This window comes from Vigna umbellata, chromosome 5 (genome assembly GCF_029865625.1).
Source record: "Vigna umbellata cultivar VRB3 chromosome 5, Vumbellata_1.0, whole genome shotgun sequence".
Classification (NCBI taxonomy): domain Eukaryota; kingdom Viridiplantae; phylum Streptophyta; class Magnoliopsida; order Fabales; family Fabaceae; genus Vigna; species Vigna umbellata.
Genome location: NC_142169.1, coordinates 60,844,464 through 60,915,918, shown reverse-complemented (window position 1 = coordinate 60,915,918; position 71,455 = coordinate 60,844,464). Strand labels below are relative to the sequence as shown.

At 31.3% G+C, this 71,455-nt stretch overlaps 5 protein-coding genes and 1 pseudogene across 8 annotated transcripts in view; 1 reads left to right on the top strand and 5 right to left on the bottom strand.

The window, feature by feature from the left end:
- The window catches only part of LOC124830122 (exportin-4 protein), a 31,464-nt gene extending 2,616 nt beyond the window's left edge, over positions 1–28,848 (top strand). For both annotated transcript variants that reach the window (XM_047303760.2, XM_088092212.1), the window contains exons 4-33: positions 1,675–1,783; positions 3,042–3,140; positions 5,581–5,623; positions 8,059–8,130; positions 8,232–8,327; positions 8,437–8,673; positions 8,857–9,040; positions 9,465–9,576; positions 9,687–9,773; positions 9,892–10,030; positions 10,276–10,372; positions 10,486–10,548; positions 12,084–12,193; positions 14,278–14,382; positions 15,413–15,489; positions 16,119–16,194; positions 16,865–17,086; positions 22,207–22,278; positions 23,261–23,332; positions 23,407–23,471; positions 23,551–23,653; positions 23,728–23,859; positions 24,100–24,243; positions 25,914–26,021; positions 26,136–26,186; positions 26,258–26,335; positions 26,418–26,531; positions 26,795–26,991; positions 27,340–27,409; positions 27,897–28,848. In XM_047303760.2, coding sequence (XP_047159716.1) covers positions 1,675–1,783; positions 3,042–3,140; positions 5,581–5,623; positions 8,059–8,130; positions 8,232–8,327; positions 8,437–8,673; positions 8,857–9,040; positions 9,465–9,576; positions 9,687–9,773; positions 9,892–10,030; positions 10,276–10,372; positions 10,486–10,548; positions 12,084–12,193; positions 14,278–14,382; positions 15,413–15,489; positions 16,119–16,194; positions 16,865–17,086; positions 22,207–22,278; positions 23,261–23,332; positions 23,407–23,471; positions 23,551–23,653; positions 23,728–23,859; positions 24,100–24,243; positions 25,914–26,021; positions 26,136–26,186; positions 26,258–26,335; positions 26,418–26,531; positions 26,795–26,991; positions 27,340–27,409; positions 27,897–28,085 — 3,323 coding nt within the window. In that variant the 3' untranslated portion in view covers positions 28,086–28,848. The remainder of the gene's footprint in view (positions 1–1,674; positions 1,784–3,041; positions 3,141–5,580; positions 5,624–8,058; positions 8,131–8,231; positions 8,328–8,436; positions 8,674–8,856; positions 9,041–9,464; positions 9,577–9,686; positions 9,774–9,891; positions 10,031–10,275; positions 10,373–10,485; positions 10,549–12,083; positions 12,194–14,277; positions 14,383–15,412; positions 15,490–16,118; positions 16,195–16,864; positions 17,087–22,206; positions 22,279–23,260; positions 23,333–23,406; positions 23,472–23,550; positions 23,654–23,727; positions 23,860–24,099; positions 24,244–25,913; positions 26,022–26,135; positions 26,187–26,257; positions 26,336–26,417; positions 26,532–26,794; positions 26,992–27,339; positions 27,410–27,896) is intronic.
- Positions 28,849–35,469: 6,621 nt separating this feature from the next.
- LOC124830123 (protein LIGHT-DEPENDENT SHORT HYPOCOTYLS 1-like) lies at positions 35,470–36,802 on the bottom strand. Its single transcript, XM_047303763.2, has one exon. The coding sequence runs from the start codon at positions 36,300–36,302 to the stop codon at positions 35,760–35,762; it is 543 nt and encodes a 180-aa protein (XP_047159719.1). The 5' UTR covers positions 36,303–36,802; the 3' UTR covers positions 35,470–35,759.
- Positions 36,803–50,334: 13,532 nt separating this feature from the next.
- Positions 50,335–54,824, bottom strand: LOC124830124 (low-specificity L-threonine aldolase 1-like). The gene is made up of 10 exons (XM_047303764.2): positions 54,605–54,824; positions 53,300–53,747; positions 53,023–53,134; positions 52,486–52,536; positions 51,955–52,026; positions 51,729–51,861; positions 51,573–51,631; positions 51,358–51,458; positions 50,976–51,042; positions 50,335–50,749 (listed from the first exon to the last, which is right to left on the bottom strand). The coding sequence occupies exons 2-10, from the start codon at positions 53,740–53,742 to the stop codon at positions 50,711–50,713; spliced, it is 1,077 nt and encodes a 358-aa protein (XP_047159720.1). The 5' UTR covers positions 53,743–53,747; positions 54,605–54,824; the 3' UTR covers positions 50,335–50,710.
- Positions 54,825–56,453: 1,629 nt separating this feature from the next.
- On the bottom strand, positions 56,454–61,544 carry CJD1 (Chloroplast J-like domain 1). 2 transcript variants are annotated; one of them, XM_088115407.1, is made up of 10 exons: positions 61,324–61,544; positions 61,107–61,206; positions 60,924–61,028; positions 60,453–60,530; positions 59,523–59,578; positions 58,826–58,883; positions 58,573–58,698; positions 58,366–58,461; positions 57,748–57,819; positions 56,454–56,747 (listed from the first exon to the last, which is right to left on the bottom strand). In XM_088115407.1, exons 1-10 carry the CDS (start codon positions 61,443–61,445, stop codon positions 56,685–56,687), a joined length of 876 nt encoding a protein of 291 aa, XP_087971533.1. In that variant the 5' UTR covers positions 61,446–61,544; the 3' UTR covers positions 56,454–56,684. The 2 variants fall into 2 exon arrangements, with proteins under 2 accessions (XP_087971533.1, XP_047159721.1); XM_047303765.2 differs by having other exon boundaries at positions 61,357–61,541.
- A 1,204-nt stretch (positions 61,545–62,748) lies between these two features.
- On the bottom strand, positions 62,749–64,958 carry LOC124830128 (transcription factor MYB4-like; annotated as a pseudogene). The gene is made up of 3 exons (XR_015786672.1): positions 63,791–64,958; positions 63,567–63,696; positions 62,749–63,365 (listed from the first exon to the last, which is right to left on the bottom strand). The product of XR_015786672.1 is annotated as a transcription factor MYB4-like (transcript).
- Positions 64,959–67,099: 2,141 nt separating this feature from the next.
- On the bottom strand, positions 67,100–71,174 carry LOC124830129 (zinc finger CCCH domain-containing protein 19-like). The gene is made up of 9 exons (XM_047303766.2): positions 70,983–71,174; positions 70,794–70,873; positions 70,318–70,508; positions 68,823–69,993; positions 68,575–68,675; positions 68,343–68,402; positions 68,063–68,113; positions 67,640–67,710; positions 67,100–67,376 (listed from the first exon to the last, which is right to left on the bottom strand). The coding sequence occupies exons 1-9, from the start codon at positions 71,096–71,098 to the stop codon at positions 67,229–67,231; spliced, it is 1,989 nt and encodes a 662-aa protein (XP_047159722.1). The 5' UTR covers positions 71,099–71,174; the 3' UTR covers positions 67,100–67,228.
- Positions 71,175–71,455: the final 281 nt, after the last annotated feature.

The following is a 71,455-nucleotide window of genomic DNA, read 5'->3' as shown; positions in this document are numbered from 1 at the left end:
CAATCCCTATTTTGAGTCTCTTTGAGGGTGCAAATGACAACTTTCTAGAGATCAAGATGAGGAGTATTCCAAATGCGGAAGGTTCTTTTATATCTTTTAGGTTTGAGAAAGGTTCACTTTATTCTACCATTAATTTCTAATTTGAATCTATAGGACTATCCATAGGTCTACAATAAATCATTTTCTGTTTTATTGTCATTCTCCCCAAAGATGTGTCTATCACATTGTATGTGTGGATGACATTGTTATTATAAATAGTGATAAGTAGGGCATTGGGCAACTATAACAGTATCTTTCTCAAAAAAATCTTGGACACTAGGTATTTCCTTGGTATAAAGAGTTGCACAATTGAAGAATGGTTTGGTCATATCTTAAAGAATATATGCTTTGAACTTTTTAAAAGAAACATGAATGTTAAATGTTAAATCTATGGACACACTAATGGATCCAAGTGTCAAACTTGTACTTGTCCGAAGAAAACTGTATTATGATCTTGCGAGGTACAAAAGATTGGTTGGTTTGTTAAATTAGCTCATTGTTGACTCATCCTGACCTTACCTTTGTAGTGAACATAATAATTCAATTTTCAAATCTCCTTGTTGTTATGATTGGGATGCCGTCATATGGATCATAAACTATATTGAGAATGGTCTTGGAAAAGGCTTCATTTATGAAGATAAGGGAAATACTCAAATTGTTGGGTATGTGACTCTCATTGGGCAGGGTCACCGAGCGAGAGACACTCCACTTCAAGGTATTGTTCTATTGTTGAATGTAATTTAGTATCGAGGAAAAGCATAAACAAAATGTTGTGGCACAATAAAGTGCAAAAGTTGAATATGGGACAATGACATTAGTCATTTGTGAGCTCATGGCTTAAACAACACCTTAAAGAGCTTAAATTCCAAGAAAGTTCCTTAATACACCTTATATGCGATGACCAGAAAGTATTAAACATTTCTCCTGATCTTATCTTTGATGAGGTTACCAAACATATTGAGATGGATTGTCATTTCTTAAAAAACTGGAACCTGGAGATATTGGCATTAGATTTGTCAATTCTATTCACCAAGTCTCTAAGAGGACCAAATATTGAAAATATTTGTAGCAAGCTGGGTGTGTATAACTTGTATGTTTAAACTTGAGGTGACATGTTATAACTATAGAAATAAGGAGCAAGTTATATAATAAAAAATATCTAGAATATATATCATTCTCAAAAAGTTACTTGTTGTCTCTAATGTTCTGGCCCAAGCTCTGGTTGCTCTTATCCTGACCAAGCTCTTTTGAAGACTTGCTTAACTCAGGGTTTTGAGTTTCTCACAAGCCCGAGTTTGTGGAGGAGGAGTAGAGTTCTGCTCTTTTTCTTTGTAAGCTGATTGACTATCTGCCTCATGATCATGATTAGTTAATGTGTTTGTCTTATGCTACATCAGCTTCTTTTTTTATCAACAGCATAGTTAGTTGCTGTAGTTAGATGGTACTTTATAAGTTGTTTTGCTTTGCTGCATCAACATAGTTAGACTATCTTGTTACTTATCTTGTTCTAGTCTCTGTTACTATTTAAATTGATCTCATATTTTGTGAGACTAGAATATGAAATACGAATGAAGTTCTTAGGAATTGTCTCTCTTATAGGTTTTCTACAATACTACATTGGTTTTATCTGTGCAGAAAATTCACAGGTGGCAACTGCCAGGTTTCAAGCGGCTGCAGCAATCCGAGAAGCTGCTATTAGAGAATGGGTTGTTCTCAGTGCTGATGTCAAGAGAAACTTGATAAGGTTTTCTAATTTCTATTCCACTAACTTTTGTGTCGTTTTTGATATTTCCTTCATAAGCGGCCTTGTTCACGTAGTTTACAATTACATATCTTTTTTATGCACCTAATAGCAGTTGTTTCATACATTTCCAAAAAGTTGTTACTGTTGACAACATTACTCTTGTGAAGCCTCTCAATCCAACCCAACGGTAAAAAAAGGCTTGAGTTGTGTATCCATGATTTTGTGGGAAATAAACCTTGTTGGTTTGGGTTAATACATCCCAAACACATTCATCCCATCCCAACTGGCCCAAGCCTAACCGATTATTTGGATTAAGCATTAATTTATCCTAAAGACACCCATCCCATTTATTGGGTTTGGGGCAAGAATTTTCATATTGCAGCCACCCTTTCCTTCTGTGTGTTATGCTGTTGCGTAGGATAATGTAGAGATTCTTACATCATGTTTAGCACAATTTTTTTGTGGTTAAGAAAAGCTGTAATGAGAGAAATAAAATAGGAAAAGGCATGAACTTTCTGGACTATGCATATGCCCATGGACTGCAAAATTGAATGAAATACAAAGCACACCTAAAGAAGTACAAAATCTATAAATAAAATTGAAGGGCCTATCAGGAATGTAATAGTAAAACATAACTGATGTATGTATACCACTTTAATAGCTGTCTGGATTTAATAATACTGATACTTGATCTTTTTTCCTGCGTCATAAAAAAGGAAAACATTGTTGTGCCATTTGTTTTTAGACTTTCCTTATCGATCCACCTAAATGTAGTGCATGGAATGGAACTATGTATGCTACCAAATATATTGTTATGGCTTCAAGTAGTATGGTTGTTCCTAAATCATTGCCTCAAGAACTGGGAGGGAGCCAAATATGTATAACATGTATCTTGTTTGATAGTTACAAGACAACTTTCAATCAGACCCAGTCATGCTGATGCTTCTATTTGATCTTTATTTACTGATTGTCTAAATAAAACTTAGATCTAGAGAAAAAAACGGTAAATGTAAATCTGAAAAATAATGCTTCAATTATTTCTTTTCTGATTTCTTAAAGTGAGAGATGCAATTTATATAATACAAGCATGAAGCTGATGTCGGACTTAGCTCAACAGAAATAAGTATTTTGCTGATGTGTATGTAGCAGAAATAACCACTTTGCTAATGTGACAAATGCCACTCAGTTTTACCAAAAACAGAAGTTTTATTCTTTTACTCTGATGTCCGATTCCTCCTTCAATATCTGTTACTTGCAGTTTTTGTCTATGCTATATCATGCAACATGCTAGTTCTCCTGATGGTTATGTTCAAGCAAAGGTCGCATCTGTGGCTAGTCAGTTGATGAAAAGGGGTTGGTAAGTAGTGTATTCTATTTTTTATTTTAGTTTTATTAGGAGATTAACTGAATATGTAACCTACATATACAACCATGTCTCATTTATACATATATTTGTAATCTGGATTCTTTTTGTTGCAAACTTTTGGCAGGTCGGGGTCTTACTTTAGTGACTGTCTAAATTCACATTGAATTGAATGATTGGCTTTGTTTGAGAGAGATCCTACTTGTTATAGAATTTAATTCACTAGAGCGTTAAATGGGAGTGAGTGCAGATGCTGTAGAGATTTTTTTCAAACTGCCGTCTTAGAGTAACTAAACTCAAAATAGAATTAAAGAGAATGAACTGAATATTTTTATTATTGTATCTCGGTTCTGAAACATGAGTACAGAATGTTTTTATAGACATTGCTTATTGACAGCTGTACTAACTAGCTCACTAATAATCTTACACCTGTACATAGAGTCTTACTAGCTGTACAAATGGACTTGAAAGAATTAATACAGAGAGGGAGAGAAGTCTAACCAAGTAGTAATTACAAGATCTCTAGAACCTTCTACCAGCTTCTAACAACCTCTAGTAGAATATTTAATATCATAATAACGACATAAACTGTATAACTTACTTGTATCTACTAACATGCAGTATTATTAAAAAATCTTACATTGCAGATACAACTTTAGTGCATCAATATAAGTTATTTACATTCAGAGACTGTTATTAAAATTCTTGTTCACTTTCAATAAACACTAGTGACTTAAAAAATTATAAAAATTACTGTATAAATAAAATTATATGATTGCATAGTGATTTATCTGTCGAATTAATGAAAAAGCTCTTTGAGATAAGTAAACCCAAAACCCTCCAAATATTAACAAAGTAGGCTGAGGCGTTTGAAATTTTAAAAGCTCTTCCTCACTTGAAATTGGAATCAGAATAGTTAAATCATGTCCCATGCCTGATTAACTGAGGGACTAGCTTAGAAACAAACTTGACATCTCGTTCTTCCTAAAAAAAAAAACTAATTCCATACTGAACACCAATGATTGTTTTGGTATTTTGAAAATATAATGATATTGTTGAGATCATATCCAGCAGTGGAGCTTCTTAGGGACAAGGAAGCTGTGGCCACCCAAACTTTTTCTTGAAGTTCTATATATACACATTTGAGAAGTTTCGGGAAACATGTTTACACACATACACATGCATACATACATTAAGTGAGTCAAATTTAAATGACAACCAGAGAGGTAAATACTAACCAGATATTAATATATAGATGGCCAAGTTTTAATATAATGTGACTACTTTTAAAAGTTTCACCGCCAAAGAAATTTTTGAATGAAGCATAAAATATTTCAGATGGATGAAGGTCTTATAGTTTTTTCATGTCCAAAGATTTTTGTTTCCAATCTAAGGGGTAAGATAAAGATTTGAGACATGGTACGCATTTTTTCTTAACAAGATGATGATTGAGTGAATTCTTTTGATATTATATGTTGAGTACCGAAGCACTTAGGAAACTCAACCACAAAGCTATTAAGGAGGAAGAACCAAACACTTAAATACTCCATTGAGTATGTTTATTAGACTCAGTTCAAAGCAGTCGGTCCAACTGGTTAAACCAGAAAGTAGTTGGCTAGCCTTTCTGAGCATATTATTCAATTGGTCATGCATTTAAACTGAAATAGACCTGTTTGACTTGGAGGTTTTAAATCAAACTGGTGACTCACGGTTAGTTGGAGACTGGACCTGGTTAGCAAGTATAACTTTCCCAAGTGGCCATAAAGTACAACACATTATTAAGGTAGAAGGGTTGGGAGAGCTAGATCAAGGGTTGCGCAGCAGCATTTAGGGAATCCTGCATTTAAAAGTAGTTTCTTAGATGGTTTGGGGGACCTGACTTGTTTTGTTTGCTCCTGCAAATATGTTTTCCGTAGTCATGATCCCACAATTGAATGCTTCTATTAGAGTGTAGTTACTTAGCAAAAGTACTTTGTCAGATAGCCCTCTAGTGCAGAAAAGTATTCCCGTTGAGTAACTATACTTTAATAGCTTCTAAGTGAGGACAAAACTCCTTAAATGCATTTTATGCTAGTTACATGATTTTTAGGGTAAGCAAAAAAAGAGTTGGATTGAATGATCCATGTTGGAATGTGATTTTCAGCAAGAACCGACCCTTGTAATCCTTTCTTTAGATATTGACTTTGCTAAAACTATAAACACACTTTGACTTGGTTAAACATCAACAATAATTGTTTGAGACATCCTGCATTGCACTTGTTCTAATTAAAGATTTGTAGCGTTTTTTTTCCTTCTATGTGGTGCTTATATTATAGCAAGTTGTGTATTTTCTTTAGAAGAAAAAGATTATTATATTCTTGCAGATCCGTACAGTTAAAGTTTTGTGGTTATGGTTTCATTTCTTATAGTTTGTTTGGTAAATATTTTCTTGTAGGCTTGAGTTTATGGTTGGAGAGAAGGTGGTTTTCTTTTATCAGGTGCCGACATATTTTGTTTCTGTTTATAATTGCTTTCAGCTTTTTTTGGTCTCAATATTACACTTTTTTCCTGTCTGCTACTTTTTCTTAATGCCGCTCATATATCAGTGGGCTGTTCAAATTTCTCTGAATTGATTACACTGATGACTGAACTACTAATTTAAATTTAAGTGGTAGTTTGCTTTTTTTTAGTTGGACAGAAACTTTTTGTTGGGTTGCTCGGTATGGGATTGCGTAGAAATAAGGAGCTGATCTTTATAATCAGAAATATTATTATAATTATAGGAATAAGGAGCTGATCCTAAATAATTAGGAATGCCTAGATTATATATATGTGTGTGTATATTATATTATTCAGAACTTTTTTTATTTACTTTCGAATTATATATTTGTTATAAGAGGATATAAAATCTCCCCTATTTCTTGGATTGATTTTTTTTTTCTCGGTATCAATAAAGCATCCGTGCAGTCTTAGAAACACACGGTTTCTATTTGTTGAATATAGTGAAAAACTATATTTGGATTAATCTCCCTTGTGTTGAATACACACATAGGGTTCTCTATTTATAATAGAAGAAATATGGGCTAAGCCCAAAATACAAATGAGAAATAATAACAAACTAACTAAAAGATAAAAGATATAATATATCTAACACTCCCTCTCAAGCTGGAGCATACAAATTGTATGAATTAAGCTTGGAATAGATGAACTCAGTGTTGAACTAGATGATTTGTCTTCAAGAGTGTGAGGCAAACATAGATGGACTAACAACAGCTTGTGAAACTTCAACTTCAAAAGTGGATGAAGGAGAGCAGTGGTGAACAATGACAAACTGCAAGGACTGATTCCCAATCAATGATGGATGAGTGACGGGATCAACAGTAGTAGCTGAAAGCTAAGAGCTACAAAACTACAGGGACTACACTAAATCCTCATCAATGATGGTTGGGTGACGGGATCAACACTAGTAGCTGAAATCTACAAAACTGCAGGGACTACACCCATATATATGTGACTTGCAGTGTCTTGGAAACGTACTCCCCCTTAGTGTGAAGGGCAGAAATGTGGAATATCACAGTTGCTGGACCACTAAAACAAAACAAAATATTAAGCTACAATGCTGAAACAAAGGCATCAAAGATCCAAAGATATGTTGGAGGTCCAAAATTCTTTGCTGGACAACTCCCAAGTGGTGATACTTAGCAGTGTATCACAAGAAGATCGGGCTAAACTCTAGCCCAAGAAGAACTGACGCAGTTGCGTCTGTCTGAGGCGGTAGCGACTGCTGACTGCTATAAAACTGTAGGGACTAAATTGCCATCACTGACTGATGGGATTGATGGGGCCTGTAGTGGTTGGAAGCGAAAAAACTACAGGGATTGCCATCACTAACTGACGAGGTGATGGGGGCCTACAATGGTTGGAAGCATTCGGCGCCTGGACAGCGGCAAACGGCGCCTGGACAATCAACGACGGAGACGAAGACAGACGAAGATGGCAGCAATGGCTGCTCTGGAAGGTCTGAACAGAGAGAGTGAGGTCCGGCGAGAGTTATGGAGGTGTCGCGGTGAAACTCCGACACCGGGAAGGCGGCGCGTGCAGAACACGTGCCCGAGATCTGACGAGAAGAAGGCGACGCGTGGAGGCGCGTTGAGCGGAGTCTGTGCTTGTCTCCGGCGGGGTTGGCCGTCGCTCGAGGAGACACTTCAGATCTGCTGGTCACCGGTCGAAACTGTGACGGCGACCGGCGGCCGGCGACGGACTGGCCGGAAAGAAGCGCTGCGTGGCGGCACGTGACTGAGAACTGGCTCTCGAAACCGGCGTGGTTGGCCGTCGCTCGAAGAAACGGTCCAGATCCGCAGGTCACCCGTCGAAGCTGTGAGGTGGCCGACGGCGGCGGAAAGTGGCGGCGACAACGATAGCAGCGACGGCAGCGGAAAGCGGCGATGGTCGGCGACTGGCTGCACTGAGAAGAAGAGAAAATGGACTGCCGACTGAAATTTTAGGGGCCGCCGACAGACAGCAGAGGCCACAAGAAGAGATCAGAGAACCTGCTCTGATACCATGTTGAATATAGTGAAAAACTATATTTGGATTAATCTCCCTTGTGTTGAATACACACATAGGGTTCTCTATTTATAATAGAAGAAATATGGGCTAAGCCCAAAATACAAATGAAAAATAATAACAAACTAACTAAAAGATAAAAGATATAATATATCTAACACTATTCAATGTTTTTCTCTTTCCTAGATTTTAACATCTTTACATTTTAATGTTTAAATGACTAACCATTGCGATGGACAATCTATTCTTTGCCTCATCTTCTGTTTATTCTATTCACTTAACTTTAAGACGCTATACCATTCAGGATTTTTAGTTTACTCTCAAACATCCATATTTCATGCAAGTCTGACAGTTTTATGTATTGCAGGTGAACAAGGCCGTTGTGGGTGCTGATGGGACAGACATGCAGTTTGCTGGAATAAAATTCCTTGAATCATTGGTATTAGACTTTTTACGATTAAGAAATTTTACCCATTTCTTCTTATTGCCTTGGCTTTGAACGTGTTGTTTTAGTTTTTTTATTTAATTCAATATCTATAGCTATCAGAATTTTCTCCATCTACTTCAAGTGCTATGGGCCTTCCAAGGGAATTTCATGAGCAGTGTAGGAGGTCATTTGAACAGGAGTACCTGAAGGTCTTTCTGATTTTTAATATTTATTTTGAGTTTTCTTTTACCAGGTAATTGATTTTCATTAGAATTAGCAATAACTTCCTGAATTGGTACCCCCTCTTTTATATTATAGACATTCTACCATTGGACCCAAGAAGCCGCCTTAAGTGTCACAAACCAGATTATTGAATCCGACTCTGCTGTACCTGAGGTTAAAGTTTGCACTGCTGCACTGGATCTCATGCTTCAAATCCTGAATTGGGATTTTCGTAGCAATAACAGTGACACAAAACTAAATGTAAATGTCTTCTCTTCTGGAGTTAGACAGGATGGGGATTCTCTCAAAAAGTCTGAATGTCACGTAGTGCAGGTAATGAGTTGGTTTGCTTACTTAACAATGCACATGCATTTGATAGAACTAAACGTAACACACTACAAATTGGTCATCATTGCACATTAAGCAAGAAACATGATAATTAGGTCATAACTAGAAATTTAGACTGTAAATCTCCCTTCAATTGGCCTTCATTCTCTTTTTCATGCTAATATGCAGCCTGGTTCTGAATGGCGTGATGTGTTAGTTTTAAGTGGTCATGTTGGATGGCTTTTGAGTTTATATGCAGCATTGAGGCTGAAATTTTCACGCGAAGGATACTGGATTGACTGCCCTGTTGCAGTCTCTGCTCGAAAGCTAGTTGTACAATTTTGTTCTTTAACAGGACCTGTATTTCTTTCTGGTATAAGTATTACTTGTCTTCCCTTTCGCGTATTGTATGTTCATTTTATTAGAATTACAATCTTCAAGTTGATAAGTATTCTACCTATATTAGGGGGGATTTGACAGAGATGTCTTCTGAGAAGCATGAAATGAGACTATAGTGATAATGGTTTTTGAAGTCCATGTTGCTTTAAAGTTTTTAAACTCTTCATTACAACCTTTGCGGTTCTTGCTTCAATATAAAAAATTTCAAACTGCTACTCGCACAGTTGTACTGCTGGATTTTATTGGATTACTAGTTATTGATGAAAGGATCCTGACCAGTCTTAAGCCTCAGGGACATGTTTCTCTGTGTAACCATTGCAACCCCTGTCCCCTAAAATATATGAGTTTTGGAAATCCTTTATTTGAATTTCTCTGACATTGTTTGTTCCGTGATTTAGATGATAGAAAAATGCATGAGCAACATCTTCTGCAGCTCCTATCTGGGATAATAGAGTGGGTAGATCCTCCTGATGCTGTTTCAAAAGCTATTGAAAATGGGAAAAGTGACAGGTTTGGAGAATATTCATCTGCATAATGCATGGTTACCTACCTGCACATACCCATCTGATCATTTTTTACAATATGTATTTAACCCTCAACTTGATGTTGGTTTCGTTCAGTGAGATGCTTGATGGCTGTCGAGCATTATTGGCCATTGCAAATGTAACAACTCCCCATGATTTTGACGGTTTGCTAAAATCTATGAGGTCATAGTTAGCGTAATTCGATAGTGTAGGTTTAGGGTTTAGCATAATTTCTCAGTGTTGACCATAATGACAGTTGAAATAAACTGACGAGGGTAAACATTTTGTTTTGATACTTTAGGCCTATGGGTACTCTTACCTTTTTGTCAATGTTGATGTCTGAAGTTATTAAAGTCCTCATGACTAGTAACACAGAAGAGGAGACTTGGAGCTGGGAAGCACGTGATGTTTTATTGGATACTTGGACTGCCATTCTAACGGTATTCATTTGAATGAATTGTTTGCTACATTTACCTTGTTTCATCTAATTCTAATAACAATTTTTCAATGAAAATAAAATAAGGAAACTTGTTTAGTTCTGGTATTATTATTTTTTTCCATAAAATTCACGTAGTAGGTGACATTATGTAACATGGACATCCCAGCCAGGCCAGCGTCCCCAAGGCCCATTAATCATATGCTAGTTCTTGTCATTACACTGAACTATATTTATTTCTCTTTCCAGCCAATAAATACAATGAATGTGAATGCTTTGCTTCCGCCTGATGGGATAACAGCTGCTGCTAATCTCTTCAGTTTCATTGTAGAGTGCGAGCTACGATGTAAAACCTCTATAAAAATTTCTACAATGTTGTCTTTTTCTTCATACAATTGTATTACTTTCTTTTTCTGCATGTACAATCTTATGATAATGTGACTTTTCTTTTTTATTTAGTGGCTTCTGCAACAGCATTTAATGATGAGGGCAATTCAGACTATCTTCATGCTTCTGTATCAGGTACGAAACCAAGATTATAAAACATTGCACATGTTATTATTATGCTGCAATTTATGTTCTTGTTAATATTTGTCTTTTCTATTGCTGGATTTTCTTTAAGCTGTTATACTACGGAACATAGAATACAGACTGCATACAAGCAGATGTGGACAGGAGACAGAGTCCTGCTTTATAATGTCAGTGATTGGTTTAGAACTCCATTTAGTGCTGCAAATGAGGAGTTGTTGCCTTGAAAATGTAAACTCAAAATGTGGTAAAATTGCATGGTCATTGATGCCTTGTTGAAATACAAATGCCACATTCACAGGATAGAAACAAGTTAAATCATATGTAATAGGGTAATGATCCAAAGTGATAAGAGACTTGTACATGCAAGTTACTCAAGTTGAAAGCTTACTAACTCTCACTTACGCACACCCTCATAATTCTAATATGGTACCAAAGCCTATAAAACTAAGGAAGACTTGTAACCCAATTAGAAAAAGTGGCCGATAACAAAATGAAATACTCAACAAAAAAGAAGCTCAGTAATGGAAGGCAGACAGACCTGTGGCTTCTAAAACTTAAGAAAAGAATCCCAAGTTCAGGCAATAAAGGAAAGTAAGACCTGTGGCCTTTGAGACGCAAACATTAAGTACAATCCAAAGCTGGGAATTGAAGACAAGTTAGAATTGGACCAAGGTAGTTGGAGGCAAGGGCGTTTGTGACATTGGTATTTGGTGGGTTAGAAATATGTTAAAGAGTATTTAAGTAAAAGGCCATGATTTTGAAGTGCTGCCATATTTTTAGGACATAGTGGCCTCTCAAGCTGAAAATTATAACTCACTCTTGGGCAATGACACCGCAAATATTATAAAATGCCTGTGGTAGCCTCTTCCTTGATAATTCAATCCCATTTTTATTATTAAAAGAATGAAACTAATATTTGAAATGGAATGGCTAGGGACCTATTGTGGGGGGCATCACAAATTACTTAACAACTAAAATACATTATCGCAATTTGAAATGAGTTGATTATTTTAGAGATATGATGTATTTCTTAGGGAAATATCTTATCAAATATTTTCCCTATTAGATATTAATTTTGTTCCTTATTATTGTATCTCTTGTTCATTATAAAAAAGAATATATGTGTGTACCCAACGCACAAATTTCGTTGTATTCCTTCTTGGTTTCTCTCTTCTCAACATGGTACTAGAGGACTACCATCCTTTGTGAAATGTTTTGAGATCGATCCTTTCAAGTCATTGTATTATTTTTTATACCATATTAGTATTAGTTAGAATTAAGTGGAACAAAATCTTTTTTTAGATTTATTTGAACTATTAACTGAAATGGGGCTGCAATAGTTTTCCACAGTTCAATTTCATTGATTTTATTTAAGGCCGATGGTTTCCTTTAAGAATACATTTAGTTCTTGTGTGAAAATATCTTCTACAATAACAAATTACTATGATTTTTCATCACCAGAAATCGATATCATATTTGGGTTTGAAGAATTTCCTTTTTGTTTTCAAATTACAATGTTTTTGCAGCCATGGATGAAAGGTTAAGCTGCTATGCGCTTATTGCAAGAGCTTGTATTGATGTTACAATTCCTTTGCTCCTAAGAGTATTTTCCGAGCGGGTTGCACGCCTTAATCAGGTTGGTTTTATATTTGTGGAATGGTAGCAAGATGCACTTTATTGACTAGTGGAAACACATCTATTCACTTTTTCTCACCATAATAACAAAATATATAGCTAACAAATTAATTATTACAATAATTGTTAAAATAAAAAGTGATTATTAAATTTATATTAAAATTATAAAAATGTGTGTAAGAAAAGTTGTTTTATTAATTTTTATTTTATAGTTGTATAATAACATTAGATGTAATTTTTCTTTATGATAAGTATTACTTATAGTGGGTAGTCTTTTATAAATTAATAAAATGTTATATTTATAGGGGTAAAAATGGTAAAAAAATGAGTCACAAGAAAGGTAGTTATAAAAAAACATAGCCCTCTTTATATATGGTTATAGATTACAAATTTTTGGGACTCTCAAAATGATGTGGGTCGCCCTCTGTATTTATCTGATATCACAATTTTGAAAATCCCAGTAGAATGGTCTGATGGTAAAGATTGTGTTAAAGAATGAGTTTAGATTTCTCTCTATCTTTTTGTATGGAGATTAACTTTTTTTTATGAATATTTTAGATCTGTTCGTTATTAGTTTATTTTCTACCCCATCCCCTATTTCTGAATATTATTAATTGTTTTGACTGCAAAGATTGATATCAGTTATTGTTGATACTGCAGAAAATTGATATTAGTTATTAACACCATAAAAAACAAAATGAACAATTATTCAGAATCCAAGTATTTAGATGTCAGCCAGGGGGGCTGGAGAGCCGAGACAGGATTTCTTTTTTGTTTCATTTAGAAGGATGTACATTACACCCTTTTAGAAGAGGTGAATAAAGCAATGTAAAAATAGTGGATATGTTTGAAGTCTAAGGAAGAGATTCTATAAAGAAATGTTCTTAAGAGAGAAAGGAATTGGGAGAAAATCTCCATGGAGATAAAATTTAGCATTCTTGTTGTGTATTCAGTGGTCTGTAATTCTTATGTATATCAGCTATATAACTGAGTATAGATTCTACTAGAATATTAACTGACTTAAAATATTCTAAAATATAATGAACACTAACATGTAACAGAAAACGTGTATGTTGAGAGGTTGCCACACTGTGGGCCTGTTTGAATTAACTTCTCCATAACATATTGGGGAGAAAAATAAGAAGAAAAAGTGAAATTGGTGTCTTTATAAGTTAAAATAAGGTTATGCATTAACTAATTTTGTAGAAGTTCTCTCGTATAGTTTCTCTGAATTCTACTTTTTAACTTTTTCATAAGCTATTTTTAGGTTTTGCAGAAAATCGTTACATTTTTCTATCCCATAACTGCTTATAGAGAAGTTTGTCCAAACATATCCTATGTACTCTATCATCAGATAAGCAACCCAGGAAAGTAATTACAGAGCTCTTAGGGAATTTGAACAAATAAAAGAGGGGGAAAAACTCAACAAGAACAGAATATTTTTTATCAACTGATTTCACACTTGAATATTATGTACAAGAGGTATAAATAGACATAGATTATTTCATGCTGTTATAAACTGACAGCTGTACAATGAAAAAGAACACATACAATGAAAGAAACCTACAGCTGTACAAGTTTGACTATTTATACAAGTTGACTATAGTTGAATTCAATATATACACTAACAAGCTCTCTCCGCAGAATTATTAGTTTATTTCATTTTCATTAAAAGCCCAATGCCCATAGCAATAAACCTGAAACTGCTTTGAATATCTTTACTTTTATTTTCACCCCTACCCCATTGCAGTAAATAAAAATCATATAACCTCTGTTGTAACTCGATACATTCTAAGCATTATGAGGAAGATATGGTCTAGGGCTCTAGTAACTATTATAATTAGCAAGCACTTTACTTACAACGTGTTCCTTACCCCTAGATTGTTGCTATTAGAATGTTATATTCTCTTCACATGTTGCTGCGTAATTGATAAATCAATCTTTCTTGGATGCTCTCACAAGAAAAAGGTTCACTGTTGGTTTACACCCATTAAGATACAATGCAACAGACACTGGCTTCTCTATTTGTATTTTTTGTAAGTTGTGAATCATTTCCATAGCTCAAATTATTCACTTCATTTGTAGGGCAGAGGCATCATCGACTTGACTGAAACATTGGAAGAACTTTATTCATTGTTGCTTATTATTGGTCATGTAATTGCAGATGAAGGGGAGGGGGAACTACCCTTGGTATGTGATTTGTATTTTTGTGCGTGTTTGATTCACTTAGAACTGGTTGTTCGTGCTGCACATATTTTTGTTTTAATAAAGAGAAAATACTCTATTTGGAAAGATGGCTTAGGCAGGGGGTGGCTGGGGTGTGGACAACATTTATACCGTAAACAATTTGCAAGTTTGATACACAGAAAAACAATTTTGGGTATTTCTTTTATATTTCCATTTCCTGTGTATCAAATTGGCAAATATTGCAAATCTCGTGGGATAATATAGAAAAAAGTCTGTTAAGAAAAAAAGGGTTTTTTTTGGGAAAAGGGACAGGATTTACCATAAATAGTTGTCATTTTGATGCACTGAAAAAATAACTGTATTTCTTTAATATTTCCATCTTTAACTTTTATTTTTCATTCTGGCAATGTTGACTAGGGGTGTTCATTGCATCCGATTACCCAATGACACAACCCCCAATGACACAACCCGACTCAATGCAACCCAATTAAATTGGAATGGACTAAATTGGGTTGGGTTTCAATTATGATTGGGTCCAAGCCAAACTAACCCACTCTAATACAGTTTGGTTATGGGTTTTGTATGGGCAATCCAAAACTCAACCCGATACTCACTCTTACTATTGTGGTATGAACAAATTATGTTATATTTCTTTTTTTCATGTTTTAAATTAGTTTGGACAAATTTGTTATGATTTGACTTATTGTCTTACTTGAAGTCTCAAATTAAATTTTGTAAAGATTGTATTATTTTTTTAATTAGGTTGATACTTGAAATTACAACTTTAAACAAAAAAGAAAGCTTTTCAAAATCTTGAACCAATTGACCCAGCCCAATCCAACAGGCTCAAGATTGAGTTGAGTTAGATTGAGTTTAACATAAAAAATGCATAAACCCAACCCAATCTGATACTATTTTGGTGGGTCGGGTAATGGTTTGGTCAAATCCTACCCAACCTGACCCGTTTAACATCCCTAATTGTTGACTGTAATGTGCAGTGTTGATTTAAGGTTATGTCATTTGTGATATTTAGGTTCCTAATACGATACAAACCCAGTTTGTTGTTGATTTCGTTGAAGCAGACAGGCACCCTGTTATTTTACTTTCCAGGTATATTATTTCCTTCTGTTTTTCTGGCTTGGAAATTGATGTTTGAGTTATTTGAAAGGAATCTTAGCAAATTATGTTTAGTGAACTTCGTTCAGATATTGGAACTTGTTTTTTCCTTGGCTATGTTAAAATTCATGATTTTTTTTTAATAAATTGGTAGTGCTAATGCATTAGTTCTTTTTTATAAATTTATAGAAAATTCATAAAATTCACATGTTGAAGTATAATCATCTTGCTTCTTGAATACTGAATTTGAGGAAATTTGGGGTATGATAATGTGTAATTAAACAATTGGTATTTCATTTTTCTGTCATTGATTTTACTGTCAATGGTGTATAAGCAGTTTTTATTGACATTGATTTTACTGTCAATGGTGTACAAGCAGTTTTTTATTCATGTCTGTGAGCACATAAATGACTGTTACTCTAGTAGCCTGATAACTTTGTCTTTGTTAAAGAGCTTTCTTTGGTATGGCTCTTCCTAGGATAGTAGTGAAGAGTTGATTCTTGAAATTTTGATGATACGGAGTTAACACTTGAATACAATACCTTATGTCGAAGTTTGCATTAGGCATAATGTCTGATCCAATTATGCATCCATAAGACCCTTTTCCTTATGCATGAATGCAGCTCAATCTTAAAATTTGCTGAGCAGTGCCTCAGTCCGGAAATGAGGGCATCAGTTTTTAGTCCGCGACTAATGGAGGTATGTCAATCCACCTTATATTGTGTCAATCTTTTTGTAATGTTAATTTGGCTCTTCTACCTCCTATATTCATAAGTTTCAGTTAGACATCCAATCTGAATACGTTGGTTTTATCGTTTTCTTGCTTTATTTCAGTGATAGACCAAAATCTTATTCACGATTTGAATCTAACAATTCAAACCCAGAAATAATATGTTCTTTTGTTGCTTTTTCTTTGTTTTCATTCTTCTAAATATAATGATTTTGTTGTACAAGACTTTTGTGTAAGTTTTATTTTTTTCAGATTTAAATTTGTGGTACAGAACATAATATATGTTATATATGATATATTTGGAATAGTTTTTCCTTGTTTGTGAATCTTATCGTATGATACAAATAATGATTCATGATTCAAAAAGCTTTTGGATGTAGAGTTCATTAATATACTAATAATGAACTAGACTATTTTCAGAATTCTTAGTTTAGCAACTTCCAAGTCATTTAAAAAATTAATAAAGAATGACATTACCATTGATAACATTTGGCTGTGTACGCCAATAGAAGCCAATTTTGTTGATTTTAAATTGTTGTCTTATTTGGAGATTAAGTATGTTGAATTCTATTTTCTGTGATTCTCTCTGGTGAGGTACTTATTATTTCCCAATCCCTTTTAAATTTATGCTCTATGCAGTCAATTATATGGTTCCTTGCAAGGTGGTCTCGTACATATTTGATGTCTTCTGATGGGATTGCGGAGAAAATATTAGATTCAGGTCATCATCACGAGCATAGTTCAAAAAAGACTTTGCTTTGCTTCTTTGGAGAACATAACCAAGGGAAACTTGTTCTTGATATTATTGTTCGTATAGCTTTCATCACACTTACATCTTATCAAGGAGAGAAGGATTTGCAGGTTTGAGTTTATCATTTTAACAATTTTGGACATTCTCTTTTGAACATGGTTGTTTGCCTAGTTTGAATTTCTGTAACTAATGTGATGTGTATATCAAAATTCAGAGTTCACAAACTACATCTTTACATGCATATTTATCATAATTGTCAAAATGCAGTATGTTTTATTGTATTATGTAAATGTATTATTGGGGGTAGATTTTATTTTTAATCAAAGAAAAGAATGTTATAGCATCACTATAGAATTTGCAAGCCTAATTAAGTTACTCTACAACTTGTATCAATCATATGCAGTATTCTTAAAAATATTATTTAAGAGCGGCAGACCACACATATTCCAAAGAAGTCAAACAATACAAGGAGGTACACTATCCATTGAAAAAACCGAAGTTGTCAAATCATAAATTGCTAAACCTTCAACTCCTGTTTCCCTCCCTTTAATATGAGAAAATTTGAAATTTGTGTCCTAATGGACTCTAAAACATTAAGCCATGGCTTGCTTAATTTTGAAGTTACCGAAGAGCTATCATAGAGGATTTCACAGTAAGGAAAGAATTGGTTTCAATCCAAAGAGCTCTTCGTCCTTTTTGAATAGTAATCTGAATATGTATAACTTCCATAAGCTCTACTTCAGAGGATTATTCATGTAGAGATTGTTAAACTCTAGGGAAGAGAGGAAAATTGAGTTGTAACTATGTTTTTGAGACAACCTGAGTACTTTATTTTAAGAAAAAAGGAATCAATATAATAAGGGAGACATCATATCCTCTAATAATAAAGATATAATAAGAGAATAAATTAAAACATTTCTAATAATACATATATAATCGAAAGTTTCTTGATTATATAAGATCAATTCCTTATTTATATAATCGTAACACTCCCTTAAGTTGGAGCATATAAGTTGTATGAACCCATCAATCCTGTGACCACTTAGAGACTTGGTGCAAATATAATTGTTTACTAGTGTTGACAAAACTAGTGGTGATTTCTTTTTATGTTTCTCTCATGAAGGACAATATTAGAGACTGTTGAAATGTATTAAGTTTATATTGTTTTTTGTGTGTGCACCCAACTTAAGAGGTGGGGTTGTATTCTGTCCACTATTGTATTCTATATATATAGAATACCAAAACCTTGTAAGTGAGTTAATGAATGAATAAAATGTTTCAGTTAGTTCTCTAACATGGTATCAGAGTCAGGTGCAGTGTGACGCCATTGTCGCCGTCACTTTCCGCCGCCATCGCTGGTATTGCCGCTGCCGTCCGCTGTCGCCTTTTGACAGGCAAAGTTAAGGGTTAGGTTCGCCCTGAGAAGCACCACCCAACCTTGGTGGTCGCCTCCTAGAAACCTCTGCATGCTCTTCCACGCGCCGCTTCTCTCCGGCAAGTCTCCGACGCGTGTTCCTCATGCGCTGCCTTCTCGGTGTCAGATTGACACCGCGCCACTGCAAATCGTTTGCCGGAGCTTCCTGAGCGTGTTTTGGCCCTTGCTTCGCTGTTTCGGTGGCTGTAGTTTGTACCTAGGGTTTTCTCCCTCAAGCTGATTTTCTCCCTCAACGTTGTTACCCTTCATTATTTGTGGAACCAGATTCCATATTTCCATATTGAGCCTTCTTCATCATTAATACCAAATTTCACACTGTACTGCTGATGAACTTCATTTCTCTTAGTATGGTTGGACAGGGATTCTGATTTCCCATAGTCATAAGACTTTGTCTCTGTTTTGGAATCCTAAGTTCTGCTTCTTCTCTGAGATTTAGAATGGCATCCTTTACTGAAATTAATTTCTCCTTATCTTCCACTTCAAGGAGAGGAGCTAATCGAGAAGGCCATGGTAGTCGAAGTGGGTATGTGCAATGCTCATATTGTAAGAAAATTGGTCATACCCAGAAAAGATGTTATTCGTTACATGATTTTCCAGATAAAACTGTGCATCCGTACAAATTTGATAATTTGGAATCAAGAATCTTAAATGAAGAGTATCAAGAATTTTTAAGATATAAGTTTGACAAATCCACTGGTCTTTGTCAGTTTCCTCCCGTGCCAAGTGTGTCAACTGCATGCATCTCTCAATCTGTGGAATGTCAAGGTTCATGGATTCTTGACTCAGGTGCCTCGAACCATTTGTCTGGTAACACTCATTTATTTTCCTTCATTACCCCTCAAAAAGTTCCTCAATTGGTTACTGTTGCCAATGGATCCAAATTGACATCTCAAGGAATTGGCAAAGTGTCCTTATCTCCTTCATTAAACTTAAATTCCGTTTTGTATATTGCTCATTTTCCTTATAATTTAATCTCCTTGAGTCAATTGACACGTTCATTAAATTGTTCTATAACCTTTACTGCTACTGGTTTAGAGCGTGGAAGGAGAAAGCCAAGAATCGTTCCTGAGATCGCTTGAAGGAAGCCCTGGTGATAAGGTTTGGAACCATTGTTGAGCATTTGGCGGCATCGAAACAGATGGGGACGGGGGAAGAGTATGTGTAGGGAGGCGAAAAGGTAAGGAAAGGGAGCGGGATAGAGAACAAGTCATCTGGGGGACGAACGCAAGAAGCGGTTACCGAACGGTACGAGGCCAAGTACTGTAGACCGATTGGGATTAGCCGAACAGTCCGAGGCCGATCGCTATAACACAGGTCGATCGAGAGTTGCCGAGTGGTTAGATGAAATAGAAGACCAGTTGACTTGGGGACGAACGAGCGCTCAGGGGACACAGTTCGAGGCCGATCGCTATAACTCAAGTCGATCGAGATTTGCCGAGCGGTCCGAGGACATACAAGACCAGTCGTCTTGGGGACGAACGAGCGGTCAGTGGACACAGTGCGAGGCCGATCGCTATAACACAGGCCGATCGAGGGTTGTCGAGTGGTCCGAGGTCAAGCGCAATATCCCAGGTGAGGTTGCCGAGCGGTCCGAGATAGAAATAGACCTGAAGCAGACGGAGTTGTCCACTCTCTGGGCTGAAGGCCCTATTCAGCCAAAAGCGATGAAGTTGCACGGTTCGATAGATAAAGAGCCGAACAGTATAAAGATAATGGGAATTGAGCCGAACAATAGAAGAGGTTATTGGAGCCGAACAGTTGAAGGGAACGATAGCCGAACGGTTGAAGTTAGGGGGGAAGAACCGAAAGGTAGAGAAGCATGGGAAAGCAAGTCGAGCGGTATAAAGATAGGAAGAAGAAAACCGAACGGTAGAAAAGCATGGGAAAGCAGGCCGAGCGGTATAAAGACAGGGAGAAGAAAACCGAACGGTCGAAAAGCGTGGGAAAGCAAACCGAACGGTATAAAGATGGGGAGAAGAAAGCCGAATGGTATAGAGATAGGAAGAAGAGAGCCCAATGGTAGAAGAAGTTATTTTACAGGGAAGGATAAGAAGCTCCTCGCTTTCAAGGAAATAATGCAGACACGAAAAGGGTCCTATAAAGTCTGTATCTCATTTCGACCACCACCCAAGCCTCCTGACTGGGATTGGATGGCATCCCATAAATTTTGTATGTCATCTCGACCACCACCCAAGCCCCCTGACTTGAATTGGAGGGCATAATCAATGGGTTCCCTTCCTAGAATAACAAGATTATAAAGAGGAGCCAAGAGATCAAGTTTTTCGTTTCCAACCTTGAGGACAAGGTTGTTCTGCAGCATAGTGTAATGTTAGGATATAGAGTATTTGGGGATATAAGGATATAATGGGAAATGAGATTAGGATAGAAGGTAGAGGAACTATATAAATATATTATTTGGATAGTTAGAAGGGACTTTTGGGGAGAGATCTTTGTTGACAGGTATTGACATGTGAAGAGGGTTAAGCCTCTGTATTCAGTTGTACAGAACATTCTTTCTGTGAATAATATTCAGTTTTTCCTATCTTTGTTGTGTCTTTTGGTGAGAAAGAGAGTTCTTGATTAGGTTCCCAATTTAGGAACCTAATAGAGAATAATAAGCATCACTTTGTATCATTCGAAACTGCTGGATGAAAATCCAAAAATGCCCAAATCGTGAACAAAGTGATTACTTGAGGCCATATAGGGACCCGGGTAAATGACATACCATATGTGACAACTAGAGTGTTGTTGTTATTGCCCATAACCCTTTTTTTAACTCCAAGACTGAGCGCATATGGAGATTAATGTCTTTTTTGTATGTGAGCAAGTGCCATCCCAGCAACTTGTGGTCTCTCACATTTCCAATACTAAACCAGTCTCTTCCGCTCATTTTCAGTTTCTCTATTCAAAACCCAATGTGATGGATTTCATTCATCCAAATCCCTCACCCGGAGTTTGAGGGAAGCTATTAATGTTATAGGTTTATTGTTTGTTTCTTTATTGTTTTATAATACAGTTTTATCTCTTTTTCTATATTTTATTTCTCTTTATTTTGTAATTTTCGGACTTGTTTGTAACCACCCATAATTGCTCATAACTTCTCTCTTTCTCTCTTTAAGTTCTGCCTGGCAAAATTGATGTTAATTGCATCATTTTCAAAACTCTATTAAGCACTGTTTTTACACAGTCACATGACTGTTTCCTCTGTTTATTCAAACTTTATTGCCTAACAAACAATAAATTTTGCTAAGTTGCTAAGATAGGCTCTAACCCATAAATATGATACCATGTTAAAAAACAAATTTTAAGCCTAATTCAATCTTATAAAACTGTCTTATAGGTGAGGTTTGAATTCACATATATATTATAAATTTGCCTTATCTCTAGTCGATATAAGACTTTCAACGTGTTTTTAGTTTTCGGCCTAAGATTAAGATATTATTGGATATTTTTATGTATCCAAACCTTTTCTTTGAAAGTGCTAGGATTATGAATGAATTACATTTCTGATATTTCAAAGAAAAAAATTAGATTTGAATATGTAATTGTATGTCAAAATTATTATCCAAAAAGAGCACAAATTGTAACATCTAATACTTGGGTAGGTGGATTCATCTTCTTAGATCTGACCCTAGACATTTATGTTTGATTTATTTGATATGCATATTTTCCTTACCATTTTTTCCTTCTAAAATTTAATATTCAATTTTTAATCCCAAAGTGCAATTTATCCGTAAAAGATGCTGGAATAAATGTCAAATGACCTTGTTTCGAATGCAATGTATTTTTCCCTAGGGACTCACTTGTTACCAGTTACTTCATTCTCTGGTTCAGCAAAAGCATATATGCATCCACCTTGTTACTCTGGTGAGTCAACACTTATTTATGTACCTTTAAATTGATAAAGCACATCAAGTGTTGTATTGATGCAAACTTAAGAGTCTGCATATTTTAAAATGTATTTTTCATTAATGGGTGATTCAAGTTTGGTAAGTAGTTGCTTTTGTAAGTTATAATAATAGAATGCTCGTAACAATATAATGATGACAAAATGATCAATCAAACTGTAAAACGCTTCATATCATATCCATCCTTTCCTTTGTGTTTATATAGCATCTTCCATGCCAATTTTCTCATATTATCTTGGAATATTGGAGTGTATCTTAAATTTCTAGGAGATACAATTTAATTACTGAGGTAGCTCAAGTAGGTTGGTTCTCATGCTCCAAAGTTGACTAACACAACTAGCTTTATAATTGATTACTTTAGCTGCAAATCTGTCTCATTGGAGGAATAGGGGGTTACAATGCCTCACAGAAAGGGTTCTTCCTTGGGTATAGACTTCCAAACAGAAGGTCCATGTCACCATGATGTGTATGTCAATGTCTTTGATAGTTGTAAGGTTTTTTAGCACATAGATCCGATAATGCATTACCATTTTGATATGATCTTCAGTAATCATGTCAACTTAATGGTCAATTCAGCACAGAAGTTTTTCTCATTGTTTACTTGATTCTTATACTCCCTTAAACTGGGAAGTATTCCGAAAGGATTTTTGGTGATGGTGTAATTCTCAAAAATAATATTTGTGTTGTATTTTATGTATTCGCCACTTTAGATGCTTTCTTAATGATACATTAATTGTTTTTTTAATTGGTTTTAAACAATATTAAAAGTGTTGTACATACTAGAAGAGATCAAATTCCCATTTATCATAAAAATGATGGTTATTTCTAATACACTTGAGACCCAAAAAGACCTTCATACAGCTCTCGTCTGTTATTCTACTTCTTACCACCAGTGTTACTATCACAGTTTGATTCGCTTGTTCTTTTGATATTATGTGCAGAATTCATGGCATGAACTAGCAACCTCATTTTCCACTGAAAAGACTTTGATGTTGTTGGACACTGCTCATCAGGTAAGATCTTTATCACGCACTATCTACTATGTTGTTATGAGTTGTTTTCTAAGGCCATCAGTTTCTTGCTCCAGCGATCTCTTGCACAAACACTAGTTCGTTCAGCTTCAGGCATAAGAAATTCAGAGGCATCTAGTCAGTGAGTATTTACTTAAACTTTCTTTTGCTATATTTTCAAAATTTGATGCTGTAAACCTTTTGTTTATTTTTATTTATAGGTATGTAAGAAATCTCATGGGTCCTATTGCAACATACATAGTGGAGATATCTAGGAAGCATAATTTTAGAAGCATTGCCCAACAACCAGATATTCTCCTTTCGGTGAGGGCTTGAACAATTATGTCATTGCAATGTTTGTATGAAAATTTGTCCTCAATATCATCAACGTTCTGTAGGTCAGCTGCATGTTGGAACGGCTACGTGGAGCTGCAAGTGCGTCTGAACCTCGAACACAGAAGGCTATCTATGAACTGGGATTCTCTGTAATGAATCCCATTCTAATTCTTCTTGAAGTTTATAAACATGAGGTAGCAGTCCCATATATCAGTATCTTCAACTTATATAATCCTCATTGCTCTTGGCAAACTCAGAAGTGTTACTTATATGACTCTTATATTTTTTTTTAACGTCTTATAGTATCTAAATTATTCATTTTATCAAGTTAATTTTATTCCTTATAATGATTTCATTATATTGTTAACAAATGTGTGTAATTTCCAAGTTTCTGACATCTTGTTGCTCTGTACTTATATGTATTTATTGTTTAGTCTGCAGTTGTCTACCTGCTACTTAAATTTGTAGTTGACTGGGTTGATGGACAAATTACATACTTGGAGGCCCAAGAAACTGCTGCTGTCGTTGATTTCTGCATGCGTTTGCTTCAGCTGTATTCATCTCACAATATTGGCAAGGTAATTTTCTGTTATCACTTATATTTTTTTTTCGTATGGCAAATACTTTGGATCAGGAGGAACACCTTGGCTAGTTAAATGTAAGCGAAAGGGATGAAGAAAGAGAAAAAGTACTGTACCGTATTATGCTAGTCATGTATGGGTATCTTACTAGAGGAAGAACTTAACAGTGAGACTGTGATAGGTGATACAATTATACAAAAGCTAAATGAAGATAAGGAAAACTAAGAGAGCAGAGAATTCCAGAGAGGGTCAAGGAAAGAAAGCCAAGTGACTGATCCAATTCCTCCCTCTTCTCTTCTATTGTCCCTTATTTTATTTCATTTCTCTACCCAAACGTAGTCCTTCACAACAGAGTTTGTTATGCGATTTTTCTCACCTTTTTGGATCACCTTGATTTCATCATTCTTAGATACGTGTCCTAACTGTGTAACAAAATTCTCTTGCACCTTGCCACCGGCTGCCACCTCATTTGCTATTGATTGTTCCTCTATCATAATATTAAACTTTCCTTTTGGTACCTCAGATTGTTGGGGCTCCCGTTTGGCTTCCATTTTGTAATTTTTTTGGATGCATTCGGTTATGATAAAGTTGAATTTAAATAAAAATTACCTTATGAATAGGCTTTTTACATGTCTCTTTTATTTTTCCTAGGGATTTTCATCTCGGGTAAGTGAGCACTAGTTAGTTGTGCTCTCAGCCTCCCTCTTCTATATGAATTTTCTTTTTCTGAAAAAGATAAAGTATACTATTGAAGCTTTAATCTGGTTCAAGTTCAAACCACATACAAATGTCGAGGTCAGATAGTTGGAAAGGAAAATCTTTGGAGTCCTATACCTTCGGTGTTAAAAGTCAATGATTACACACCTTTATAAGTTTGTATGAAGCATAAAGATGCAAAGAAATTTTTTATTTAAATTTTTTTCCCTTTTAAACTGCCTTTCTCTTTCATCCCAATACCAAAAATAAGTGTTTCAATTATATTATGCGTTGTTTCGTTTGTGCTTATTTTTTTGATAAAGATGTTTTTTTTTTTACTAAAATAAACAGATTATTGTTTTTTTTTGTGTTTGTTCCCATATACTTATTTGTATTAGAAGTCCTACATTAACTAGAGATAAAGTAAATTTAGAATATATATATATATATATATATATATATATATATATATGTGTGTGTGTGTGTGCAAACCTCATCTTACAAGTCGGTTTCGTGGAGTTAAAGTCCATCCTAGTAAGATTTTTATTTGTTGGACATATCATTTCACTCGTTATCGGGCCACTATCGAACCTTGGTGTAAGAGAAGTGTGTTGAAAGTCTCACATCAACTAGAGATAAAGTCAATTTAGAATATATAAGTATGTACAAACTTCATCTTACAAGTTTGTTTTGTGGGACTAAGTTAAGTTTAAAATTCACTTCTTAACATTTGAAAAATAGAATTTTATTCATCTTACTTTTATAAGAAAGTCTTGTCTGCTTTTAAATATATGATTTCTTACAAATTGTTTATTTCAAAAACACTTATTTTTAAGTTTAAACGAACTGGTCCGATATGAAGTTAATATATTGTTGCTGTCTGAACAAATCCTCATAATTGTTTCTGATTCAATTTTTCTTTTTTGTTATTTTAAAAATATTCTCTCTCAAGTTATTCGCTCCTTTTTCAGATATCACTAAGTCTGTCACTCAGTTTAATTAGTGAGTCTAAAACAGACAAGTATAGAGATTTGCGTGCACTTCTTCAACTTCTCTCAAGTCTTTGCTCTAAAGACATGGTAAATATTTTCTTTGCTTAATTTATTTGACTAGCAGTTGGAAAGAGATTACCTGCCTCCAATACTCATACTTAACTAAGGTGCAACTTAACTAAAAAATTCTTATTGTGGCAGATTGATTTCTCGTCAGATTCGATTGAGGCCCAAGGCACTAACATATCTCAGGTAATATCAAGATTACATTAATCAGTTTCATGTTAAGTTAGTAGTCAATTTCTAGTGCATGTGTCTTGCAGGTGGTTTACTATGGACTTCACATGGTCGCGCCATTGATTTCTATGGAACTCTTAAAATATCCCAAACTTTGTCATGATGTAAGATATTCATGTGCTCTGTGGAATAATACGGGATTGAGTGTTATCCAAACCTGATACTTACTGTATAACTCATTTGCAGTATTTTTCTCTCCTTTCACATATGTTGGAGGTTTATCCAGAAACATTTGCGCTACTAAATAGTGAAGCCTTTGCTCATGTACTTGGAACCCTTGATTTTGGTCTTCACCATCAGGTAATATTTGTAATGCGCTTTTTCTTTAATAATCAATATTATAGAATGAAGCAGTTTGAAACTAAACTAATTAAGCTACAATAAGCTTAAGCAGTGTTTCAACAGTTTAGCATTCTTTTCCAGTGTCCTAAAGAAACTTTTTTGAAAAATGGATAAATTTCCCCACTGTTTATTACAGTTCAAGATGAATTTATTTTCTAATTGGTAACTTATATTGTGCTTAGAATTTGCGTCTAAGAACTATATGATTTGGGATTTTGAAGGACGCAGATGTGGTTAGTAAGAGTCTGAGAGCTCTGCAAGCTCTTGCTTCTTACCACTACAAAGAGACTGGTAATGGTAATATAGGCTTGGGTGCCCACACCACGGGTCTTAAGGATTCAAGTGGGAATGTTCAGGAAGGTCTTTTGAGCCGTTTTCTTCGTTCATTGCTGCAGCTTCTCCTTTTTGAGGATTATAGGTGAGAATGCACAGAAAATTCTTTTTTCCCCTTTTCTTTTGTTTTACCAAGACCGACTATGTTTTGGACCTTGAGAGTGGGACTGTTTATCTATTGTGGGGGTGTCAAATGAATGTGCAAGTCAAATAATGTCCCATCTTTTACAGCACACCACATACTTTATTCTCAAGTGTGGTATGTATTTAATAAAACTTGTCAGATGATTTATTTTAAATTGGAAAATACATTTCCACCCAAGTACATCTGTTTCCTAGTATAATGATACAAAACGGCCACTTCACATCTTTAATCAATACTGTTGCAAAATCACATTGCAATTGGCTAACAGTATTACCCTTGTTATTTCAGTTCGGATCTGATCAGTGTTGCAGCAGATGCTCTCCTTCCATTAATCCTGTGTGAGCAAGGCCTGTATCAGGTATGATCTCTAAATTGCATTTGGAAAAAAATATTCAATGCAAGTTCTAGGTTACAAACATTCTTTATTAAATTTTCATAGCTAACATGTTTGAACTAGTATTATAAAATTGATCTATAGATGAACATAGTGTTGCTTATTCTCTTCAATAGTGAATATGCCAGCTACGTTACTTGTCATGTCGAGAATATGTTTTATATTTTTGTTCAGTGTCCATATAAATCCATTTCAAATCAGTGTCCATATATTTTTGTTCAGTGAAAAGCTTAGCTTGTCTGTTGCTAATGGCGACTTACATTCCAAAAAGAAACTTCAATTGTGAACCAGCTTATATATTATTGTTTTTTGGGGGTAGGGTATTCAAACTTCAGTTTTTAAGAAAATTTTACATAATCAGTTACTATACAACATTCTTGCATCCCTATATGATTTCCCCCTTTTATTTTATGTATGGATCCTGAGAAGATTTTGATAAATTTCCTTACAGAGATTGGGGAATGAATTGATAGAGAGACAACCAAATCCAACACTCAAAACTAGGTTGGCAAATGCATTTCACACACTAACAAGTGCAAATCAGCTTTCTTCCTCCCTGGATCGAATAAATTACCAGAGGTTTAGAAAAAATCTTACTAGTTTCCTAGTTGAAGTTCGTGGATTTCTAAGGACAATGTGATCAACTGTGTATGGCTTGTACTGTATAAAGCTTCCAAAGTGGAGTTGGGCTCACTACTGATTAAGCCAGCAGCTGAAGATAAACGTAGAGAGCTAATCTCTTGGCATTCAAATTATTTGGAGTTACTCCGTGTCCTATCTTCACTTGGCTTTCCTCAGTTATATCATATATCACTTGGGTTGTTTGAAAAAGTAAAAGCTTCTTTTTTGTTTGTCAGAGGCTATTACAAAAGTAGAAAAGCTGCCTGAAGAAGGTCTTAGTTGCAATTCAATGACAATAGTTGTCGAGGCACATTCTTTTGTGGAAAAATGCATCCTTGTGTAGATATACATTACTATCACTTAGTTTTGCAGGAGCCTCGCATTCTATGCAACTTTTCATGTTTGTGCTCTAACGTACAGGCTCACAGTCCGTTCAGATCCGTTAGAGATACTAAGCCATTCATATGCTTGTGCAAACTTAAACTTTCACGGAAGATCATTCTTGAGAAGATCAAAATGCTAGAGTGATTTTGTTCACACAAGTTTTGCAATTATGTTTGTAGAAGTATACATATGGCTCCATCTGTTTTGGTGTGTCTGCATCTTATGTTAAGATCTTGCTCATCAATATGTACAGTTACGTATGACAGTAAATGCAATTGTCGAGTGACAATCATGAAAGCTCAATCTTCATTTAGCTCCATTTTTTTAGCAGTCCGGTGGAAGCCGCAATAGCAATGACGGGTGCCGCAATGATGAATGCTGTTTAAATACTTTCCTCCTACGAGTGTATTTTTTCAGTAATGAATTTTTATATTAATCTTATAAGCTATATAAATAATCCATCTTACCATCTAAAATATTTAATTTTAAATCATTTACGTGTCCAATTAAACACAAATTAATGTAAGATCAAAATCATTTATGTGTCCAATTATACACATAACGTACATATTGATAAATTGAATATAGACATGAATATCTTCAATAATTTCAATTCATTTATCAAATCTTATGTCTACAAATATCAATTTCATATGTGTAAACATTTTCAATTTTATATACAAATCATATATCTCATAATATTTTAAAATAAAGTAAGTCCATGAAATATAATTTGCATAACAAATTTAAATAATAAATGAGTTAATTGTTCTCGGTTTAAGATTAATTGAGAAAATTGTTGTCTATTGGACGAATTGTTCAGGACGAGAAAAAAATAATAAATTTCATATCAGATAGACAACCTAACAAATTTGAATTTAACATTTCTAAAATTTTCAATCAATCAAAACATTAAATAAAAACTACAAATAACATTATATTATTAATTTCAAATAATTTTTTGACTCTCGCCCTTGACCAAGCACACAATAATATACAAAAATAAATCACACATCACAATTAAGTTGTCGAATCTCATTTTTTTCTTAGCTATATTTATTTGTATTCTAATTTAATAATAGAAACAAAAGTAAGAAAACATAAAAATGTGTTTTTTTTAACAATATTTAATTTGATCACAAATAATCTAAATTCAAATAATTTACATAAACCATATCCATATTTGCAAACCTTATCCTACATGTATGTATTTCAATTCATCTTTACAAAATTTGTACCAATAATATTTCCCATACTATTTTTCTTAATCAAAATCAATTAACATCACATCAGCTTATTGACAAGTATCTATCCTTAAAAGATTTCATTCTCTACCTATCCTTTTAACTCAGATCAAATTTAACTAATTAAATCTTAACTTGAAGTTTTTCATTTCTCAAGACTTGAAATTACCGTAAACTCCAATCAACATAACATAACACCACCAAATCAACCAAAACACTCTAAGAGAATGATCTAGTTGACAACATATGAAACTCTAAGAAGGTGACGATTTCATAATAAAAAACATATATTCATAAAGATGATAAGAAATTACTTTCGACTTAAAACAATATATTTTTCTTTTTAAATAACAACTAATTTTAAAAAAATATTAATCAATATAATAACCAATTTAAATATTAATATCTAAAATTGTTTTTGTTATGAATAAAAATTATAATTGATTTGTAAATTTGTCATTCATCTTTACTTTAACGTTAGTTAGCAAAATTTTGACTATAAAAAAAATTAATATCTAAATTAATCTCTAATATTAAGAATTTAAGTTTAAACTTTTTTCAGAAAATCAATTTATAAAATGAATTATAATTTATTTTTACCTCACTTAATATATATATAAAATAGCACAATTTAAACTATGACATGGTAATTAATATTTGGTTTGAGTGTATATTTTATTTGAAGATGTAAGTGGGCATGAGAAAGAAGAGAGAGTGGGGTAATAAATTAAAGATGGTGAGCAAAACAAGAAGGGAAAAGAAAAGAAGTGTGGGAAAGATATAAATGAATTATAAGTTGGAAAGCATTGACATCGATCTATTCAAAGTTTGGCTTCGTTTTGGTGAAAATGAGTACAAATTTTTTGCACCTTGGTTTCGTAACACAGTAACAATAAGAGGTTACGAGAAGATGGTACATTAATATAAAGTCTTCTGCTGCCAAAAACAAGTTGTTTGAATTCTATGGACAGCATCTTCAGATAGAATATTGGAGAAAAGGTACAATCATACAACACCTTTACCTAAAGTTTGCACAATTTTCATGCACCATTCACACCACTACTCTTACATTATTCAACCATTTTTCGTACACTTTATTTAACTTCAACAAATGTAACTATTCAAATCCAAAACTTTTCAAATTTCATATTCTTTTCACTTAAATCTCACACTTCCATCTCAAATATATCTAGATAAGATCACAAACTGAATTATCAACCGTGTTATTTCTTACTATTTTTATTTTTCGAAAATCTCTTCCTTCCTTTTTTAAAGAAAATAAAATAAAAAATCACTTTAGGAATGGAATTTTGATTTGTTTTTCAACTTATTCCTTCCAAATTGTAGTTTTGATTCCTTTCAAATTGTAATTTAGAGTTCGATAACCGAATTTTAATTTGATTTTCAACTAGTTTTGTTTTGGAAGTTTTTGACTGGACTTGTGATTACTCGTAGACCAAACAAACTGTATTGTAAATTGGATAGGTTTTGGACGGTCAGTTACTTGATTTTTAGTGTCTTTTCAGTATCGTTCAAAGTTTGTTGGGATGGTATCTGCAGGAGGTATTACCATGCTAAAGTCAGTAAATGATCGTTCCATTAATAATCAATGCATATTATGTGTATGTTATGTTAAAGTCATACCTAATATATTTATATATAGTAGTTGTGATGAGTTTTTATACTTTTGTCGGTCTAATCACAATCAAATTATACCTTAATCTGCATTAAGAGATTAATTAGTCACTATCATTGTTAATTTGAGCATGTTGTAATTGATCTATCATGCTCTTTGGTCAGGATAGTCGTCCATTCATTGTTATCATTGTTAACAACCATTTTGTAATCAATTAATTTAGAGTGGATAGCTCAAACGAGTTAACTAAAGGAATTTTATTCTAGAGTGATCAATCTAGAAGTTTTGTCTAAAGAAACTCAGTCTGGAAACTTCTACTTAAAAAAGTTTCAATATTGAAACTCAAATGGAGAAGCTCAGGAGACCGGAAGAAGAGTTTAGTACGATTGAAGGAGCTTATCATGGAGAACTTGATCTAGAAAAGGTGTTTTTAGGTTTGAAGAACTTGACCTAAAAATACTCAGCTAAACGGGTACACATACAGATTATACATTTGTTCTTTATTAAATTAAAAATACAATTCACTTTTTCACGTTTGGTTGCTTCCATATCTTGATATTTTGATTAAAAAATTTGATAGATTGTGAGTCATTGCATCGATCTACACGTCAGAAAGTTTTAAGAATTTAAATAGAGTTTTACGAAAATGTGCAACAAGCATGATTTGTAGAGTGTCCATGGGTTTCTGAACTCCTTCGTAGAGTACAAAATTTTGGGTACTCTACTTCCCACACATACATTTATGAATATCTTAATATTTTTACTTTTTTAAACCCCAAATTATCTTTCTTTTTTCTAGAAATATTAAACTTAAAAATATTACCATCATAAATATCATGTTTGAGTTTTTTAATCAGGCATTAATACGAATTTTATATATAAAAAATAACTTTTATATATACGAGACCATCAGAAACTCTCTTTTAAGAACAAATATTGCTTTTTATAGCGTAAAATATAATTGAAAGATATATATATATATATATATATATATATATATATATATATATATATATATATATATATATATATATATATATATATATAAAACATATCTTAATACGAGAATATATATTGTGATACCCGTATTTTCAAAAATAAAATCCAAGCATCCACTTAGACTCAGTTTGAAAATCCATTTTATGAGTGTCAAAAAGGAAGTTTTACATTTTTCATTTTAAAAACATAAAACTGAAATTATTATTAAATATAACATTGCACCTAAATTGAGATACATAAATTAAAATTGACATTCAAACACTGCAGCAGCAGCATCACCTTTGCGTGGAATCGATTATTACTGTAAGATTAAAAGTTTTAATTTAAAACTAAAACTTGATTAGCTATTGAATCGAATTAGAGTTATTTAGTTTGATGGTTGCGGAAATAAAGGTGCATTTTACGAAAAGTTTAAAAAGTAAAATAAATAATATTGTATAAGGAGTATTTTATTAAGAATTAAATATGACTCTATATTGGAAAAAAAAGGAGTGAGATAAGAATAACTCATAAATATATTATTTTAAAATGTTTAGTTGAAATTGATATTTTAATATTTTGTATGAATTTGTTCACGGTTTGTTTGTCAAATTTCTATGACTTTCTGCTTAAAAATCTTTATAATGATAGTAGAAATTATTCTTAATAAAGAGACATTTTAATGTAGGAAAGACTCACACTTAATTAATAAAAATTCAAGATAATTAGAAGTCCTATATTAACTGAAAATAAATAAAATAATGTCAAACTTTTTTCAGTATTTCTCTTTGAAAAATCTCGTATATTTCCTTTTAGAATGGTCTCTTTTTCAATAATTTCTTAAAACATTATTAAAATAAATAAATTAATGGAGCTCCTCCATCTTTTTTCCTTAATATATAATTGTCATATATTTATGGTACTGGAAATCATATAAATTATTGGAAATATACTTTTATGAACTCCTTTATTCTTTTTAGTTTAGATGAATTCTTAGAACAACAAACAAAAGAATTTAGAATGTTTGCTTAAAATGATAAAAGATGTTAAAAAGTTATTAAAATTATATAATCTGATTGGGTAAGTTATAGCATTGAATTTGGTTCTGCTAAAATCATGGTGTTTCTGGAAGAACAATAAATAAAACAAATTGTAATACTTTTGACAATTATTGTCACAATTCGTGGGCAACTACTTTAAGGTATGATGGGACTAGAATCTTATAAAGTTAACTTAATTCTATTATCTCTAATAGTTACAAAATAGTATAAGATATTATTAGTACAACATATTTCAAAAGATACATGAATCTATACAACTTTTCTCATATGTCTCTAACAAGGAAAGTATGATTAGATCAATTTTGCTTTATAAAGTCTACCTTTTTTAGCATACTATAACTCACAATGCCGATTTAAATAATTTTCCCCGTAGATTATGGTAATTGATTTTCTTTTTATTTGATAAAAATATTATTTATGTTTTTTTTTTGTATCTACTATTCTCTAGCATTATCACATGAATTATTCCTTAAAGTAGAATAATTTAAATAAGTATATGCAAGTCAATATACTTATTTATTGACGTAGTCATTTAACACAATTCATAACTTAAAAAATATTCATAAATATAAGAAAATAAAAATAGAAATACATTTTAAAAGACTAAAAAAAAGAAACAAATTAAAATGTTAATCATATTTAACCACTCAAGTTAAATTAACGAATGAATTGTCACTTAAGGAAAATGTTAGTAGACGGAAAATGTTCGTAAATATAAACTAAAACGAAATTTAAAAAAAAATTATCAATGATTCAAATGAGAATTTTATTTTATTGACTTTATGAAAAATTCTCAAATTTATGAAAATGTGAAAGTTATTAATGTTTTTGTCTGAAAAAATTATCTCATCAGTTATCTAGTAAAGTTGAATGTATGCCTCATATATAGACATGCATCCTGGGCTATATAAAATGTGGCATATATAATAATTTTACATGCCTTAAATTAGCCTCTTTTAATGTAGTTTTCATCCTATAAAAAGCAATCTAACCATACAAACAATGTTTGAATTAATAAAATATTACTGAACAACATATATCAATTATACATTAAATATATATACTACAATGTAACATATCAGTGGTAAAAAATCATAACATTTGCGAATTATTAAATATTTTTAATCGTAACTATATTTTATGTTGTGGTTTAACTTCCATATCTGTTGAATCATTGGAAATGACAGAAATAATAATTTGTGAAAGAATTCCCAATTATGTTAATTAATTAAAGCAACCGATTCAACCAAGGAACTTGCATTAATCGTATTGGGTTTAGACATTAGAATATGCATATACATGAATAAAAGGGCCTTTAACCCATACATTCTGAGGGGAGACAGTTCGTCATAAACCTATAAACCTACCATGTAGAACCACTTTTCATCAAATTTAAGGGCTCTTTGTCCTAGTTACAGGGGGTTAGGCAAATAACCTACCCTCATTCTCAATAATCCAAAAATTGTTGTTACAAATCTAGCTACTTTTCAATCTCCTTCTTTAGCTGTCACCTATAACACTACACAGACAATCTAGGTTTTCCTCTAAACACAGATTTCTCAAACCTAACTCCATTTCACAACGCTGTCTTCTTCCACTTTCCAACCTAACTGTTACTTACACTGTTAGTTGTTTAACATAAATAATATTATATTACACCCAACTAACTGTTCATAACACTTTTCTTAATCCATGCATGGATCACTGGGAAAAGAAACCAAACACAGAAAATGTGTTAATTAATTATTACAAGAAAAGAAAAACCTTCCTCAATGTAACTGCTGGCTAAGAAACACTGTTAAGAAAAAGATAAATGTCGTCTGTGAGTAATTATTAGCAAAAAATACACAAAAAAACTACAAAAAGAAAGCACATTGGCAGCACCGGCAACTTCTGATCACTTTACAAGTACATGGGTAGCTGCAGTTCAACCATCCATATAAATTTTCAGGTATATATAAAGTAAAACATTATTAATCTTGATTAAACTTCAATATTTCTCACTAGCACCCAACTTACGATGGGAAAAAGATCTTGATCTTAAATATACACTTCTTCTGCTCATCATTTTATAGATTCCAGTGAGTGTGTTACTGTAGAGAATCAGAAATCCCGAAAATGTCCATTAATTTGAGCACTAAAAATAGGCATAAACATGTATCCTAGTTTGGTATACATTCTATTTCCACGAACACGGGAAGCCAGACAACTGAGAAAAACATCTCACGAATTCAGAAGGCGGCGTGAACACCTTTGTAAGCAAAGGCGTATAAATAGAACCTTAAAGTTGCCAAAAATAAACAGAAAACGAAATGGAGAAAAAGATATGCATGTGAGGGCATGGGATGATGGATGATATTGGTTATATAATTGGTTTGAATGTGAAGAAACTAAGTAGCGGTGGCAGTTGCAGTGGCATTGGGGGAAGTGGTAACCGGAGTTGCATTAGAGATGTCGGAGGACTTTGGCCTTTTTCTCTTCTTCTCGTAACTCACTCCTCTCGCCTTCGCCTGAAACTCACGAACATCATGCAAGTACAGCCTCACGGCGCGGGCGCCGAACGGGTTGCTTTCGGCTCTCCCGCCGTTCTCCTCGTAGGCGGCGCGGAGGCGCCCGATCAGGGCATCCAGGCTGCCCCAGGCCTGGCGGAGCGGGCAGGGGCACGGCGCCGGAGGGTTAGGCAGCCCGAAGAACGGGCACGTCGGGTTGTGCACCTTCGTCTTCCCGAATTGGTCCAGGTAGTGCAGGAATTCCAGCACGTGCGCCCCACTGCACATGGCCACCGTCAGCGGCGGCCGGTGGTTCCGCAGATACTGGCTGAACGTGTTCCAGTCTCGCCGCTTCTGGTTCTCGTACCTACTCGGAGTAGTACTACCGCCGCCACCACCACCACTGTTGGTGGTGCTTGTTATTGGGGATGGCACGGTCTCCATTGCAAAGATCTGATGCTTGGTGATTTGGATTTGAGTCGGATCTTGTGGATAGTGAGGTTGACTTTGTGGTGGTAGGTTGAAGTAGAAGGATCCACCACGAACCCACCTGCTATATAAACATATATATATGTATATATATATGTGTGTGTATCTAGAAATGAAGATGTTCTTAGGAAGAGTAGGTAGGGTTTTGTATTGTGTAGTAGAAAGAAGTGAAGAGGGTGTGTTGGTAGGAAGAAAGATTATCGGTATTGGTCAGAGAAGCTTGGTGAGATAGAAGCTAAAAGGGTGCATGTTTTTCACTGTGTTTATTAACTTGTTGTAGTGTGAAGTGGAAGATGAAGAGGGAAGAAGAAGAAGAAGAAGAAAAGAAGAAGAAATTGTACGGTGAAAGAGAAAGCGATGGAAATGGAAGAAAAAGAAGAGATTTGTGTTTGCAGAAGGAGAAAGTGAGAGAGAAGAGAAGAGAAGAAGAATTAAATGAAGAAGAGGGCACTGTGCCCCAAAACAGGACAAAGTTTGGCAGTGAGAGATAGTGATGATGCTGACCATAGCTCTATAGACACATCTTTGCATTCTTTTTTTCACGCTCTGCTTCTAAGCGCGTCGTTCCACTTCCCTTCACTTTGCATTTACTCTTTTTTTTATCATTATATGAAATAATGTATCTATTGAAAAATAAAATATTCGAATTTCATAATATATGTTTATTATTATTCTTCTTAATTTGTGTAAAAATAAAAAACGGGTTTTGGAAATAAAGAAATGATAGTTACATAAGTATTACCATGGTTAAGTTAAATTATTTAACAAGATCTTCAATTATAAAAAAAAATATTAGCTATTTGAATTTGTATTTATTTTTTAAAATGATTTCTTTATGTTTAAATTTCGTTATACAAGAAAATAAAGTTTAATTATAATTTTTTGTTTTTCCTATATTTTACAAAACCTATAACTTTGTTTTTTTTTTCCACAATTCTAGTTCCTTAATGTTTGACTGTCCATAATTTTATTCTCTACATTTTTTATGCAGTTATGATCTCTTAGCTTTTAATAAATATATTTAACTTTGTTCAGTTTTCATTTTAAATAAGTCTCCCTCTTCAATTCTAGCTAACATTTTCGACCTCTTAAAAAAATCAAGTATCAAAGTCATTTTGTTATGTTGCGTCCAAGGTAAAATAAAAAATATGAATAATTAAACGAAATATTCATATAATTAAAAATTAAAAGTGTGTAAAGAGGAAATTCAAGAACCAAAATTACAGATAATTAAAAATTGAAGAACTAAAATTAGATGAAAGGGTTTTTAAATTACATTTTGAAAATCCCAAACTTTAATGTCATAACTAAAAACTCTATCCACTCTTTACATACTAATAAACTCATTTTTTTTTCTCTAATTTGTATTTTTGTAACAAAAGAAGCTTTTATTTTAAGAACTCACAAATTGTTCTTACACAGTGACAAACTACAATTACAAATGTCATGTGAACAAGTTTAGTTTGTAAACTCTTTGTTAACTCAATTTCAAACATATTAAAAAAATGCTATTTAGATTAACTTTTGCATCAATTTTTGTTTTAATTTAAAATTTTGTTTAATTTAATTAAAAATTTAATCGAAGTCCATGTTTGAAAGTTATATCAAAATACATTAATAAAGAAACATTGTATTAATTGTAAATTATGTTACAATTTTTATATGAATAAAAATTGTTTCAATTAATTTTACAATTATTTATATATCAGAATTTATATAAATAAAAAATAATATTTTAAAATAATAATAATATATTAATTTCTATATTATTATTTCACTTTTCTAAAAAGAAAAATTAATTTAAATACGTGCTAAATATTTATTATTATCTAAAAAGAAATTATCACTAGATTCCATTTTTAACTAGTTAAACTTTTAAAAATATTCTTTTTCCAAATAAATAGGTTTTTGCATAATTTATTATTTAGTTGCTTTGGTTGGCGTTTTGTACCTTTGAACTTCAACTTTGAGGTTTATAAACAATACTACTTCTCTTCATGTCAACTAAATTATCTCATTTATAGCAAATTATAAATGTTTTGAACTTTGTTGTTTATATATTTACATGTTATTTATTTATTTATTTATTATTATTATTATTATTAGTATTATTAGTATTTACGTATATTAACTTAAAGCAAGCACAATGATATTCAAATTTTCAAGAAAGGTATATAAATAAGAATCGTTTAAAAATAAATAAATATAAAAAGTTTATGAACAAAATAAATAACTCCACACGGCTGCTCCTAGACATGAATATATATATATATATATATATATATATATATATATATATATATATATATATATATTATTCTTTATTTTATTAAGAAAATTATTTGTCTATTGTTTCTAATTATAGTTTGAATACATTTATTTTATTAGAGTAAATATTCATTCTCATCGTTGATATAACTCGTTTTATTATGTTTATTCTAATCAGGGGTATGTGAGTTAAACTCTGAAAATTTCATTTGTATAATTAGATTTTCTGATATTTGTACACCAATAACTTCGTTAGGCTTTCATTTATTTAATTGAATGTTTTTTAACGTGTGAATTATGAGTATTCTGAGAATGTTAAAATATTAGTGTTGTGAAAACGAGTCATTTGGTTTAATCTAATCCAGCTCATTACGGATTATTCACTTATTAAGTTAATTTAATGGTTATTAATAAGTCAAAAAAATTCAAACTTGATCGAGTTTATCATGATGAGTTAAACAAGTTGGCTCACTAGTTTAATTAGTGACAATTTCTTTTTTCAATTTCAAGAAAAATAATTTTTTTTTCTAATCCAAATCTAAATAAATTTCAATAAAATGATGTTAAAATTCAAAGATAATTCAAAATAAAAATATATAATACAATCCAAAATCATTTTAAACTCTAAATATAATTTAAAAAACAAGCACAAAAAATAAAATTAGATAGATATGCTAGTCAATCTGGTGGAATTCAACTTGGATGAGTCGAGAGTTCTTAATGAGTAAGACTCAAAAAAAAAAATTAAACTCAACCCAGTCCAAACTTGTGATAGACCAAATTGACTCTCGAGTTCTAATTTATTTTGAGAATTCTATAAAATAAATCATACATGAAAATGTTTGAAAATTAGAGGTATAATTATAAAATTTAAGTGCACGATACAACAAATATTTTAAATTTATCTGGTGTTTCAAAGTGTTAACCATAATATATGTCTTATATTTGATTTTATATATATATATAAAATTGTATTATCGCCTAAATGGTGAATTATTAAGAAGAAAACCTTATAAAAAGGAGAAAAGGGGAGAATTTGGGTGGAAAAATAGGGAAGAAAGTTGATAGCTTTAGTGACTATCGGGGAAATAGAAGAGATTCCGAATGCAATCAATGCATGAAACGGAATTTTCCAAGCATTTCAAAAACTCCAAATGAGAATATTTAAAAATACATTAATTATAATATATTTTAAAAATAATATATTTTAAAACATCAAAACTGAAATATCAATATATTAAAAAAATTAAAATCCAAATGAAAATATAGATTGATTTTTGTTTTCTTTTTAAAATAACTATTTTATTTTTCGCATCTCAATTTTACATTCGTAGTTAAAATGTGTTAGTATCTGTAGAAAAAAATATTACATTGTCTTAGGTAATATTTAAGTCCTAATGTTATATTATAATTCGTAATGAAATTAATTTTAAAATAATGAAAAACTGTCTTATTTATTTTTAAAAATAAAAGGGAAAACGTTTTTTATGAAGATAAAAAAAAGTAAACAGAATTTAAAGTAAAAATAAAATATTAAAAATCGATAATTTAACATATTTTAATCCATGTTGGGAAATTATAGAAATAATTGTATTTTTTTTATAAGTGAGAATAAGAGGTGGAACTTACCTAAACTTGACTGACAGAAAATAAAGAAAGTGATAGAAATTAAATGTGGAAATTATGGTGATAGAAATCTTAGTAAAGAATCTAGCATGAGGGCCCATTCATACACAGGAAAGTCATGAAAACGACTCTTGTGAAAGTGAAGATCAAACTCAAACCATAAATTATCAAAATATACATATATAAGAATTTTTGACAATTTTTTTCTTAAAATTTTGTAGGAGGAAAAAACTTAAAATAAACACACATCTTAAAACTAGCTATAATAAAAAAATATTTATATTTTTTTAATTTTCAAATAAAATAATCTTTCACATCACATAAAACTTTATCAAAAATAAAAACACAAATTATGAAATCGACATCAAACTTATATTAAAAATTATATTTTTAAAACATAGACCAATTATATTACAAAAAATATAAAGAAAAAATTAAATCATTGAAAAATAGTTTATGAATTTTTAAATTTATGTGTAAGTTAGTTATAATAAAAAAGAATTATTTGTATAAGATTTATGAATTTTTGTAAGTGGGTGAGTAGGTTTAGGGATGTACTGGCAGAAGGTAGCTGAGTGAGATACGATGTAAAGACAAAAAATCTTAGAGGACCCCGAACGACCCAAAGGTTATGGCATGCCACGCACTCACGATGGGACATTACATAATCTCTTTTTTTAATTCAACAATTTATCTCTTTTTATTTCAGAATTTAATTCACTTTTTAGATTCTGCTTTTTTAAATTCATTTTTTCATCTAATTAACTACATACAAAATTAAACATTGACCAAATTAACTTGTTTAGAACTTCAATTGATTTAGACGAATAAAATTTAAATATTGTGTTAATTGTGTTACAAAAATGTATAATAAAAAAGTTCAATTAATCAAATTTTATTTTACAAAATTTCAAATTTCTCAAACAAAAAATCTTTACTTTTCATTTAGATTTGTAATCAATTCATCTTATTAAGATTAGCTTATAACAATAAAGCTAACAAACAAATGAAAATTTATTTGTTTGAAGAAGTTTGTATTATATATGGTGGAGTATTTCTTTGTTTTCGGTATTAGTTGGTTTTTGGATAATGTTGCATAGATTATAATCTAATACATATGTATCTAAACATATTTAATATATATGGTATGTAATTATTGGACGGTCTAGTCAATTATATGTCGACGTACCATAATTAATGACGTATCGCCTACTTTATAACTTTATGAAAATATGAATAAACATTTTTATTCTAATAAGATAAATGAGTCATTTAATCTAAGTTTAAACTTATCCAGGTAAAGACTCACAAACACCATAAATGATATTATAAATAACACAATTATTTAGGTATTTTATTTATGTTTTCATTAATTATGAATTCACTATTGTATTAATTTCATACACTAAAGTGAAAGACTAACTTGAATGTCAGAATGTCTTCTGTAAACATAACATACATTAAGTTAAGAAAGACACATATTAAAGAGAAAAACAAATATTACAAATTTAGATACGTTTGTGAAGCTGACCAAGTATTTACAGGATACATTGGTTCTGTAAAATTATATTTTTTATTTAGTTTTTTCGTATGTATTGTGATTTTTTTAGTTTAATTATATGTAGGGTGATTTTATGTTTCAGATTTGACACATAGTTTGATAAATAAAGATAAATATATGTTAGTATAATTGGTAATATAATGTCTTTGGTTCGTAGACAAAGATTTATTAAGTTTTGGGTGCAATAATTATAGTTTTGATGTAAGGAAAGTTGGTTATAATTTGATAATTGTTTGTATAGAAGATTTTAATAGGGTAAATATGATTTGGTCTCAATGATATATTATACCGAATAATAACTAATAGACATTATTGCTTGTTGTATTTTTTAAATTTAGAAATATATGACAGAGTTGTAAAAATTTTAATTGTGATTTGGTACGATGAAAGTTGCTTGGAGATGTGAAATATATGTAATCATAATTGATTTTCGAAGTCCAAGGAACTCTTAATCAGCTTTTAAAAACAGGTTAAGAGTCCTTAATTTTTCTAAAGATTTTCATTTACCTCCAATAACAACTTCAGTAAAGTGAATTATTAAAGTAAAGTGTGCCACTCACATCACTTTCTTTTATAAAAATTTATAAAATGCTAATATTGACTGAAAGTTGCAATTTTCTAAATTTATGATTTTCTAGAATAACTTGCAAAAAAAGAACTATAAATTATAATTTCGGGAATTAAAAGATTAAGTATGAAGAATTTTACTTTAGCCCGCTACTCTTACATGTATGTTATTTTTAAAATAACTAAATAATGATTTTATATTCTTTTGTCCTGTTTTGTTCTCCAAGATATACTAACTGGACGATTAGATTATAAATTTCTTTAAATATTCATTCATATCTATAACTTTTGTTCTGTTATAATATATTTAGAAACGATTTTTGAAAAAGTAAAAAAAAAATGAAAAAGTAAAATGAAAAGATAAAAGAGAAATTTAGTTGTTGTTTTATGAAAAGCAGACACCTGGGCTGGCCCATTAATAAAGAAGAAGTCAAGAAGCACGTTGACATGTTGTTTGGCACATCTATCTAATTAATAGCTTCTGCGTTACTATTTTCTGGCCACCTTGGTTTTCTTGTCTTTAAATATCATTAAAATCACTTTTGAAAATCTCACCATTAACATCCAAATTCCAAACTGTCTTTCCAATTAGTACAGGTGTGTTTTTTTTTTCCTTCAAACCATTCAATTCAACCTTTTCTTCTAACCAAACTTTGAAACTTTTCTACCAACGTGCTTCCGCAATGCACTATGTCTATCTTCACTGTTAAAACAGACAAAATTAACTTTCCACGTGTTAAGGAAAATACCACACAACATTTTATTTTATTACGAATTAAAAATTATATCATTACAAAATAAAGTAACAGTAATTTAAATTTATTTATATTTAAAAGTATAATTGTATATGCATACTTAATAAATCGTTACGGGAATAGTATTTATTTAAATTAAATCTGCCTCCTTCGTAGCGTACGAAGATTACCTAGGGTAAAGGCAATTCCTGTTAAGTTGATTATGACTATTTTGGATAAAAGTTGAAAATGTAATTTGGAAAATTTTAATATATATTTACAAGATTTAAGATGCAAAATGGGGAAAGAAAAAAAATCCTAGAAATGCTTTTAAAATGATGCACTAAATGCGATTAATCAACTACCTTTATTTTGAGGCAAATTGAAATGGGAAAAATAGAATCAAAATTAAATGAAGGGGGAAAAAACAAAATGTTGTTTGAGAAGTTAACATCTTTTAAACAAAAGATGAGCTTAGCCTTCGTATAGAATAATACATACATTAAATGACAATATTTAATTAATTAATTAATTAATGTGCCTTGTAGTTTTCACATATATCAAAATTTAATTTATTTTATATTAACGTTCATACCATTAATTCAACGTCCCAATGTTTATAGTAATTAATTATTATAAAAATCACACTTTTAATAATACAAAATAATTAATTAAAACAAAACACATAAGATATTATTACAATTATCAAGATATAACATATAATAACAAAATATATACATAGTCTTATTTTATAAGGAGATAATACTACACTAAACAGAAAGTATAATATAGTATACAAAAAACAAATAGAAACAATTAGATGTATGTTATACTAGAAACCAACAACTTCATTTTTGTGAATTGGAGAATCAGAAAATTGTTTAAATGACTAAATTGGTATTACTAACTCAATGGAGAGTTCTAAAATAGGTGTTGATGTCATATTAAACACCAATTCGCTCAATTGATTCAAAATCCTCTATTCTCTAATTCAAAACCAAACCAATAACTCATATATAAAATTTCACATATTTCATATTAGATTTTAATGAACTAAATGACTAACCAAGTCCTAATTGACACAAAAACAAACTCCAAACATTAGATTCTCTTTTAAGTCAACTCTTCTAGAATTTAACCTGTTAAAACCCAAAATTTTAGACAAAAAACCAATCATTCCAATAAATTATTGTCAAACTAAAATTCAAGAGCTAATTCATCAACCAAACCAACAACCTATCATCGACAGATAATTAAGAATTAAACACAATTCAGTAAGCAATCATATCAAATCTCTTCCAATATCAGACAACACACATTTAGACCAAGTCCAAGTAAGTATACCATAACATAATAGAATCTCAAACATGCTTAATCTCTAAATAAAACTCAAGCATACCAACTTAGATTATCAAAACACTAAAATAATAGAAAAGAGATATTTAGTTTCACTTACCTAACGGAAGACCAAACTGTTTTAGGAAGCTTAAAACAATTACAAACGCACAAGAAGCCTTATATACTCTTATGAATCACAAAAACACGACCAGGTGCGCTATTATGATCACTTATCAACATAAAATTTATAAAAGACTCAAATGTCACATACAAAACAAAGAGAGTTAGAATACAAAGAAAACAAACAAACCAAAGAAATGAGCATAAAATCGACTTATTCTATCTAAGAAACTGGAGATTAAAAGATTTCACTGCGAGGATCACTCAAGGAGTTTTCGATTCTCAAAAAGATGAACAATGAACAAGAACTCTCATAGAGAAGTCAGAAAACTCTAAAAAATAGTTTCTAGAGAGATTGTGTTTTAAAATTATGAAACTCATTTATAATAAAATTATTTATGTTAAAACTCTTTAATATTAAAATAATCAAATCTCATTATTTTAAACCATTATCATTTCTAAACTGTCATTTTCTAAATTTTTACACTAATGGAAAAAAAAATGATCGTTAAACTGTTAGTAAACGATAATATTGTTTTAGTTGGAATAATATTTGTAGTTATGCAATATAGAAGAATTAATGGTGGTTGAAAAACCCAGCAATAGCAATGACCAAACCCTCACTGATAGAGTTGCCAGCGGGGCTTTGTTTTTGGTTTGGCTTTCCTTAGACATAGTTGCTAATACGAAACTTAATTACGAAATGACACCATTGTTGCCAATATTAACACTCTCTTTCATTCCTTAAGCACCAATTAATTTCATTCCGCCCAATGACCTACTCATGACTATAATTTATAGGGCGACAAAAATTAATTACTTCACTCAACTTCATACAACTAATATCCTTAGTATTGTTTGGATAATTTATTTTTAGTAATTAATTATTTCCAAATTAAAATGTACTTATTAACTAAAAATAGACTTTTAGAAGCTACTTTAAAAAAAAATCTATGTATAAACTAATTTTATTTATGTGCTTACATTCTTTTATGATAAAAAGATGAGGAAGTATTTTTCAAATAAAATCTTTAAATTAAATTAAGACTGTATTATCCTTTTATTAAGTTTTAAAATTTAAAATAAAACTTAGGTTAATTTAGGTTAAGATAATATAAGTTTATGCAAAAGATTTGATCAAGTTTAAGTTAAATTAAAGTTATTTCAAATTAATTCAGTATAAGATTTAGTTAAGTTGATTTGGAATAAAGTTTAGTCAAATTAATTTAAACTTAAATTAAACTAAGTCTTGTTAGATTTAAATTAGGTTAATTCAGGTATAGTCAAATTGACTCCAAATCATATATCAAAAGTATAAATGAATTAAGCGAAAGTCAAATAAACCATAAACAAAATGAGTTGAACCCCAACCTCACAACTAAGTTGTGAATAATAAAAGAATATGTAAAGATCCATTTGTAATTAATGCATGAATCGATTTACAATTTATAATATTTTAAAAACTTATATAATTATAAAAAATATTTAAGAATTAATGGAAGTTTTATTTTAATTAAAGTATCTTCACCCTAATCCCAACTTATTCATCTTCAACTTATTTATTTAATAAATAAAACAAAAAACTTTTTTATAAGTAAATTAGGTTGATTTGTAAGTCATGAATCAAATTAACATTTCCAATAAATATATATAATCCTAAAAATAATGTTATTACATTCCAAAATTCAATTACGAAGAAGAAAAAAAATGTGACTCTCAATTATGTTGTATAAAATTCCTGTACACCAAAATCTTTATATTTACCCAAAACATATCTATTTACTAAACAATGTTTTTCAATAATTGGGAAATTTTCTGCATTTTTGATAATATCTGCATTATCTGAATATAGACAAAAAAAAAAAAAAAAGTTGTATACATTGTATGTGGAGGTTAAGGAAGAAATATTGTATAGAGTTGAAACTACCAACTGACCGGAACAGACACTGCATCTGCATTTGAAAAGGAAATGCAATCACATTTCTTTCATTTAATCAAATCAATCGATATAATATAATTATACTCTGAAAATATTTTAACATAATTTACGTAATGTTATGTATTTTTTATAATTTTTTTATAAAATATCCTATTATATTTTATTTTAATAATAATTAATTTTTTATTTTATTTTATAATCATAAAATAAAAGTGGATATATACTAGTAGTATAGTTAAAGTGGATCAGTCATTAACTACTAGACAATATAAATATATTTTTTTAAAATAAATAACTGAAATTTGATGAATATTCAGTACTTTTATTTTAAAATTGAAGATAAGGAACTATTTTTTTTTTTATTTCAAAATTCTTATGTTAGTTTACTAAGACTTTTTTTAATCTTTTTTAATGTTATTGACATAAGTATATAATTACTTTTTTTTTCTAAATTATACCTTTTAATGTTTAAATACATTTTTTTTTTACGAAAACGAAATTCTAATCATGTTTTCGTTAATTTTGCAGGTTGTCTCTGGTTGATATTTTTTTTAAAGAACGAATTCTTAATAACATTTTTTCCTAGTTTTCTAAATTTGCATGGTTACATTAAATTTCTTTTCAAATACTCTTACCTACAATCACGTTATTATTTTATTTTATTTTTCTAGCTTATTACATACAAAAATTTATTACAAATTATTTTAACCAAATAAATATATATAATTATCAAAATTAATTTTATAAAAAAACAATCATAATTACAATATTTTATATTTTATTAGGATAATTTTTCTATTACCATGATTACCATTTATTTAAATTATCTTATTTATCATTATCTTCAACTTTTTTATTCTCAATTAATTTATAAATATTAAAATGAATATATGTTTAAATTTATATTTACATGAATTTACAAAAAAATATAATTTTTTTAAAAAATGTTACTAATAAGCCGTTCCTAAAAAATATAATTTTAGTATCAAAGAACCTATAAAATTATTTAAAAAAAATGATGAAATTAGTCTTTCCAAAGAAAATTATCCATCTAGTTTACATAAAAATTTCCTAATAGTCTGTTTACGTTAACAAAATTAAAAATATCTATAAGAAAGAAAAAACTGGTTTACTAATACTTAGACCTTTGTTTTGAACAACTTAAAAAAAATCTTATAAATAAACATCTTAACACAATAAAACTAACATTCAAATATTTTAGGTAAGAAACTAAAAAATAGAATATTAGAATTAATAGGTGTTTTAAAATAATGAAATCGATTATTAGAAATATAAAATAATTCGGTAATATAAGTAGAATTTTATAAATACATCTCATCATTTAAAACATTCACAATCTCTTCAAAACTCATTTTCTGAGTTCTATCTCCTTTTTCTCTAAGATTTCTAATCTTGAGTTATCTCTTTGATAATCAAGGTACCTAGACCATCACTGCAGTAAATTCTTTCCCTTCATCTGATTAGTTTTTTATATAGAGTAAGTCAATTTTAACTTTTTTTTTCTCTTTTGATTTTCAGTTTAAGACACATGCAAATAGACTGAACGCATGTGTCACCCAATCTATTTTCCTAGTTCTTTATCGATCAATGGTTTTAAGGACATATACCTTGATCATAATTCTATGATCTGTAGGTACAAATATATAGAGTGGTATGAGCTGAGGCAGAGATAATCGTTTTTAAATGTGTATAAACTTTCTTAGAAGGTAAGGAAAGCTAACTATTATATTTTATTTTTTATCTAGAGATTTTGAGTTCGTATTTATGGTTGAAATGTAATGAATTTGATGTTTAATTTGTTGATAACATGTATTGGTTTTGGTCAATGAAAGAATTATATATGGGAATTTGGTAATTATATGATGATATGCTTGTTGATTGATGCTTGTCCTTGAGGAATGTTGGTAATCAATGATTGTGTTTTGTTTATACTTGTTTGGGTTACTTGAGGTTGTTGTTTTGTGGTATAATTTAGTGGAAAGATGATGTTGTTTTGAGATTAGTGAATAGGTAGGGTTTGGGGTTGGTTTTGGATCAAAAAAGGGACTGTGATAAGAGAAATTTTGAAATAATGGTTGAATGGGAAAAACTGAGGCCTAAGGTCTGTTCTTAGGTGACTTAAGATTTGTGTAGTCTTTTAGTTAAAAAAAATCTCATGTGAAATATATAGAATCTAGTATATGAGTTTTTATAGTTTTGATTTGTCAACAAAACAATGTATGGATTGGAGGAAGGGTATTATGTGCACAACTGTTGTTTGGTGTTTATTTGGAGGCCGTCTAGGACTTAGTTAACTACTTAAAGCATTAGAGTTCTGGTTTAAAACATGAGAAATGAAATACATGAGTTTAAAGTTGTAGGAACTTTGATTACTAACTAAATCAAAAAATTAGCATCTAATAAAGTTATAAACTTATTTTTGAATCATTCACGATGTCTAGGTGTTGGGAATCCAAGTGTGATTCAAAGTCTCATATTGGATAAAAATGAGAAAATAGAACACTATATAAAGATGAAAGACTCATTAACCCATTGTCTTAAGGTTTTGAATAAAAAGTAGTGTCAATCCCTTATATGATTAAACTCATATTTCATTGATACTGTGTCTCCCCAATGAATCCCTCCTTATTAGAGCCAACAATGCAGAATCTCTTTTCAACATAATCAATTTTGTTGGATTTTGCAGCATCTTTTAATTATAAAAGAAATTCATAATAAAGGAATTCCATGAGACATATTTTTCTTGGACGTTAACCTTTTTAAAAAGAAAACAAATAATGTTAATAAAAGATTTTAAATATTGTAAATTTATATTTTATTTAATTAAATAAATTTCATTTTTTATTTTATTGTTATAATATATATAAATAAATAAACAGAAGCATAGAGCCCACAAGTCTTGTGAGATGTAACATCAATGCTTTTTTTGAGTTTTTCTTTCTTTTTTTTTTCCTTTGTTTAAATATGAAAAGGACACAAGAGTTTGGAGTTGAAAGCATTGTATCTTTTAAGAATGATGATACCATGTTATCTTTTGAAGAATGATTGATATACTTTTTTATACACCTATTATCAGACACAAAGAGAAAAAAATCTGATGTGACTATAAAAAGTAAAGATAAAAATAAGGTTTTAATGAAATAGAATAAAAAAATATTAAAGAGGTAGAAATGTTAATTATCAAACTCTTTAAAGTTGGTTATAATACAAACAAGAAATTCAAAAACTTAAGGTGAGTACCTATAGATATAAATGTATAACATAGGAACTTGTATATAATATTAGAGGTGTTTATTAGGATCGATCATGTAATAAAATTTGATTTAATCCAATTTAATTAAATTGATTTGAACTTGGGATAAAATGTGAGTTAATTTCAATTAATTCATTCTTTTATCAATTGGGTCTTAATTTAACACTAAAAAAATTATTTAATAACAATCAATTTTAAAGATTAAAATAATTAGTTACTATATTAATTAAATTATATGTCATGTTTATAAACTAAAAATTATTAATACTAAAATAATTTCTATTATAAATACAAAATTATAACTAATACATGAATTAGAGTGTAAATTGATTTTTAACATTAACTACTAAAATTTCAATTACTTACTAATATTGATTCTAAATCATAAATTAATTATAATTTTTTATTCATAATATAGATTATTTTAAATATTAATAATTTTATTAATTTATAAAATAATATAATAATTTATTATTTTTTGCTTAATGATTTTTTTATAATAATTTACTCACAATTAAAATACAATTAAATTAAACTTATTTTAAAAATAAAATCCAATATAGACAAATAAGTCACTCATATTAATTCTTAATTCCAATAATTAATGTCAAGTAATCCATCTATCAAATGCTTGAATATAAATTTTAAAATATTAAATTTGATTAAGCTAGATCCACCTAGGAATAGAACAACCAAGCAACTACTTTTTGCTAGTATTTCTTACTAATTAAAATGCAGGAAAGGAAGAAGATACTGAAAATTTTAAGAGTTCAAAAGACTCCATAAAGCCTTCACGATACATTGTTTCCCAATGCAGCTTCATATTCAGGCAACTTTGGATCATTCTAAAACCTTTTCACAAAGCTTCATGCTTATTATTCTCATCATGGAATGGAATTTGGTGTTAGTTTTTCATGTGCCACCAAGTTGCAAACTTCAGTTGCCATTTTCATTTCGTACACCATTCACAGCTTGCTACAGTTTTCAACAAAAGAGTCTTTCAATTTCATCTTCCAATGTAAAAATGCATGCTGATGAAATGAGCAAGTGAAACACAATTTATAGGCCAAATAAGGCCAAAATTCAATGCCCTTTTTGAAACTTCAAAACATAAAATAAAAAAGAAGAAAATTTTCATTTTGAGTAACAGTATCAGATATTTTTGAAGTTTCTCTAGTAATAATGGATTCCTAGTCATCACCTGAAAGCATGATAAGGTGTACTGCACGTCACTTGCAGATATTTGGTGGTGGAACACAATTCTCAATCTGCAAAAAGTAGGTACTGCCCATAATTACCATAAAGTGCAATTCCTATTTATATTAATTACTAAACTAATCATTTACAAAACATCACTTTTTCTCCACCAAAATAGTTACAAAAAGTTTTACAGAAAATTGTCTCTCAGTTCACCATAACTGCATAAAATTTCCTTAGCTATTTCATAATATTAAAATACAAAAGGACTCCACATCATGGACTGGTTTCTAGTTTAGGTGAGTATATAAGAATGGGCTAAAATAATGAAAAGTTTAGTTGATTAATTAATTGCAGATTAAGAAAACAGTAACTGCAAATAACACCTTGATGAGCCAACTGTCATGAGAAGAATACCATAGTCTTCCAAGTCCTTGCACAGCTTGGATGCTGTAGTTCCTAATCTCTCTTCAATTTCAACATATATCTGCACCATGGTATCAATCAAACATTAATTCTAATCACATCACAGATTATCAAATTTGTTTGAGAAACAACAATGCAATTGTACTGTTATCAGTGGTCTCAACTGAATACTCACCATATTGGTTTCCACAGAAGAGGTTTTCACTCTCAGTCCTTTAATTTCATTCAATCCATCTAAGACAAAAGGAAATCTTTTTGAGAAAACTAAGAAGTGCATTTTAAAGGGTGTGTTTAAAAAGATAAGGACAGTTAAAAGTTGAATTGCATTTACCAGCCAAAAGTTTAGCTTTCTTGTGATCACTTTCTAGCTTTTCAACATTTTCCTGTAAAGCAACTAGTGCAGCTGCACAAAGGATGCCAACTTGCCTCATTCCACCACCTAAGGTTTTTCTGAGCCTTCTAGCCTAAAATTGTATATATGTTCTGCTGGTATCAGCTTCTTTCAGAAAGGAGATATAATAATAGATACTGTTATATTCTCCCAGAATTTATATTACCTCGCTGATAAAGCTATTGGAACCAACAATAACAGATCCAACTGGAGCACCCAGGCCTTTTGACAGACATACCTAAAATTCATGTATTCAAAGATATGATTCACAACAAAGTTTGATTAGGGTTTAAAATTTGTTAAAATCAAGAGATTTCACTTATTTTTAAAGAGGGATAACCACAGTTATAAAACATATTCAAAAGCTGAGTAACTTTTCAATAAAGAAAAACAACATTTGCATAAATAACCTTCACAAGAGTTTTTCCTTCTCTTTTTTATTTGAAATTTCAAAATTTAATAACACATTATTCAACTCTTGAGAAGAAAAAAAGAACTTCCTATATCTTGAAGAATGTTCTTCTGATATGAATTGTTTCTGAAGTGAGAAACAGATTAAGATGTATATGTCCTTAATTATAATATATACCTATGGATACAATCTTATTTACTCCCTTTAAAAATAGAGTAGTCACTTCTGAATATCCTTTCCATGAATATTGTGCAAAAGAAGAAAAATGAGAAAAGAAAAACACACCGAAACTGAATCAGCTGCTTGAACAAGCCTACCCACAGGGACACCTAGTGCCTGAAAGTGCATGATAACACAAAAGGGTAAACAAAAAGGCATATGATGAGGCACAAAAGAACTGAAAGCAAGATTTGCAATAAAGTTACAGCAATAAGAAAATACAATTGACAATATCAAAGCACTCACTGGAAAAAGCAAGAACTCAGATTCATTTCTATCTGGAAATGCCAATGCCACATTTATGTAGTTATTTCTAGAGTTAATTTGAACCATACATGGTATAAAAGTAATCAATTTTTTGATGGAGAACTTTTTTGCTGACACATGTTGTTTACACAAACAGATGTATTCATAAAGCATATAGTAAAATCAAAATTTATCTTACTTTACCTTATTGGAGATCTAAGGCTGACAGATATTATTTACACATTTTTTAAGTATTCATCTAGCTAGGTGCATTTCAGGCACAAGTTTATCCTTGCAGTGATTTTACTCAGTTTTTGAACAAAATAAAAATCAATACTAAGCAGAAAATTTACTTACAACTGATGCATTAAATATTCGGGCTCCATCAATGTGAAGCTTCAATCCATGCTTTTTAGCAACCTCTCCTACTCTGTCTGTATATTCAACTGAAAGACATCTACCTCCACAGCTGCATTCAAGAAAACATACCAACCACTGATACTGCTTATGTCCTTAAGAGAAATCTAATAATGTAATCTTAATGTTGTGTATGTAGCTGATTTCACAAGGGACTTTGTTATTATTGTTGTAATATTGTACTATCTAGAAAAATTTGGACAGAATAATTGCTTACTTTCCGTGAGTATTTTCCAAGCAAATAAGCCTTGTGGTTGGATATACTAACTCTCCCTTTGGATCTCTGATTGCAGCCTCGATTAAATCAATGTCCATTGTTCCATCTTCATTGTTTTTAACTGTTCTTGGATGCACCCCTCCAAGGGTTGCAATGCCTCCATTCTCATAAATGTGTATGTGGGAATCATCTCCAAGAATAACTTCACTTCCTCTAATGTTACAATGCACAAGCACAGATATAAGGTTGGCCATGGTGCCTGATGGAACAAAAAGTGCAGCTTCCTTTCCCAATAACTTTGCCATCTCTGTCTCCAAGCGAAAACAGGAGGGGTCACGTCCAAGAACATCATCATCAACCTCAGCACTTGCCATAGCACCTCGCATTGCTTCAGTTGGTTTTGTCACTGTATCCGACCGAAGATCAACTATCTTAGCTACCATTTTCTCTGCCACCAAAACAAGCCACAAGGTACATGTTTTGAGCCATTGTTGCTTTCGTTACAAAAACAAAAACACAATCATACAGTGACCTTTTTTTGCAACCATTCTTGGATTCAAATTCCATAATTACTAGACATTTATGTTCCCTGTGGTGCACTGTATATCATCTTGAAATGGTCTATATGATTTTTATGCTGTATGTAACAAAAGGAGCATACCGATCAAAATACCATGACCGATAGTCTAAATATGAAGATCGATCAGTCACGGTTAAAATCAACTCATTGTCTAATTAATCTAAACATATGAGTAATTAGTTTTAAACATAATTAAAAATTCATAGAGAAAATTACAAATATAGTTTGGCTGTTGAAATTTTTACTAAATGTTTATTACAGCATTGATGCTTAACCGTCAATTAAGTTCGAATTGACTTTAATATTGAAATACCTTTAGCAGACACTTTCGAATTGGTTGGAGAACAGCTTAACCGAAGAGAAAATAACATTAGAACATGTGATTAGGAAATTATTTTAAGTGAATTTTCGACTCTACACATTGAATAAAGGGGCAAATATAGAGAATTTACATGCTCGAGCTCTTCACTGAATTTAAGTTAAACAAGAATTTCATAAAAAAAAATATTTTTCTCAACCAGGTTTCGTGCACAGATACGTTCAACAAGGTATCTGAATCAGAACTATCACCTGTAATAGGTCAGCTAAATTACTCTCAATTTAGTTCAGATGAAAAAATATGAGGACAGAAATAAATATACATATATATAGCTGCAAAGAACATGGGAGAAACAAGGAAAGTGGAACAGATTAAAGTGACAGAAATTTTGAAGGAAATTAATTACCTAGATTAGGTACTCCAACAAGATTGCAAGCAAACCAATTTAAGTGTGATCAAGGTAACGGCATCTATAGTACACACTTATTTCAAGAACTTTGTGTTGAAGTGCATGAGATGCTTCAAGATTTGAGGAGGGTGAAGAACAAATGAGTTTAATTATTACTAAGATATTACGAGGAAGGAAAAAGGAATCATACTGTCATTTTGCATATGCATAATCAAGTGTTTTTGTTTTTACTTGCTCTGAAAGTCTTTAAACATAATTTAAAATTGACTACTCTAATAAATTTTAATAAATTATTAACATTTGTATTTATTTTCTTAATAAAGTACATCATTATAATTTATAAAAGGGTATTGAATTGTCAATTCATATTATGAGCAGAGTGCAGTTTCAATGGATTCCTCCACCAATTATTGATTTGTTTTTATGCACTGTGTCGTCTATTCTGTCCCATTACAGCCACTAATAAAATTTGAAACGGTACACACAAATAATTTAGTTTTGTCTCTCTCCATCATATTGTGTATGACATTTCTTATAAAACTAATATCCTATTTGTTCAGTCTTATTGTATATTAGATAATTCAGTTTTGCAGTGTCAATAAAAGCTCCACTTGACATTAAATTTTATACGACAACATTAATATTTGAGACAAATACTTCTTTATAAAATTGAATGATAGATAATAATGATAATAATAATAATAATAATACAATCAGTCTTTCACACAGTCAGTCTTATATTTGTATTTATCATACAAATGAATAGAACACAGTCATGTTCCTGATGGGACAACCGAATGTGTTTGCTCCTAAAGCACCAAAAAGAGGACCTAATCTCTCTACAAACCTACCACACATTTTCTTTCTCTCAATGGCAAAATACCAAACGGAACATTACAAAACAAAAATACATTCTACTTATGGTCTCCTTCGGGTAACTTTTTGATGGGTGAGACAGAAATTTGATAAGGTGTAGAAAGCAATACCCATATCTCACCATCTCATTCTACTTATGGACTCCTTCTTTGCTATCTTGGCATCCTAACAAGATCGCACCACCAAAAGCCTAAAAAGGAATCATGTATGATTCCTTATTCTTATTTTGGTTTTGCAAATTAATGTTATTTAATTTAGTATATTGTTAATCTAACTAATTATGTGACATTCATGCATTCAATCCATTCTAAAAGGTAACATAACATATTTAACAAACTTATCTAAAATGAATATTTTCTAAATCACTTATTTAGAAGGAAATATAATTATTTATTGAAATAATTCGAAATCTGTCTATTTTAAAATAAATAGATTAGACAAAAAAAATCTATTCATTTTATTAAAAAATAATTCCAGAAAAGTATAAACAAACGAATTCAAACTGTTTATTAAAAAGCAAAATAAAAAACTTATCTATAAAATAAACAGATTGAACATACGTAAAAAAAAATGCTTATTTCATTTAAAAAAATACTTTTGGAATAAACAAAAACCAAACTGACCCATTATACTAATTTTCCATTATAAAAATAAGTTGATGTTCAATTCAAATTAACCTATATCGTTTTTCCCGTTTTGCGTTTCAGCCCACGTGAAATCGAGAAAACCATTGACACAACAAGCGACTTAATCCTAATCCTTCATCGTATGGAACTAAACGAAATAGTACATTTTCCCAACATCATTACATTTTTGTCGTGTGAAAGTGTGTAACTATCTCATTCATGGACACGCTCAAATAAGGCATCTTGCATTGCATGAATGACCATTTTATTTACTTGGCAATAAAATGGAATAAATAAACGAGAAAAACAAGCGAGAGTGCGTGACTATATGTACCACTATGATATGTGAATAGTCAAAATTAATATAAAGACACCCCAAAGAAAAAAGTAAAAAGTAGCATAAGAAAGTTAACACAATTCCTGCTATATTAAAACAAGGAAAAAGTACTTCTCTTTTGACAAAATTTGAGCTAACACTAGTGAGGAACAAAAGCAAGAAATGAGCGAAAAAAGATAAAAATGGATGATGACGATGCGTGTTTTCTTCGTCTTCTTCGTCTTCAAGACAAGCTCCACTATCTATAATAAGATGCCATGATATAAAGCATCACTGCCGATGAAGTGGTGATTACCAATTCCTGCAGATACCATAACGGCTATCAACTTAGCAGAAACACACACTGAACAATAGGATATATACTAACTAGGATTAGCTTTCAGCAATAAAAAAAATGACATAGAACTAGTGACAAGAGAGGTGTGTATCTCATTTCCAGAGTAAATAAAAAACCAATGCATGCCATAAAATGTGTCATTCAAGAAACAGCTTCTTTGCTATGGCAGACAAGAAACCAGACTAGTCCCACCATCACCCGTAGACTAAGTTGCATGCTATGCGTAAATTTAGTTTAAATGACATTATTGGCCTTTCAAAGATGATAGCAACACAACCCTGGTCCTCCATTTTTAAATACATCAAATCAATAACATGATGAAATTGGTTTTCAAATTTCACATTTTACCATTAAATTGGTTTTTGAAGGAAAACCAATGTCACTAATTATCATCAAAGAAACAATCTCTGGGGAACCAATCTAATCTCACATACATCTTTAGAGGCCCAAAATGGATGTTAATAATATGGCTAATGAAAAATATAACATCATGGAGATTTTATATTGTAGAGGATAAACTGGCAGTTGAATTACAATCGAACACAATGAATTCATGAAATATTAGCTGATACCTTCAACTGTTCAAGGGAAAAAGTCCCTGACATTGCACCTGTGCTTCGTAAAATTTATTTTATTACACAATCTAAATTCATCTGCTATTTAAGAAACATGGCCACTAAACTAGCTATCATTATCCTAGTTCACAACAATTTGATACTTCAATCGCAACCCATCCCCTCACATCACATGTATTAAAAGACCATGAGATCATTTTTCTCTTATCTGCATTAGGCAAACAGGGAATAAAATGTATTTGGCAAGAAAATTCACATAAAGAATGTCCCAACGTTTTAAAGGCAAAAAACCTGCTCGGCACACATCATATTATTCATAAGGATAGAGGACAGTTTTATCTTAATATATTTCAAGCCATGAGGGGCCGTTCTCATTGATTTAAGTATACCTGATTGTTGTACAAAAGAGCAGGAATAAAACCACCTGCAAACTCAATTATGTTCAAAATAAAAGTATATGCCTGCATGAGAAGAACAAGAAAGTATTAATTTTCATTTGGAAAATTAAATAATTATGAGACATGCCCATGCCAATGTGTAAAGATGATAAGAAAAAAGAGAACTTGAGCCACATTCAACTAGGATAAATATTGAGTGACAAATAAATAGAATATCCCACTTCCATAAAAAAAACTACAATTACGTGGTAAAAACTAGTTAGGGCATCATTTGCCTGGTTCCGTACCAGTGGAAGTCAAACAGGGTACAAAATATAAATTCCGTAGTTTGGCTACCATGGTTTTCTTAATTCAAAAAAGAGATTCAATACAGATAAAAAAAGAACATAATTGATGCATCATACCATAATGAACAATTTAGTATCACATAAAGTAAAATAGAAAAAGAGGGAAAAAAGATGAATTGATCCCTCTCTCCCTTCTTTTCTTTTTCTTGTTACAGGAAAAAAAAAAACCTATATGTACATCAATTGAAAGGAAAGCCAAAAATTTGGGATATCAAAGTACTGATCCATGAGTCACACCAAAAGATCTAAGGAATCATCATACCAAAGATGAAATTGCTACACATCCAAAAACCAAAGCCAGTGCTCGGAGCAGTCTTTTCCCCATGCGCAATCCTTCTCCGGTGTCTTCACCCTCTTCCTGTAGCCAACAATAACATGAACTATACAATTCTACTAGTAATTCAATGCAGTGAAAAAACAGAAAATTTATATATTCCACAAATGTGCTGACATAAAAGAAGAGACTCACATTATATATGCGGGTTACAGGAGATTCAAAGGCTTTTAACTTCTCAAAAAGCCTATAAACAAAGGCAAAGGCTAAAAACTGCAAAGGTTTATATTCAGCACTGCGCTTGACAAGGATCCATGCTGTCTGCAGAAAGATGATAAATAACTCTGCTTAAATACTACATTTTAAGACATAAGTCACAAGATTGATATGGCTTAGTATTGATATTTTCCCAAAAAAATAAATAAATAACTATCTTTATCCAACTCACAAAAACAGCTGATATTGCCAAGTTTATGCGTGTGTCATTTTGACTTGATTTAGTAAACCTGAAATTACATACAAAATAACATCAAAAGTTACAAAGTAGCTATCAATAGAGTGATAGTGATAAGGGGGGAAACAATGATTTGAATAAAAAGTAAACCATGAGAAATAAATGCAATCCATCTATGCAAGCAAGAAAAATGAGATTTTCCATCCAAACTGTTATTTATAAAACATCTAAAAAAAACTAATCCAAATAGAGATGATTCCAATCCAAGCATCACTTTCTCATAATATAAGAGTATACGGATATCCTAATTAATACTATTTATTTGATGGTTTGATTGAGTGATTGCTTGATTCAGCTTAATTTAGAGAGAAATATCACTTGTTTTTGTCTTGTTTCTAAAAGAGCTATTGAAATAGATTACATTTACACAATTTGGCAAAACCTTATTTTTTTCTGGGAGGTGGGGAGAAGGTGGTAATTCATAATGGGGAGATGACTGTCATGCGGTAAAGCAATCTATAGAGATCCTGGCTGTGATTACTAGAAAGGAAACATGTCAACCTAGAGAAGTTAAATATTAAATCATCCATTAAAGTAAGAATTACCAGATATTTTAGTAAACTCATGGTAGCAACAACAATGTACAGCAAAAAAACTACATTGTTACTAATCATAAGCAGAAACACCAAACCTTGGCCCCCAAGGTAGAATTGGCTGCTTGTCAGCATACTTAATCTCCTTTGAAACCTGCATTTAGTTTAATACACAATTAAGATTTGGAGATGCAAACAAAAACAACAAATTTGAATCTAGGGCAGTGCTAGCATTACACTCTCTTACGCATCATTCCTCACACTTTATACTATTGGTTAAAATTTATTGGCGACTACAAAATTACACGTGAAGATAATTAAATATGGAGTGGAACCCATAAAATCGTTTGATTTCTAATCAATTTCAGCTAATAGTAAAGAATGTTTTCAAATGAGTGTATTGCTAGCATTTATCTTGGGTCAGATGCTTGGGAAAAACTAGGAAGAAGGCACAAAACATACTTAAATGAACATCTTTTTTTCATAAAAAGTATCTCCTAGGGAAATATTTGTGTTCTTCGGTATCTACTAACAAACCATTGTAAATAGACACAGAAGCATTAATAGCTGAAGAAAAAATCATGACTGCCGTATACTTTCTCAATATCCACTACCCACGCTAAGCATAAAAGACTTGCATGGCTGGAGCAAAACTCATTTTTGTGGTACACTATGAATAGAATTATCTAACTTCACCCTCCACAGCACAAAGAAAATAGTGAACAATATCGAGTTCAAGATAATATGGTATCATTTCCTCCAAATTCTACATGACCATAATTTATAGGCACTCTGGGTTCATTAGAGAAGAGAAAAACAGTAAAAAGAGATGTTCTACAAAATTATGGCTACTTCGTCAAAGGAAGTCCAGTGAATATTGAAAGCATCAAACACATCCAAAACTAAATTAACAAAAGTAGCTTGCACCTCAAACGGAATTTAAACAATAAGCACTTCCCTGTTATTATGCCTTCAAGTTATATGTGCGATTTTACAGTCCACAGAAAGAAAGATTCCCCTACATTTACCTTAAATGATCCAAAAGTTACACCTTTTTTCCGATTAGTCAACTGAGCCATCATGAGTTTGTCATATGCCTTTTCCAGCTGAATTATACATTCACAGCGCACAACATCCCACACATTAGTGCATTAAACTTTGAGAAAAAAAAAATCAAATATCAATACACATCACTAAGAACCTCAAAATAAAGGAATAATAGGCTCTTGTATCCAATAAGTGAGCTCTACTTTGGATGACAAGCAAGCATTATAAGTAAACTCAACACTATTATACATAATGCACAGCTCATACATCTTGTTAACTTCCGAATACGGATGCAGCAAATCAACTTCGACCATTTAAACTTGGGAAACTAGTTGCCATATCAGTAATGACAATGCAGACTGTTCCGTAATATTATATGGTTGGAATGCCATAGTTATGAAAACCATTTCACACACAAAAAAAAAGGAAAAAATAAAAAAAAGTCGACCTACTCTGGAAGCAGTTGCTTCATCGCCCTTCATCTCAGCTTCCTTCTTTCTTTTTGCATATGCTGCCTTGACCATGTCAAATTTCTCAAGAGGGCTTACACCTAGCACCTACATGACATGACATGACAGAAACTAAGATACAATTCGAACAACTTCAAATTTCAAAGAGTAGATTTTACTCTTTACCTCATAAGGATTAAAGTCACCATCGGAATTAGAGCTCCCTGCCGCAGATGCAGCAGCACAGACAATCTTTCTATCACTCCATGTTGCTGTCTGGGGAAACCTGAAAATCGAAACCGAACTCCATTCTATTAACCCTAGAAATGATGTCGACGAAACTCGTCGTAAGCGAAAAATAAACGAATTCGAAGGAAAACTAAATTCGTTCTTTGATTCTTACAAATGGAAAGGAAAAGAGGGAGAAATGGATGACCTGAGAGAGGTTGAAACTTTGGGACGGAGATTGCTGTGGGAGAAACTCAATTTGGGGCAGTGCAGAATGTTTGAGATTCCTAGAGCCATTGATGCACTGTTATCTCTCTCACTTTATGTCTGAAATTTTAGTTTCATAGGGTTTTGCTTTATCTTTCACGCTTTCTTCTTTCAAAGTTTTCTTGTTGCATGCTACTTCTAAATTGTTTTTTTTTTCTTTTCATGATAATTAAAGTTAGTAAAGCAGTTATTTTTTTTATGAAATTATTAAAGTTAGAAATTTGATTCTAACACACCAAAAAAAAAAAATAAGAAAACTTGTAATATGAGACATTTGATTTTTTTTAGAATATTTATATGTTTGAATTGATAAATATCATCACTACTAATTGAGATGTTTATAACATAACAAAACATTTTATATGAAACTTAAAGCAAATATAAGCAAATTATAAAACAACAACCAAATTGTATAAGAAAGAAGGCACTGATTAAATAAAGTAAAGGGCAATACAAGTAAACAAATATTTAGATATAAGGAAAAAAATTAATAAACAAATTAAGAAGAAGAAAAACCTAATACAGAATATAATGAAAATTTGTCTGTTATATAAAGAAAAAACCAATTGATTTTATTTAAAAAAATATGATTCATAAAAATCATAAACGGAAAGCATTACGAAGAAGTCCGGCAGTTCGCGTTGCATAATGGATAAGGCGCTCGCCTCCGGAGCGGGAGAATGTGGGTTCGAATCCCACCGTGGACGGACTGGTAAAGAATCATGGATACTAAACTATTAATTGTATAAATGTTATATTCTGAATTTATCGTTTTAACAAAAAATATTACTCAAAGAAGGTGATTTTTTCATAAGAACTTTTTATTGTAATTCAATTAAAATATGTAAAAATAAGTTTATTTTTGTTGATAAAAGTTAATTAATAAGTAAATTTTATCAATTGTGGACTTTGAAACAAATATTACAGTTACTATTTTAATGTAGTAGCATTATGAGGAAAAGATGAAAGATTTCATTTGAATGCTCACCCTTTTTCAATCTATTTGAAAGATCATGATTCACATGTGTCTCTTTAAATGTAGAAATTCTATTGTTCTCTTCTTCTTTTTCCCCAAACAAATTTGGAGTTAACTTGTAGAGAGAATAAGGTAACTCATTTATCTTGTATATCAGCTTAATCTCTCAGCCTTTTCGTTTTGGTGTTGAGTTTATTTTCAGTTTATTTTTTATTTTTTTGTTTCACACCTATCCTATCGTAACAAAATAATGGTGCGGCAAACCTTGGCCAAAATAATTAATAAAAGAAAGAGCAAACTTGAAGGAGGAAATTTTCCCTGGGCTTCAAATAACAGTAAAAATTTCACAACGAAAAATGACAAACGTAAAATGTTCCAATTTGTATTATAAATGCCCAACTCTTATCCAGATTTTATTAACAAAATTATTCATTCATCTTTAGTTTTCCGATTTGAAACTCCAAAAAGGATTTTAAGTTTTTTTACACAAACACCAATTAAGCTGAAACCAAAGGTTGACTTGACATCTGTAAGCTGATAGACAAACTATATATCATGCATCCTAATAATGTCCTAGATTTTCATTGTCTCGTGATGTTTGCCCTGATTTGATGAATATATTGTACCAAAACTCCATTTCTTCACTTAGCTGACAAGAATCATGATTGTCCTCAGTTTCTCCAAAAGTATCTGAGGAGACTGCACCATAAAATCCAGTACCTACAGTAGGTGGATTGATTGGATTCTTCCTTGAGGGTAAACCGTAATTGTCAAGCATTACATTTCCATAGGCACTAGAAACTGCACCTGAACTTGATGAACTATTTGCTTGTGCCTCTTGCAAGATATGCGATGAAGCATTGCCATTTATATGCACTCCACTTTTTTGGATCCTCTTCTTCAAATGGGTATGCCAAAAATTCTTTATTTCGTTGTCTGTTCTTCCGGGTAAGCTTGTCGCTATAGCAGACCACCTAAGCATCAAGGGTGATCACCATCAAATTTTCACATTTTCTTACTTAACCAAATTCAGCCTATACGTGTTAATTACATCTCTTACATTAAATCATAATAATACTAGGAAATCATATTCATGGTGTTTCATGCACGTAGGGAAGACAATAGAAAGAACCAGCAGAAGACATTAGAATGAATACATGTTATTAGATGCCCACCTATTTCCAAGAATTTCATGCAGCTTTAGGATGGTATCTTCTTCTTCCTTGCTGAATTTCCCTCGTTTAATATCTGGCCTTAGGTAATTAATCCAACGAAGCCTGCAACTCTTGCCACACCTTAACAATCCTGATTAAACAACCATATCATATAATCATACATATGTTTGTTTAACCTTTACCGGTTTACAGAGAAAATGTTGCTAACTAGAAGAAGAACTTACCAGCTTGTTTAGGAAGGGCACGCCAGTTACCATGGCCATATCGTTGAATATGAGAAACCAATATATGATCTTCCTCTGCAGTCCAAGGTCCCTTCTTCATTCCCATTCTCTCACAGCAAGGAGTCTTCATAGTCACCGCTTGCTTCACAGCACAACACAATAATGTGTGTCCTTTTCCTCTGTACTATGGAGTAGTAATAACTTTGGTGACCGCTTAAGCTCTTTCAAGGTAGCTTCGGTTCCTTTATGATTACTATACCAGAGAAAATGAACATGTGGTCCAAATAAACAGCATGGCTTTCAAAACAAAAGTGCATGATAGTGATCACATGATCGATGACATCCCCTTTTGTGTGATAAAATTCCAAACTAAAGCACGCACGCACACAGAAACTGTTGAAATGAAATTAAAAAAATACACATAATCAGATTTGTAATGATGTCTAGAGAGATGTAGCACTAGAGAAACTGCTCCCATAATTTTATATGCATTGTGTGAGAAAGTAGCATTGGTTTGTAGAATCCAACTCCAAAGGAGTTTCCAGGTTGCTTCTCTTGTAAACTTAGGGCATCTGGTAAAGGCTAAAAGTAATGATTGTTTTGGGCAGATAGGTCAAAAGTAGTATGCGCGCGGCAGGAACATCATGCACTTCTTGATCATGTTTTCTTACTGTTTCTGCCGCCTCTTTCCATTGTCCCCGTGAAGTGCTAGTTACTATCTTCAATCTAATGCTTTTCTTTTTCCCCAATTTTCGATTTTCCCAGTCACGTATAACAACAAACACGTTAGCTACAGAATATATACATGAAAAAACAGTGCTCAAAATTTATCAAATTATTCAAATCTTCCAAATATTCTTAATTATTACACACATAAAACGTTGAACTCACTGTTCTGCGCACTACCATTGATGATCAAGAAGAAGATTACGGGCTTTGAATCCATGCAAATGCTCTTTCCCCTCTTCTTCGCGAGCAAAAAAAATAACGATTTCTTGAAAATTATTAAAAATTATAATATTTTAAATATCGTTCTTATTTCTCAATAAAAAAATATATCTATATATACTACTTATTTTTAATATTTCAATAATAAAATTGTCTTTGTGATGATATCTTTAGATTAATTAAATTAAAAAAAATATCCATAAACGAAAATGTTTCGGTCACCTTTAAGAAGTGTGTGTCGGCATGCCATCTCAAAGTAATTAAATGAAAGTGAAAAAAAAAATTATATTAATAATAATTATCATTATTATTGTCATAAGATATATAATAATATTAGTAATGCAAGATTTGCCAAAATAATCTATCTCCGTATCTCTTTGGGCTAATTAGCTTTAGCGTAGGTCAAATCATGATGATAAAGGTTGACTTTGTGTTAGGAAAAAGAAGCTCTTCTTTTCTTATATTATTAATTAATGTACTAAAACATTTATGCATATCTCAATTTCCAAAACATTGAACTTGGGCCATTATCGCAAAACTCAAACAATCACATCACATGTTGTCTCTTTGTTTTACATTTAATTTGAAATATTTTTAATACAGTGAAATTTGATTTATTGATAATGTTTGACAAAATATTTTACATTTAAATATGTAATCGAGAAAAATAATTTAAAAATAAAGCCAACAAACTCAAAGAAAGAGTTTGCATCTCAGTTAAATATAAGTATTACTTGATTCCTCGTAATGTAAGAAATTAGTTAATTATTTATTTTCGCTTAATGCAATCCATTAATACTAGTTACAAGTATTTGGTATAATAACTTGTTGGCTATTAGAAAAAATATATATATATTAAAAATTACATGAAATGTGTAAATGATTTATGTAATTTTTCTATTTCTATTCTTAACGGATATTTAAAGAATGTGCTTAGCTTTTTCTCGCTGCATTTTATTAAATATTGGTTAAAATATAAAGTTAAAACATGTTTATTTAATTTATAAATCAAGTATATATAAGAAAGTTACTAACACTCGATAAATTCAAATAGTTTTAACTTCAATTACTTTTAACATAGAAGGGCAAAATTGGGCTATTATTATGTTCATCATTTTCAAAAATTGAAAATTAGTCAATGTTCCTTTTCTCCATACATATAATGTTTCTACGTGACTTTTTTTTTTTATCTTTTACATTTTGTTCACTTGAATTAATTTGGAGAAGAGTAATTAAATAGATTTGAGAGAATTTAAAGATAATTTTTTTTGTTTATTTGAGTGGATTTTTGAAGTAAATAATTTCGAAATAAATTTTTTTAATCTGTCACATCAATCAAATCCTATACTAATTCTCACAAACTTTTTTTTCTAAATCCACTCTCACTTACTTTTAAAATCCACTCAAATAAACAACAACAAATTTACCTTCAAATCATCTCAAATTCATTCGATCACTCTCTCCAAATTTATTCAAGTAAACAAAGCCTTAAAGTGGTTTTCTTTTTTATATTGAGGAATTATTTTTTATTATACACTAGTAAAGATTGAAAGAAATCATTTAAAAAATGAAAAAAAAATATACTTGAGAAAAATATTATTTTCTCAGTTTTTTTCAAAAGCATGCAACATTTCTCCTTTTTTACTTTATCTTCTTCAGCTTAGTAAAAAAAGTGTATCATTAAAGATACTTTTTTCTTCTTGTCCAATGTATAATTAATCTATCAATAAAAGCGATGAATGAGAGATTTCAAGAGACTCTAGAATTGGATAAAAATAATCTCTTGAACAATATAGATGCTATGAAATGTTTTGTTAACTCAACACCCATATTAGAATAAGAAATCATTGTTATTAATAGGATAAAATAAGAGATTACATTAATTAATTACATCCTATTAGCATATAACTACATATAATACGATAAAATTACTATTATTTCACCAAATAAGTGCTTAGACTCTTCAAGGTGTGCAAATTGGATAAACAATGTGCCTTATAGCTTTATAACATATGCCAAAAGTTGGTTGACTTTCTACTTAAGATAAAGATATATAACAGTTGAGTTCACACTCAGTGTAGTTGCAAATCACTTTTTCTTAATTATTGCCTCTAAATCTCATGCTCAAAACCGCAACCATATCTTATTTCATCATCTTGGTCAACTTTTTATATTAGTGTTGGTCAACTTTAGCATCACATTTACTTGTGGAAGATTATCTATATTTTTCCAAAAAGAAACCATATTAATCATATTAAACCATTTAATATGGTAACGGATTAAATATTTTAGTAAGAACAAATTCTTCTGTTTTTTTTAATATATATATATATATTCAGAAAGAAAATTTTAAAATGCAGAGACTGGAATTCTTATATAAGATTAGAGATATAAAATATGTTCCTTTGTCAGTTTAGACACTTAATAATTGTAAAAGGCAAAGTCTGAAACTGAGTCCTTATCTCAAAAACTTACAATAAGAGTGAGGAATCAGTTTGTATTTGTATCTTGTGCATCTTCAGAATCACCACATTTTGCCTCAACAAGCTCTGCACGAACTGATGGCACGCTCTTCAACGGTTGTTCTTGTTTCCATGATTTTTCAAGTCGTTCCCTTTCCTCAAGTAATGCAATTTTTGTATGGCAAAAGCAGTTAAGGAGATACGAACTATCATTCTTGTAAATCTTTTGTATTTTGAATGGTTTTGATGACACATTTTAGGAGACACAAACATGAATCAAATGTCAAACCAAACAACACTAATTATAGCATCTTAGGAGCATACATCATAATGCATTGTGTATCAATCACTTTTAGTTAGTATCTGTAAGCATGTAGGAATGTGATGCTAGAATGAATTCACATGTTCATTAACTTCCATGTAAAATATAAAAGGATATTCTCTATTTCGTCCTCTGAGATTTGCACGGTCAATTTGATTTTGCAAATGGACTAGGCGAGTCGTGAAGCTCTACCAAGAACATAATCATGGAGTGAGGATTGTCAGAAAAACAATATTATGTGGCATATTTGCAAACAGTTAATTCAACAAATACTAAACCATGTTACATATAAGTAGAAGAAAGTGAACCACACAAGTAAAAGTTTGGCTGCATAGATAGTTACACATCTTAACATGATATTAGTAAAATAGAGTTAGATGAGTAGAAGATGAAACCGTAAGGTTGACTACTGCATTTTATGTAATGATATTCGATTGACAGAATACAGAAAATGCATCTAAATTAGTTATTGATCAGATATGTTGAAATCAGAAGAGCAACAAAGATAAATGTTGACATGGCAGAGTCAGGAAAGCATACATGTTTTGTTATATCCTCATGAAGACTTTCAGCCTTTTCTTGAACCTCAGCCTGCCAAACGCCAGTGAGGTAAAGAGAAAGTAGTTATAATTGTGGTTTGCAATATATTCAATGGAAAGAAACTATCATTTTCTAAGTTATGAAAAGATACATTAAACTGCACATACCAAAACTGATACAAGAATATGTAGTACAAATATGGCTCCAATTTTAAACTATTTTTCAGATAGTCATCCTTCGAAAGATAAAACATTTTCTCTTTATGTATCAAATAACTTACCACAGTTAACTTTGGGAGCAAGCTGGTTTTCACTTTTTGCTGCAAATCCTCACATTCTTGCTGTAAGAAAAATAACACAGTTGGTATCTAATGTAGGAGATGAGAGGAATGTCAAAATTACATAATTTCCAATGCAACTATGCATTGGAAACATTTGGAAAGATGGCTTTCCTATTACATGTTTATAGTTGATTACATGAAAATAATAACAGGCTCAGTGCAAGTCCTTTACCTCTGTGAAATCTTCATCAGAGAGCTCTGAAATGGCAATGGCCTTAGGCATTAAGGAAACTTGCAAGAGGGTTCTATTAGAGATTTCATCAAATTCAACACCTACAAGTTAAACAAGAGAAACTGTCAATCATGCGATAATTAAGACATAAGAGACTAAAGCTTCATGAACAAATATAAAGTAACATACAAAAAAGAAAGAATGGAAGTGGTGAACAAAAAGTATCAGATCTGTATGAAATTTGTTACCTAAAACTCTCACGAGATGGTAAGACTTTCTTTGCCTAGAATCATTGGAATCCATTCTAGCTCGGACGAAAGTTCCAACGATCTTTCCCAGAAAACTTTCAGGCTGTTTTGATAACTCCAGCAGCAAACTTCGTTTTAGATAAATGAGCTTTATATTATGGGCATTAATGGATGCAAAGTGGCTATGCTTGATAAAAAGGTCTCCCTTTTTCAATGGAGGTTTTCCAATTAAGGTTGACAAGTTGCTTCGAGTGCATGAATTCTTAGCATTGAGATGCTCGTCTAGTGAACTGTTACTGATTTGAACATTGTTTTCATCCTCAAATGAATCTTCCATTTTCTTGGCAATGTGAAACTCAAGCAGATAATATATATCCCTTTTTGAGACAACTTTCTTTCTAAATATAGGAAACAACCTTTCATCAGGGAGGAACTTCCCCTTGTATCTAGGGTGGTCAAGACTTTTCTCTTTGATGTATTCATGTATGAGAGAATTCACATTCCATTTGGTTAATGGTTCAGTTTCATGTTTCCCAATGGATGCAAGGAAGCTAATCAGAGGTTTTGATCTCCATCCCACAAACTCCTCTGAATTGCTCCTTTTCCGTTTGGCTGGCTTACTATCTTCATCACTACTCAATGACATCAAACCATTTCCTTCTTCACTTTCTTCTTCTTCATCTTCTTCTCCTTCCTCACTTTCTTCTTCTTCATCTTCTTCTTCTCCTTCCTCACTTTCTTCTTCATCTTCACTTTCTTCTTCTTCTTCTTCTACTTTACTAATTTTTTTATGATGCTTAAAACTTTTGAACTTTTTGTACTCAGCCCGTGCAGCAAAAGTAACATCAGCAGTAAATCCTTCTTTTACCTCATTTTGATCTTCTTCAACATTACTAACTTTTTTATGATGTAGCAAACTATCAAACTTTTTGTAGTCCGGGCTTGCAGCAAAAACAGCATCACTTCTCCACCCTTCTTTTAACCCATTTTGCACTTCTTTCTCTTCACCTTTACTATTTTTTTTATGATGTTGAAAATGTTTACACGTTCTGAAATCTGGCTGTGCAGCAAAAACGTCCGCACTAGTCAATCTTTCTTCTACCTTAATAATTTCCCAATATTCCTTGAATAGGCATTCGTATGTTTCCCTGTCATTCAAGGCTATTTTGTTCTGCAATGAGCAAAAAAAAAATCATTGTCAATAAGAACATAAATAGACAAGGGATAACCACTATGTGTATAATGACCCCAACTAGTACTACTAATTTCATTAAACCGGTATTACTGTTCTGACAAAAAGAAAACCAAATTTAGTTATAATAAGAGCAGCAAGAGTAACATGGAAACCAAATTTGCAAGATACTTTATAATCCACAGAACATTCGACTGTCAAACTAACTAGTTTCATGAATATGCTAGCTTTTTAACAGTAAGGTCATATGTCAAGCAAGTAAAATTATTAAAAACTATTCAAAATTTCATTATCACAACTTACCCCATTTGAGTCATGGTCTAAATTTTGTTCTACAATCTCCATTAGCTTCCAACAATCTATGCATAAGCCTTTTACCCCTCTAACAACAGTAAATTCTTCTGAAGCAGCAAAGCATTTTCTGCACACACCAATTGGACAGCCAAGACAATAAAACCTTGAAGGTTCATTGCATTGGAAGCAGACATGTCTACCTGAAAATATGAAGAAAAAACAAATCAATATATTTTTCAACTTTCACTTCCTAAAAGAGCATACCCACTAAAAATTTTCAAAATATCCAGTGAAAAGGAGAGAATGTAGAAGAATAAAATATATCCCCTCCTTGTATAATAGATAAAAAATACAGATTCCAATACATGCAAACCATATTACTATTGTATTTTTTATCACTATCTTGATCTTTGTTACAGAAGAACAATGCATCTGTTGCATGCAGAAGACAGCTAATACATTAACAATAAATCAAACAAACTTACCACAAAACCAAGATTCTACATTGTCAAAAAAAGCAGCATCCTTTCCAACACAAATAGGGTGATAAACTTTCCAACAATTCCTACAAAAACAATAAATAAACATGGTCGGTCTTTAACATCCATTGATTAACTAACACTAAACTAAGGAAACTTCCTGGGTAAAAAGAAACTAAAAATGAAAAGACTCACGGATGATCACAGATGATCATTTGCCCACCATCCTTGCATCCAAAACACCACTCTTCGGAGGGTTTTTCTTCTTTTTCTAAAAAAACTACTGTAGTTTCTTCCATGTCCTCAAGCATTTTGATTGTGGGTGCAGAGAATCTCAAAAAATAAGTTACAGTGACTAATGATGGTTATAGTTGATTGGGCTATTTATTTCTGGCGTGATCTTGAAAGAATATATCTTTATGGTAAAAGAAAATAGTTAATTATTACATGCGCAAGATATTAGGTTCAATAAGAGACCAATGCATGTCTTCGATTCCATTTGTACGAATTAATAGATAAAAATCTCCAATTGGTTTCTATTGCGGCGACAAAGATTTCAAAAAAATCTAATATTTTTTTTTGTTTTCATATTAATTTTATTTCTTTAATTTTAAATTTCCTATTTCATGTGGAACTTTATGTAAATTATTTTTTAAAATTACAATAAA

What these genes read in the sequence shown, in the direction of transcription:
- LOC124830123 (XM_047303763.2), bottom strand. Translation starts at nt 36,302, where the DNA reads ATGGAGACCGTGCCATCCCCAATAACAAGCACCACCAACAGTGGTGGT.
- LOC124830124 (XM_047303764.2), bottom strand. Translation starts at nt 53,742, where the DNA reads ATGGTAGCTAAGATAGTTGATCTTCGGTCGGATACAGTGACAAAACCA. An exon ending in AAGCAGCTGATTCAGTTTCG is followed by an intron (nt 52,027 to 52,485) that starts GTGTGTTTTTCT and finishes CATGAATTTTAG; the next exon opens with GTATGTCTGTCAAAAGGCCT. An exon ending in CTTCTGTGGAAACCAATATG is followed by an intron (nt 51,459 to 51,572) that starts GTGAGTATTCAG and finishes ACCATGGTGCAG; the next exon opens with ATATATGTTGAAATTGAAGA.
- CJD1 (XM_088115407.1), bottom strand. Translation starts at nt 61,445, where the DNA reads ATGGCTCTAGGAATCTCAAACATTCTGCACTGCCCCAAATTGAGTTTC. An exon ending in CCCTCTTTTCCTTTCCATTT is followed by an intron (nt 61,207 to 61,323) that starts GTAAGAATCAAA and finishes TTCGATTTTCAG; the next exon opens with GTTTCCCCAGACAGCAACAT. An exon ending in CTCTTTTGTACAACAATCAG is followed by an intron (nt 56,748 to 57,747) that starts GTATACTTAAAT and finishes TGGTATCTGCAG; the next exon opens with GAATTGGTAATCACCACTTC.
- LOC124830129 (XM_047303766.2), bottom strand. Translation starts at nt 71,098, where the DNA reads ATGCTTGAGGACATGGAAGAAACTACAGTAGTTTTTTTAGAAAAAGAA. An exon ending in CTGATGAAGATTTCACAGAG is followed by an intron (nt 68,403 to 68,574) that starts GTAAAGGACTTG and finishes TTTTTCTTACAG; the next exon opens with CAAGAATGTGAGGATTTGCA. An exon ending in CTCAGAGGACGAAATAGAGA is followed by an intron (nt 67,377 to 67,639) that starts ATATCCTTTTAT and finishes CTTTTGCCATAC; the next exon opens with AAAAATTGCATTACTTGAGG.